This window comes from Hippoglossus hippoglossus, chromosome 15 (genome assembly GCF_009819705.1).
Source record: "Hippoglossus hippoglossus isolate fHipHip1 chromosome 15, fHipHip1.pri, whole genome shotgun sequence".
In the NCBI taxonomy this organism is placed as follows: domain Eukaryota; kingdom Metazoa; phylum Chordata; class Actinopteri; order Pleuronectiformes; family Pleuronectidae; genus Hippoglossus; species Hippoglossus hippoglossus.
In genome coordinates this window covers 10,606,872-10,678,960 of record NC_047165.1, presented here as the reverse complement: position 1 = coordinate 10,678,960, position 72,089 = coordinate 10,606,872, and the positions used below count along the sequence as shown (strand labels likewise).

The 72,089-nt window shown below is 42.6% G+C and overlaps 1 protein-coding gene across 8 annotated transcripts; it reads left to right on the top strand.

Moving 5' to 3' along the window:
* The first annotated feature begins 36,127 nt into the window (after positions 1–36,127).
* Positions 36,128–66,555, top strand: pax2a (paired box 2a). 8 transcript variants are annotated; one of them, XM_034609108.1, is made up of 13 exons: positions 36,128–36,769; positions 38,343–38,508; positions 39,070–39,090; positions 39,519–39,716; positions 43,329–43,414; positions 43,592–43,711; positions 44,673–44,717; positions 52,114–52,289; positions 54,254–54,374; positions 60,152–60,367; positions 61,925–62,026; positions 63,413–63,499; positions 63,692–66,555. In XM_034609108.1, exons 1-13 carry the CDS (start codon positions 36,727–36,729, stop codon positions 63,766–63,768), a joined length of 1,458 nt encoding a protein of 485 aa, XP_034464999.1. In that variant the 5' UTR covers positions 36,128–36,726; the 3' UTR covers positions 63,769–66,555. The 8 variants fall into 8 exon arrangements, with proteins under 8 accessions (XP_034464999.1, XP_034464998.1, XP_034465001.1 ...); XM_034609107.1 differs by having other exon boundaries at positions 38,331–38,508; XM_034609110.1 differs by lacking the exon at positions 39,070–39,090.
* Positions 66,556–72,089: the final 5,534 nt, after the last annotated feature.

The following is a 72,089-nucleotide window of genomic DNA, read 5'->3' as shown; positions in this document are numbered from 1 at the left end:
ACAGATTTTTATTGTTGTCTAAATATTTGTTGAAACACATTAATGAGTCACACTCTCCTTCATTATGGTGAATATGGGGAGCCATTACATTTTGGTGTGGATCCTGATGACAAAAACAGGGATATCTAGGGAACTGACATTTATGAGTGTGTGCAATTTGGTGCATATCCAAATGAAAATCTGAATCTAGAGAATTAAAATGTGGTTTCATAAGAGGACTGTTGGGCCTCGGTGGAGGAATGAGCTCTACTGAATGCCATTCTGGGTTTAAATTCTACATTTTAAGTCCTGGATCCTTAAATAGTCACAATTGCACCAAATGTGTGTAAATAGGCCCCACCCTAAAACATTATTTCAATAACCACAGAGGCTTGAACGTTAGAAGACAATAACGACTACATTGAATAATGCAAGGCCTTTCCTTTAAATAAAGTTGGTTTCAATCAGCGGCCTCTGATTTCTTACATATTGAAAAGAAGAAATTGGTTTTGCACCAACTTCCAAATACCCCCCTAAACACCCCCGTGCTTCTGTCTCATTGAGCAACACATAAAGAATGCACCTCAAGCGTGTCCCATGAAAAACCCTGAGAAAATGCATACATGCAGTACTGGGATTTCAGCACCCGCAAAGTCAAGTGCTCAATTTTCTCCCCATTCTCCAGCGATACCAAAGAAGCTCAATCATACCGGGACAGTAATATGAATCAAGGACAGCTCACTCACTCTCAATTGCAGCTCGGTCTAACTGGGACCACGGGTAACGCAGAAACTGGGTTTCTCAATTCAAATGGGAGAGCGAGTAGGCCAGCCGGACTCTCCAGCACGTCTCCAGGCTGATAGATTACCTACTGCAGTAAGGACAAAGGGAATGAAGATGACTACTCTGCCAAAGCTGGCTACAGATGAGACATACACGGCTGAATGACCATGATACACCTCACCCATTTGTCTATGTGTTCAAGCTTTGCACTACGAATGACAAAGGAGTCCGTGCACCACACTATTGACATACAGTCTCACCTTTATTTCTTGGAATATCTTGTTCCAACTTTCACTTTGAGGGAGATCTTTTAGCATGTTGGAGCATCCATCAACTGGATTGGTCACTTAAAGCTCCATACATGCCGCTACACAAATAAATTCACTATCAGGATATAAATCTCAATTAATGTCGGGCAAGTTTGTCTCAAAAGTGAAAGAACGAATCCAGTGGGAAGTCCATGTGGTATTTGCAATGATTTCATCCATGTAAAACCTTAAAAGCAGTTGATATAAAGTTTAATATCTAAAGTATGTTTCTTTTTCAGGTATTTTGTTTGACATTGGAGGCTGTATCCATTGCATAAAGGAACATAATTCTGCGAGCCAGCTATTTCTTTTTTTTTTTGCATGATGTGCCATCCTCAGAGATTAACCTAGATGTTCTTGAGGCCAGGTTCACTTGTATCTGAGTCAGAGTCGTATATTACAATGCAGCTGAGGTGGCAGTAGCAGTAACTCATTCTTTTCTGTTCTATTCAGCCTGTGCATATTCCACAAAGCTCCCGCTGCTCTGCACTTAGAAGGTCACCTCTTTCATCAGCTATTCTATTTGCATTCCAAATCGTACGTACATGAAAAATGTGCCACTGAGTTTTTCGCGGCGGCCCTTCGGAGGCAGATTAGATAGAATTTACCATACGAACCTTATGCACGCTAACCTTTGCAGATGGCCCCACTATTGTGGAGAAATGGATTGCCTAATAAACCATATCATCCGACATATTTGCCGCTTGGCTGACCAAATAGAGGCTGTGTTTTTTGAGCAAATTCCCTTTGTCAAATTTGTCAGTGTTCACGCTGTCGTTTTGAGTTTGGGTCACAGCGAGGAGGAGGAGGAGGAGGAGGAGGCGGCGGCATCCTTAGTGGATCGGGTTAAAGCGCTGACCAATTTGGACCGTTTCTGAAGATGAGACAATTTTTCCACAAGATTTATTCCATCAGAGGGAAACATTTCTCACGCTCTCCATTTGTTTGTTGCATTGTTTCCTGCATCATCCATCCCTCACATACTGTTCAACCTGCTGTACGTTACAGTGAGAGACGGTTGTTGGCTGTTTATTCCACCTGATTAACTGAGACAATTAGCAGGGCTCTGTTGCTAACATTCATTCAGCACCTTCCACGTTAGTTGCTCTATCTTCTGTCTATTGGGCTTTGGTGTGCATGTTATGCATGCTATTTACATGCAACCTTATTTTCTTGACTCCCATCTGGACCATTTAAATCTGCATGAATCTATTGTTTCTTTAGGTTTGTCAGCTTTTCTGACATTCAGCCCTTTCACTCATCACTTAACTCTCAGCATTATTTCACTTTATCGATAATTACCATTCGACTGGACGGCAGTAACGAAACAATGCTACTTCTAAATCTTGTGAGGTTTTCACCAGAAATCTAATTTCACAGCCGAGCCCTAATTTGTCGCTCCCAGAAAAACCTCTTTCATCAAACTTTGCATATGAGCAGCCAAGTGATGCACAGGCTCTTAACGGCATGCTTTGCCTCCTTTGGTGAGTTGGCCAACCAATCCATCTTCCTGAGTGTGCTCAGAGCCGAGGAGTGGGCAACCGATGCTCCCGTCACCGCACTCCTGCGGGAGATGGATTGGGGCTCCATCGCCCACCTCCAGTCCGGTACCAGCCCAGTGGCACAATCTGGACCTCAGCGCTGAGAGCCACGTGGTGGGCCTTGTGGGGCTCTATGAGGGGGCTGAGCGAGGCAGGATGGAGGAAGCTGTGTCTCAGTCACTCATGTAGAATCCAGATCCTCCGCTCCACAGGAGTCAAAGCTGGACCTCCTGTTTGTGTTCTGCAGAACAGAGTGAGGGTGTCCAAGTCATTGCCTGCCTGTGCAGTTGCTAATGTAGGCATTTTATCTATGACAAAATGTCAAACAATAATGCCATCATCAGCAAAAGAGAAGAAAACTTACCGACATACATTGATTTGTTTAGAGTATTAAAAGGCAAAAAATCGCAATCTACCGAATAAACGTGACCTCCATCTTAAGTCACATCCTTCATTGGCTATTAGTCACTGAACTGTCTGACGGTACAACAAATACAATAAATGATTGGCCTGATTCCCTGTTAATGTGATACGACTTTTAAAACGTACAGCCGCCCTTTAAAGTAGCCTGTCCTTCAGCCAGAGGAGGAGTTTCGTTCCATCCCTTTGTATCGTTCATCATGACTGGCTTTGAAACTGAAGTGAAAGCTTCTTTTATTAATCACAAAGAGCTCAAGTCAAGGCTTTGCACTCCGTCGCTTGCATCCAATTTACAGCGGCGATAATTCATGCTATGCTAAACATTTCTTGTAAAATGTCACTTTGTGTTTGTAATTAATTTCTAAATTAATAAGCAAAATCTCTTGAGTTATGGCGTCAAAGCCCTCGAAACCTTGGTCGCTAAACAATGCATCAAGGTGCCACCTGGAATGATCGCGACGATAATAAGAATGAGATGAACACTCCACAGATTTGGCAGGTTGTTTCAAATCACTCATGAGCTATCTCTTTTCTTTATGGAAAAAGCTCCCTCTCGCTTTAAAGATAAAATATTAGAGAATTTCAAAGAAAGCCCTCCTTGAATCCTTTCCCCTGCATATTAGCACTGTCAGTCACCCCGTCTTCTTAATCACACCACTGACCAGGGTGGCCTGGTCCGTCGCAAGCTGTGCTTCCATGTAGGAAGCTGTGTGTAAGGTTACCTCCTACATGGGCTATCATGTGTCCCTCATCTAATGCAAGCAGACCAAAGAGTGGGGGTCACCAGGAGAGGGAGAGACAGAACGGTTTCTGTGCACCGACATGAGAACAAATGCACCTGTTACATTTAAAACAAGAGCGCACACCTGAAGCTGATAAATCACATCTGTTTTACTCACTTAAAACTTAACTTTGGATCTTTAAATATGAAAGATGAGTAGCACTTGGGCTGGGAGGTATGAGGGCTGTTGATCAAACGATCTGCTGTAATGTAATCTTGTCATTTAGGGTTTTTCCTTGAAGTGGCCCATCTCCGCTGCTTCAGTGCCATTGATGGCCACATCCATAACCTGTCCTCTGATATTTTATTCCCATACGGGTGCCATGAACCTAAGATGTAATCGATACGCAGACACACAGGCCTCCTGTGTTATTACAAGGGGGACAATGTCTGCTCAGCTTCCCGTGCCGTTACACAGTTCAGGCTTCCAATTAACCTGAGCGGATCCCCATGCCAATCACACAGGGCTTCTATCGACAAACCGCATGAAAAGAATAATGTTGTTAGGATGATGTAGCTCACGGTAGGGGGGCCGCTCACCTCCCCCCCCCCCCCCCTCCCCCCTCTCGGTGCTGACAGGGATGAGTGTTGTAGTCATTTATCACCTTCTCTGTGGTCACTGAGGGGCCAAACGGGGGCGGCGAGCACCCTCAGAAGACCACAATCTGAATAACTGGGATTTCAATAACAAGGCAAACGAATGAATCTGAATTTCACTGTGAGAGTAACTCAGGGAAATTACTGGCTTTGCATGTTCGTGTTGATTTGTTTCGAACACCCTTGATGGAGCCATTTACTATCGGCGACAAAGTTAATTTGTTTGCTGGCAGAGTCCTTACCTTCTCTCTTTTGGATTTGGACCTTGAGTAATTGCAGGGATATACATTAGCCTTATAAGGAGAGGGAGTTTTTCAAAAACAGAAAAAATAAGAAAATTATTGATAAAGTTTTCCCCTTTTTGCCTTCTCCATCCTTTGTTCACGTTTGCCCCTTTCACATATTGTTTCCCTCGTCTGTTTATTGCTCACTTTTCGGTGCGATAAACACAAATCATCCAGAACATCTCAAACTTGTGACAGGGCAAACCTGTGTTTCAACGGTGTGTTGTGATGAAGGACATATGGACCAAACACAGATATTACAACAATATAATCTGAAGGTTTACCTGTTTATTTTTCAGCGGTGACAGTTTTCATAAATCCCGTCTCGAAACAGATGTGCTGTAACTGTTGGACTCGGACAGGAGATCAATCCATTTATTTTTCCCATGTCTGCTGAGAGACAACATACAAATTGAGACTGTATCTAAGTTACAATAGCAGCCAAGTGTGGCCTACTAGGATTTCAGGCGTGATTGAGAGTGTGTTTAGATGCTCAGGGCCAAACTCTAAAAGCATTGTTACATTGACAAGGCCGACACAGAGAATGAATGCCTCTCTACGTTTACTCCCCCTTTTTCCTGGGCATCGCTGCCACTGGCGACTTTGATATTGATTATTGTGAAACAAAAATCAGCTCAAGGAGCACGATCATTAAGACAAATGTAGTTCTACTCAATGCCAGGGACCTGAAATTCTCTGAGACATTCTTCTCAGTGTCAGACTTTAGAGGATACAGTGCACATCAGTCCTCTGCTGAAGAACATACACAGTTTTACACTTTAAAATACTATATATACAGTCCTTGTACTTTTATCTAGTATTATCCTTATGCTAGTATTATCCTAATGCATTTAAAGATACACAATGGACTGAATAATTGATGTAGGAACTATTTAGATCTTTGACTAAAGGCTAAGTAGTAATACTGTAATATGTACTAGTAGAAGTAGTTATGGATTGAAAATACACTTAAGTAAAACTACATTACTATCATTAGTAATAAATTAAAAGTAATAGAAACTTGACAATACTTTTCTATTGCGTTATATTCTATTATTACTGATGCCACAGTCTGCACTGGTGTACTTGGTTGAGGTGGAGCTCATTTTAACTTAAGTACATTTTTAAGTACTTAATTTATGATAATCTATAAGATCCTATTTTATAAAATCCTTAATTTTTGACATAACTAGTAGCCAAATGTCTTGATGAAATATAAGTATCACGAACTGGAAATACTCCCCTGTTGCAAGTTCAGACCACTATAATATATTATAATTTTATAGGGCACCATATACACTTTATAGGATATAATGTACATTATTAGAAACAATGATACTGTTAAACTTACACATAACAGTGATCCCTTTTTTCTTGTTTAGCACAGACACAGCTGACTTGAGGATGTCATTTCAGATTTAATGTGGCCCCCGTACCTTTAAAACTTTTCCATTTGTTATGTTTGGTCATCCCATTAGTCGCCATTTATTATCATTAGTGTGATAGAAGCCTTGCAGAAGCAGAGTGGAGAAAAAAAACACACTGTACATTTTCACATTAGACAGAAGTCCACTGGTGCGTCAGATTAATGTTCCTTTCACAGAAACAGAAAAGGTAGGTGGAACATCAACTTCAGGAGCAGCGCCATGACTATTGCATTACGCTGTCTGTTTATTTGCTTATTTTCTTGATGGTCGGCTAATTCCTACTGCTTTTCTCATGATGGTTAGAAATGTGGCTCTTCCTTGGTCTAAGTGCATTTTAACAACCTGTATTTGATGCTTTAGTTGTTTGGTAATAGCTTCAATAACAGGCAATATGTAGCCACAGGGAAAAATTAAGTAGCAAGTGAGCAGCAACAGATTAGAACAATTTCATGCCTTGGATTTCAGCAAAAAAACGTGATTTTGCTTTTAATAAATGATTATTTATTGGGGTATTTGACTAGTTTGATCAGGAATTATGCAGTGTTTTTTATCATTAGCATAATCAAATCGTTAATTTGGCCATGAAATTTTACACACCAGGTTGACTTTGTTCTCAGATCTGCAGAGAGGAAAGTGAAAGATTGAAAGAAAACCCACACGGAAAGGATGAGAAAAAAAAGTGTGATAGCAAGTTGTAAAAACATTTTTTTTTAAGGTGTATCCATCTTGTTGGAGAGGGCAGGTCTGGATGTGTCTGCCTCAGGTTCATGTCCCTGTCCTGCCCACTCTGAGTGATAAGTAACAAGGCCCCCAGCGAACAGGACAGGTGTGTCGCTGATTCACTCCGTGCTACAACAAATGTGATTAATGGATTTCTTAATGTACTGATGGCAGTAATAGAAGTCCCCCACGACTAACCTTGCATAAAAATGCAAATGAATAGAGACAAACTGCAGAAAAAAGCACAATGGGCAGGGCTGCAGCCTGGAAGCCTTGGGAAGTGGGTGTGCATATTTTCTCTATTTCAGGGAGAACAGCTTCAAGTTGCAGATTATCCCTGGTCGTGCAGGAATAATTAAAGATCATGAGCATTTATAAGAATACTTTGGGATAGGAGAGGAAGGCCACCAGGAAACCAGAGAAACACAAAGGACCCAAAGTCTTTCTATTTTAACAATTATCTCAATGTGCAGCACTTTATTTTAATTCCCATTTATAAGCAGAAAATAAAGAATTGATTAATATTGACAACAAACTTAATGTAGTTATAACCAGAACAAAATTATAATATATTTTAACATAGGATTCCTATTCTCCTTATTATTAGAAGTAATTGTGATAATATAGTAAAGCAGCAGTGTTAATGAAGCTTTGACTTATTTAGAAACTATTAAATACTTAACTATGCTGCTTGCAGAAGTGGACTGAACGCCGTCAGTCTAACCAGGATCCACCGCTCAATGTTCTGTGAATGCTCTTGTTGTTAACACGTGAAAGAAAAATTCACCAAAATGTCCGGACATTTTCAAGTTTGTGTCTGAAAATGTGCCGAGGAAACTCCAATCTCAGTCATTAAGAAAGAAACCCGAAAGCTTCAGGGGGAATTGAGTTAAGGAATGAAACTTTAAGACCTCATTAATAATACATGTGAATTTGTAAATTCATACAATCATCTACCGCTGTATATAAAGACAATGATTAACTGAAGGATTTGTTGTTGTATATTAATATACATATTATATTGTATATCAGTGTGTTAAGAATGCTAAATGCTAAACACAGTTACAACCACAGCACACTGGAGCCCTCACACCAAATAAACATTTCAGAAGTTTACTTGAGTGAGAACGTCATGACTGCTGAGGCAGTCTGTTCATCAGTAATTTCTCCCCCCTCTTTTATCATAATGAATAATGTTGATTAATTAGCAAGACAAAATCACTGAGGATAATCCGTGTAGAATATATCACTGTCAGGAGAACTGTTGAATATTGCATTTACACCAGGAGCATTTTAATTACAGTACTCTGAACATATTAATTAGGACTCGGAAGGAACAGAACAGATAGACCAGAAAAATAACTTGTACATCTTTGAGAATCTTTAGGTTTAGATAATTGTTTCTCTTGTGTGCTGACTCATCTTCACCTCTTCATTTTGCACCACCTTTGGTCCTCTCTATTGCTACAGTAATCTCATTAGTCTACTCAAACTTAAGTAGCTGCTTCACTTTCACAGTTTGAGGTATAATCCTATTTCTCTCTTTCTTTTTTTGTCAACAAATCCCATTAAAAGCCCAAAACCTTTAAACCCATAAAAGACCTAAACCAACATTGAATTGATGCCAACAAGCAGTGTTGGTGTCGGGTTACTAAATGAGTCAGAGTCCCTGCAGTGTTGGAGCCCTAGAACAAGTCACCAAATCGAGTCACCATGACTCGATTTGTGCGAAAATGTGAGAAACCCAAACACACTGCACATTCCTGCCTTGGCATGAAAATGTAATAATGTTACAGTCATAATATAGTTCTAAATATCTTATAACAAATTATTGGGGCCTATTGCAAAAGAAAACTACGAAAAAAAAAAAAATTACACTTCACACACCAAAAAAAAGTCTCATTTGAATGCAGTCAATGCTTGAAGTCTGACTAGTCAATGCTGAAGTTCAAATCGAGTCACGAGTCTTAGAAATCTTAGACTATAATCTCACTTATAGTCTTGTAACCCATATACGCTGTTCTTTTGCTGAATATACTAATAAGTGCACAAAATCCACAGCTTAACGTGTTGTGCTACTTTATTCCAATTTGCAGAAAAACTACATTTGACACATTTATTTTGAAAATTATTTTTGCCTTATTTACAAATACAGCTATATTTAGTTTATATCAGCAGTAAGTATGAAGGGGCTTGGGTACTCAAATCAGGGTAGGGAGGCTGGAAAGTACGAGTTCATCCAACGTATTCATTGTTTTGGTGTTTTTCTTGGGCGTCCTGTACAACACAAATAAAGAATAACCGAATATGTTCTTTATTTTGGTGGTCAGGTAGTTGTACGAGAACGATAAAGGTGGCTGCACCCTCCTCAGTCTAAATGCTAAAAGTCTAAAATCAAGGAATTGTTTGGTAATAGCTTTGAGTTTAGTGATCTCTCCAGGCTCCAAAAAGCATGGCTTACTGCTTTATGAAGCCATGACACACTCATATCATCCTTTATGAAGCCAGAAACCAGCTCTCTAACACGCAGGCCCATCAAAGCCAATCCCATCAGAGGGATGTGGGGCAGAGCAGAAATTGGTCTCTTTAACTCCCTGTACCGTAACATGCTAATGCAGGACAATGACTCGCTCATTGCCTGCTATTATGGAATATACTGGAGGCCCAACATGAGGGCTGTGACAGAAATGATTGTGTGATACATGGAAATGCAGAGAGGGAGAATTCAACTTTTACCGTCAGGTGTGGTGTTGTCGAGCAGGATACTTTGAAGTTGGAAATGAAGATTGATGCCTCGCAGTGCTTCTATTAATATATTGATGGTGCTGTCAAAAACATTGCAAATAACATTTTTTTACTTTACATTGATGCATTAGCTCAGGTAATTGATGAAAATCCTGTAAAACTCCTTAATTTTTTCCCCTTACAAGCTATTTGTCTGCCATCTGCTCCATTTAGAGCTCCCCTGGGGACGGTCGTGATTGGATGAAATCACTGCTGATGAGAGTCCTGAGTGCTCACAACTCACAGTTGAGTTTAGACCCTAAGAGAGCATTATTTTCTGTGCAAGAACACAATCACATCACGGTGAACATTGCTTAAACAAAGAGATGTTTCAACGTATTTGATCGAAACATGCATAATTATAAGTCCATGCGTAGGTTTACTGAGATTAGTGTTTCACAAGCTGCTTCCAGACAAGTACTGAACTCTGGATAATCAGAGAAATCAAATGTTCGACTGCGGACATGCCAGCTGCCTTGTAAAAACTGAGTCCACGTGAGAACATAGGAGATCCTCCGGAGGATTCAGCTCGAGCAAGTGGGCATGCTGATTATGTTTCTAACATGCAATGGACGCAAAGCGAAAAAACACCAAAAGGAATATAAATATCCCACGATGAAAGGAGGGGCCATACACGGAGAAGACACTGACGAAGATGTGAGATGAGGTCCGAGAGCTTAATCTCCTGCGGAATTTATACGTTATGTCCTGCATGCTGCACCACCCTTTGCTTGAACACTCACTTTCTCTTATGGTGAACACGTAAGACTGGAAACTCTGCAGACATTCTCTGGAATGTTCATGTTTGAAAACGGCTGCATTAAGATAAAACACCCTGTAAATGATCTGTTGAATTTGTCCCTTCGACCTTCAACATCTGTGCACGCTCCCCCAAACCCAAAAGAAGCCCTTTGAACAGGGCCCATGTATCCAAGGTGAGATACGGCTCTAATGCTGTTAAATCACACCAAGCAGGATGAAGACAAATATGCATCAATCATGTGTTTACTCAGCAAAGTAATGCAAAACAAATGGAAACCCACAGAGCGCCGTGTCCTTCTGGGGTTACATTTCATGAGGTTTTGTTTTATGGGTCCTTGTCGGAGTTAAATAAATTAACACTTGTGATGTCTCGGCCGGTTTAGGAGTTAAATTTCGGAGAGTTATAAAACATCGCAATGACACTGTCAACGTTAATCTAAAGAAAACAGCTCTGTCGCTGTATTTTATACCATTTGTTGACAGAGTAAAACCCAACAGCTCCCTCCATAATCATGAAGGGCGTTGACGTGAAATGAACTGTGGCCACTCTCTCCTTGACCAGTTCGCGGTGGTCAGCGGTCCACGTCCAGGAGACTAGATTGGATTTATTGCTACTGGGCTAAAGGTAACAAATACATGCAATATAAAGGCGGAGATGGATGCCATTATCACGGGATGGATTTTGTGCCCATCATGAGGGGCAATCACATGGAATAGATTGATACTGCAAGCAATACCTTTATATTAGGCTTATATATCTTAACTGGACAATTCACTTTCAAGAAGGTAAAATTGAATGAAGTAACTCCGCAGCCAGAGGCGGACGACTTTAATCATATTTCCCCTTCTCTTCATTCATGACTTTTCCTCCATTTCTCTAATGGTTTACCTTTAAGTGTGACTATCAAAGTATCAGACAGGTCAAACTCTGACTATTGTGATTACTCAAAGGCCATTACTGCCCAGAGGTTTCAGTGGGCCGAGGTGGAAATATCTTCATCTCGTCCGCGGGGTCGGCCGAAGGTTCCCGGGAGTCCTCGGAGAGATGAGATGAGGTTATGAGAGGTCATGTAGAACAGCTCAGTGTGACAGCAAATCAGAGGCCGCCCCTACGGATGGAGTCACGTGAAACAAGAGGAAACAAGGAGACGAAACACAAACACAAACCTCTGTCGGCAAACTCCGTCACCCCTGAGCTTTTCTGCGGCACGAGGATCTTACAGCCTCATTCCCAAAAAATTGTTTGTGAAAATTGATTTTAGGCGCTAATATTTGATAATCGCTTAATCCTTTTTTTAGAAGTTGGGTTTCACAGGCTCTTCCTCATTGCAATCCATTATAAGGAAAATAAAGAAAACCTACATGTATATTTTTAAAGTGTTTGGTAATAGATTTTTAATGTTCATTTGTCTATGCCCCGAAGGCTTGGATCTTTGACATTTGAAATAATTGTTGTTCGAAAGGATCATCACCAGGGGAGGGTTGTGAATAGTGTGGGGACGATTTGAGTAAATGACTGTGTCAGCCTGTTTATTTGTAACATGATTGCCTCGGGCGCTGCCGCAGGACAGCTATTAGAGGGTTTGGCCATAAAGAGATAAAGAGAAAAGCCCGACGCTCACCCAAAAGTTAGCACTTAATGTGACAACTTATCAGCCGACAGCTCCCCACAGAGACTGTGGAAATGACAGACAGAGAGGGAGGGAGGGAGGGAAGGAGGACAACATCATTGCCCTCAGACACAATAATGTATGATGAAGGGGAAACTGTATAATAATTACAATGATCTGAAGTGGCTGCGGTGTCAAAGATCACATGTCTATTCAGGGTCCTAAGCATTGGCCCATATGCTTTAGCATATTGCACAAAGCTGTCCAATCCATGTTGGCCTGAGGGGAGGCAGGGCACAGAGGACGCCCAGTCCTGTATTTAATTAGATGTCTCTAATGCCTCTCGCCTGTAGCAAGGCCTGAAGTGTAAGTGGAGGGTTTCTTTTTGTAACTGCAGTCTGTAAGTGCTTCTAAATAAATGCATCAGATCCCAGAGGGCCTGAGATCATGGGAGGATGCATGTCAGTCCTGAGATGTAAACACAACAGTGAGAAACTGAGACAACTAGAATTGCACATGGTAGAGCCCGCACCTTTGCCAGGGCCAAACAGTCTCTAGAATTAAATCAAGGGTTATAGCTAAGGCCACATGACGTTTCTCAGCTACTCATTGCTGGTAGTTATAGGTTTCTAGCCTTATTGTTACCGTACAGTGTCTGAAAGAGCTTACATGCTTATTCAAATCCACTAGATCCAGAGTTTTCACACATCCGAACCAACCCCCTAAATATGATTGAAAAACACGATTTTTGCACGATTATCTGAGAAATCAATGAAAATGAAAAAAATATTTATATAGTTTTATCGTAATGTTAAAGGAAGTGAAAAAAAAAAAATCTTGGATCTGCCCCCTGATCCAGATTCACACCAAAATCTGCTGGGTTCTTCCCTGACTCAGACTCGTGTTAATCCATTGAGTAGTTTTTGCATAATCCTGCTAAAAAACAAACAAACAAACAAACAAACAAACAAACAAACAAACAAACAAACACACAAGAAAACATATAACCTTCTTGGTGGATGTAATCAGCCACAGAAAGAAGGAGGAAGACAACCTGAGGCAGATGAGGATGTGCGTTTTAAAGACAAATAATGTCCTACTGTTGTAATTGTTGCATTTAAAATATAATAATCTGTACATACAAAGCATGATATGAGGTGAGTTTGTAAATTTCACATCCACATGATTAGAACGACCTTAAGTTATTTATACAAGACAAGAGAGACAAAAAAAGTGTCCTCAGAAAGCACCCGGCATCGCAGGGTCTCCACAACAACTCTGGCCCGGCTGAAGAATGCTTGTAATCTCTTCTGGCAGGGACGGATCCTGTGGCTCAGGCCGGCTGTGGAGTGGACAGTCCCTTTGTTGCACTAAACCTCAAAGAGGAAAAGGGGCGATAGGAAGGCAGGCGGGAGGCAGAGAGAAAGCAAAAGAGAAAACAGGGAGGAAAAGAGTTGACGGTGAGGAGCAGGAAGCATCTTCCTTTAATCCTCCTCATGAAACTCACTTATTCTCTGTTGTCCTGGGGAAACTGTTGTTGTCTTGGTAACTGCCAACTTCAGCGACACTCTCTGTTTATTTTGTTAGTCTCACAAGTCGATGAGGTGGATTGTTTTTGTACAATAATTAAGAAAAACACACGAAGAAGGTGTGGATGGCCTTCTTGTTATTTTCCAATGAATGATGAGATGAAAAGGAAGAGATTCAGCAGAGATTTTGTTTCTGTGTTTATGAGTTTGTGTGTGTGTGTGTGTGTGTGTGTGTGTGTGTGTGTGTGTGTGTGTGTGTGTGTGTGTGTGTGTGTGTGTGTGTTGGTGTGTGTGAGGGCTGAGGAGGAGGGACCAAGGTTTTTTAGTTTTTTTGATTATGCTAAATCAGGGCCAGTTAGAGGAGGAGGTGGAGCAGAAGGCCTGACAAAGACTGAAGAGGATGCGGCCACTGGCATTTAAATGGGCAGGAGGTTGAGGGATTGAGCAAAGTAGAGAAAGAAAGGAAAACAAAAAACTACAGGGAGAAAGAGCGAGAGAGTTTCTCCGCCATGACACACTCTTTTTTTTTCTGGGCTCTTCAAACAGATGCTGAGGCAGATGGTGGTGAATTAACAGAAGATGGGAGAAGAAGAAATGAGAAAGCCTAAAATGGGCCCATGGAGGGCAGACATTAAAATATTGTGTGTGTGCGCGCGTGTGTGTGTGTGTCTGTAGAGAGAAAGAGAGAGAGAGAGAGTGAGAGAGAGAAAGAGAGAGCGTGTGTGTACGTCTGAATGTACAGGTCCAGGGGAGAGGCTGTTAAACAGTATTTCAGCTGGGAGGACTGAAGAGGATGGGTGGAGGATTCCCACTCAGAGATAGAGCTCGCGATAATAATCACAGGCGTGAAATTACAATGCTGATATTTGTTGCACCCCAGGGTGCGGTGTGGAGAGGCTACGGGAGCTCGGAGGGCCCACATATCACCGGAGGCCTGCGCCGGCTGACGGTCATCAATGATCAGAGGAGCGGCCTCGCGCTCACACCGCTGCCCACTGTGGCTCCAAATCACCCAGGAAAAACTGCTTTTGTTTGTTTTCTGTCTTAATGTAATTAAATGTTTTTTTTCTTGCTTTGCATTTACAGTATTTGGGATCAATCGCTGCTACATTTCAAATACATTTTTTTATATTTTATACAACAATATATTGTGTTATATTTCCACAATGAATTCTCCTTTTAAAAAATGTAAATAAAAACAGTATCAAATAAAAATAAACATATTCTTAGCCTATACTGTGTCTTGATCAGGAACGGAGGAATGTGTATGACCAACTTTCAATAGTGAATTGGATTTGGAGTTGATCTTGATCTTGTGGCTGTTACAAACACCCGAATCTGCTTAATTTAACTGAGACATATGGGCTCACAATGCAGGACCTTCTCTCATGTGATAAAACAGGAATTTTAAAGGTAGTGTTTAAGTGTTGTGAGTCATTGGCAGGTTATAGTTGTTTCCAACACCTGGAGAACAAAGATATCAACTTCAACTTTTAACTTTATTTGTCCCCAAAGGGCGATTTGTGTTTACAGCAAGGACGTACAACACATAAGACATAAAATATACAAAAACAAGGACAAATATGTCTTGTTTTGCACATTCGCAATATTATTATCATGTATTTGTTATTCTCCCGAGGGGCCTTAAATGTGTTGTATGAGCCACATCCTGATATATTTTTAATCAGCATTAAGCCTGAACAAATTGCACAACACATTTATTGAAAGCCTGTTTTGCAATCTGCAATGGAACAAAAGAGTATAATATGAGAATGGAGCACACAGTTATCTGCCTACTGAGAATGATGAGGATGTTGCGGTAGGCTAATGTTTGTCATGTAGATAGAACCATGCATAATCCTAAATCGGTTGCCATTGCATTTAACATGTTATTTTAGAAATGAACAAAATGCCAAAGATGACCAAACTGACCAAAGCTGAGTTGCCTTTTGAAACTTTGCAATAGTTAAGTCAGAAAGACTGTTTCTCCTTGTGCGTGGTTTCTAAGTCATGAGCACAGTTACCCTCCTCTTGTGTAGCTCCACCTGCTCTGTCTTGTCTTCTTCCAATCACAACCTGACGTGCTCGCCTGTCGATTTCAGATGTGTCTTTCAGCTGTCACTTAAGCAATGTTGAAATGTTGTGACGCACCTCTGACCCTTCACCACCTCATCACTAGAGCATCTCCACAAAAAGACCTCGAGCTTCATTCCTCATCACCACTGGAATCTGGGCTGCTTTACCTCCATATTGGAATCACAAATACATCCACTTTCTACTGTGATATACTTCCTGTTGGAGTCAAAGCCTATTTTGTCCTACTCTCAATAAACGTAATTATATCTATCTATCTATCCCTCCTGAATGAAATTAAAGTTTCTCACGTAAGTTATCCTGCAGACATCGGCATATCGTATTCTGATGAATTCTTAGTAATGAGCAGCACTCTCCTGTCTGTTCGTCTCGTTTAACGGTGAAATCTGAAGCAGAGAGGTGGCCGGACCTACCTCAGCATCAATCTCTTCTCCTGGCCCTGAGCCAGGCTCTGACAAGATATGACACCACATCCACTCAGTGAGTGGAGGAAAAAAAAGAAGCTCATTTTCATGTCCATCATCTCCTGCTCCTGCCACTACGCCTGCAAAGGCCCCCTCCGCCTGCTCAATTTCTGGAGCGAAAGTGAAAAGTAGATGTGTTGTCAGGGCAAAACTGATAATGGCAGCGGGACACACACTGATCCCAATTGCCCTGCTTTCAGCCCCTGCCACCCCCATGCTCCCCAGCACTAAGGGCTCCACTGACAGATGGGATGGGGTACTGTGGGGTAGATTGCTGAGTGGGCATAAAAAGCCCACCACCAAACTTCTTGGCGTCAGAGACTTAAAAAAATACTTTTATACTTGGATTGTTACTGTCTGCATTCTTTGTTGTATGCAAACATCAACATTTTAGATTTTTGTTTAAAAGAAAATTATATGAAATCTATATGAAAAATATTATTTGTTGAGTGAAATTGGCAAACAACCACAGTGTTGATTTAAATGGGTGAAGTTCCCATTGAAATGATTTAGTAGTGTATGAATTCTGCCCACAGGCCCTTATCAGCTTCTGGGTATGTTCGAAACTACATTCCAAACTTTGGGACTGAAGCCAGTTGAGCACATTGCCTCTATTCTACCTCACTGTGTTTATTTTCTACCATTTATAAAGCAGCCCAGTGGCTACAATGCAGCCTGGTTATCACTTCACAGGCCCCATTTCATTCAGATAATCTGCACCTCTCAGCAGAGGCCGAGATAAGTCATCGGATCCATCACCAGGAGGAGCAAATGCAAGGTCATTATAATGTCATCACAAGTTATCCTGCCGACCCCGAAGACCCGCAGATTGAATATTGTCCTCGAGGACATGAAAGAAATATAGGAGGGACAGTTATAGAGAGAGAAAGAGACATGTTGATGGACAGGAAGTGAGAAGAGGAGGGGGAAATGGAAATAACAGCGTGTTACAATAACATGGTTATGCAGAGCTGTGTTACACCAGAACAGGTAATGTATAAGCTGCCTGTTAGATTTATACCAGAGAGAATAGGCTGGTAAAGATGCACTTTATCTTCAGACGTGAAAAAAAAAAGTCCTGCTCTGGCACAGTCCCAGCAGGGACTGGTGGGAAATTGCTGTTTTTACATTTCTGTATCATTCTCCCATAAGGAATATGGATAACAAATGAAATATTCAGCCCCGTTGTCTGATTTATTCCTTTTATTATCCACAAATATCATCCCGGCAGTCAAAGGAAGGGGCCTCTTGGGGGCCTGACAACCTATCAAGTCTCCTTGCATAAACAGGTCAGGATCGTGCGAGCGCTACAATGTGTTCTACTTTAGGGGTTTTTGCCAGGCGGCATCGCTAAACAGAAATCAAAAATTACTGAAGAAGAATCCCCCAGAGGTGTCCCAGCGGGCCACGGTGCAAAAATAAACTACAAACTCATGAAATCAAATAAACAACATTAAATCCACATAAGAGCCACAGATAGTTATATAATGAGATGTTTTTTGTTTTTTTTATCTCTAGCACTGTGGTTTCCTTTCAGCGTGGGATTTCACTGTGTGATCCTGCTGCAGTAAAAAGCCCATGTGTTGTTACGATGTTTGCAAAGCAGGAGAGACAGATGCCCAGTTACGGCGGCCACGTAACACAATGAGCCTCATCAGATATTAGTAATTGACCATTAATGAAGTCCCCATGATAGCCCACTGAGGAATACGCACGAGGGCCCCGGGGACCGCGGGGCAGCGGGAGAAAGGGCCCCACGGCATTAACATACTCCCAAGGCTACAAGAGGCTTTTAAATGGCCAATCAATAAAGAGCATTAGTTCATCGTGCCCTCTGAGGGACCCTGGAGGTGTCTGTTTTGTGTTGAGAGGCAGCACAAAAAGGGGGAAAAGTGTGCCGTCAAGAGCCCCATTCATTGTGGATGATGAATGTGAGAAAGCAAACGTGGGTTCAATTTGTTGTCTGGGGACAGACAGTCTTATTATTCAATTATTCTGAGGCCAAATTCACAGAGTTGTTGTATTTTATGGCCCAAAAAAAGAACACTTTAAGTAAAACTCAGGCTTTTCACCAGTGCTGCACTAAACCAAACGCCCTCTGTACTTCCTGAAGACGCGGCAACATCAACATTTTACCGCGAGTGTAAAACCAGGACAAGGGCATCACAAATATCATGTGACATTTACTGTACATATCCCATTAGATAGCTATGAATAAAGCTAGACCTGCACTGCACCCAGCAGTTTTATTCTTAATTTTCTCATTTGTGTTATATGGCACAATGAAATGGATATCATTACATAGAATAGCACTATCATACAAATACCATGCTGTGTCCTTGAAGGAAACGTAATAAATGGTTCATCACTGGAGAACCAAGCGCCAAGGCGAATTTATGGCATCTGATCGCGGTCATCATCACTGCAAAGTACTCTGTAAAATTTCATTGTAACTTCCAGGGAAATAAATAAATTTGCCCCCTGACCTTGAGGGGGAAAAAAAAGAAATCCCCTCCCACACATCCAGCTGAGATGATGGACCCCTCTGCCTCCGTCGCTCCCTGCTCTCACTTTCAATCACCCCCATGCATCTGACCTTCTTTGGCACTGTGTCCATACATAGATAGCAGGCTAAAGATAGGTGTCCCACCTTCACTCGCTCTATACCCCCCGTTCCCCTGAGGTTTGCACAGCACCTCTCTCTGTCTCCTGTCGCAGGCCCCCCCCCCCCGAGGAACAACAGTGGAAGAGAGGGGAGGTGGAAATGCAAAAAATAGTAGATCTGGAAGCTGGGAGAAAATGACAGGAAAGGAATATGCATTAAGTCTCAGTTTAAATCAAGATAAAAGACAGAAATAGAAAATAATAGAGGGAACAAGCCCCTGGACGCTGGCTCTCTCTAATGGAAACACATGGCTGAGGGCTGAAGTGTTGTCAGCAGTCTGCCTGCGCACACTGACATCCCTGCCTGATAATCTGGCCCGCCATAAAATTAGAATAGCAAATATCCCACTGACAGAGATGCATGTCCTCCCTCTCTTGTGCCACCATAAAAAAAAAACTCCTGCTGGTGTCTCCGAACACCGCAAACTTCAATTTAAATTTACAGCGCCGCAAAAGGAGAAGTGATATGCATTCAAAAAATTTTAATAACCTATTAAGTTATGACTTCAATTTCGTTTTATGAATATTTTCCTTGGGGAGCGCCGCCATCACTGGAGAAAGACAGAAATTTAAAAAAGATAAATAGTGCCATTAATCTATAACATTTCTCTCCCATTATTCTTGAAAATGAGAAGTTATTTTTGCTCAGATCGTCATATAATTGGCTCCTTACGCTTGACTCACACGCCAGCAAATGACCATGTTCGAAAAGAAATGTGAAGTCTGTCACTTGACCGGGAATAAAAATCATCATTCGTCTTAATCTGACAATCAGTATTTGACGTTTAATAAGTCAGTGGCTTTATTAATACCAGGGAGTGGATTGGAGGGAGGTGAGTCCTCTACATCTAAATCTGCTTTGTTTTGAACGATCATTGTACGATAAATTCTCATACATGTCGTTTATTACGCAGCGTTGTGTTTTAGTGGGTTTAAGCCGCAAAACTATTAACCAACTCATCACAACTCCACTTTGTAGAGAGTGAATGTGGGAGTGCAGCAGGGTTTAATAGCTTTAATCTGTCTGTTGTTTGTCTCATGGGCATTAAACACCATCTTGATATGAGTGAGACTACAGTGCACGCAGGAGGGGGTCCTCATAATATTTAATAGGTCATCAAAGGGAATGGGGGGTAGACTGCTGACATTTGCCTGGATAGTTAGGAGAAACCCCAGGAGTTGTCATATGACTCATTACCAGAGCACAGTCGACTTGGTTGCATCATCGTTCAAAGCGACTGTGTGGCAGGAAAATCATAATCTGCCAGATATAACCGTTCCGAGTCACAATGGCTCCATTAAGTAGCATGAGATTTTGATTCTTGTTTCCACCCTGAAAATAGAGACTAATCAGTTAATAAAACTCTATTACTGCCACCGTGAATGAGAGGGTGCGACAAACCCTGTGAGTACAGCAGCCTGAGAGCAAAAACAAACCGCAGCAGAAAGGAGTGAGAGATAGATAGATGAGGACAGATTGCATTTGGATTCTCTCAGTCCTTCGTGCAAAACTCCCCGAAGCATCGAAACACCTGCCTAACCAGCTCTGGCCAAAGATTAAAAAGGCTGCAGCCCCACAACCCAAAAGGAGATGAGGAGACATTGTTTGGAGCCGTGAGATTTTCAATAGAAAAGGAAAAAATATATATATATTGACTGCAGACCTCCTCCGGCCTGCAGGACAGCAGGTGTCAGAGGAGTAAAAGTTAATGTGAACTCCAGTATCTCTATTATACTTAAAAACCCCTTGGATACATTTAAATAGCCACAATAAAGAAATCAAACATTTTTGCAGTCAGTAAAACATCTAGTAGCCGATGGGTCACATAAAGTTTCTGGTGTCTGATTAGTGGTTGTTTGTGCAGCTCTGCAAACACACACCGACATATTATCATAGCTCTTAATAAAACATACAGTTGTACCAGTTAACTTATGAAAGGTGGTGAAAGTAGATCTTTCATGTTACTAATGAATAAAATGTGAATTTACTTTCCAAAAGATTACGATAAAGTCTCAACACGTTTTTAGGGCTGCTATCTTACATTAACCAAATTGGATGGGTGTCAGTGTATAAGCACAACAGGTCAAGTCCAGGAAGTTCTTGATGGTGGAAACCAGTGAGCCGTGATGAGTGAATGATTATGACACGAGAGCGAGAAGTAATTTGTTGGTACAGTTTTCATTTGACACCACAGGTGATAAAATCTTTGATAAAAGTAAGAGACTTCTATAAGTGTAAGTGACTCACAATAAGTTTACCACAAACAACAGCAAGAGGACGTGTAGTGAATGAACTGTACAGCACTGAGGGCCCCGACAAGAGTTGATTCAAGTTGAACGATATTTTAAATAGTTCTCAATCATGGAAACCATGGAATTTCCTTTTTCCAGAAGATCGGCCTCCATAGATAAAGTTGTAAGAGTGTGGGCTTTACGATTTCTACAATATAAAAGCATGAATCAGAATAAGAACAAACTCAGACTAATCTCAAGACTTGATCGTGATTCGCCATCGAGATGTTGCCGTGGATCTTTACTCCCCCAGTTTGGAAAGTGACCTTAAAACACTTGGCACTTGTTTTTTTCTTTGCAAAGAAGCAAACCGAACGTGGTCGTTTCAAAAGAGCATTTAGCTGTCACATTCAAAACCCCTCAAACTTTGGACAACCCCCCTTAGCCCCGCACAAATCAACAGTACAGCACTTACATGCCCCTCACACATTGATTCCCCTCCCGAGGGCCCAAACCAATTTCTCTTGGTCTCAGACGCTCTCCCTGCCTGAACCTGCAGTGGCCATCAAAGACATTCATCCATCCGAAGGGGGTGACTATGACTGATCTCGCCACCAAACGATCAATTTGTATCCCTTTCTCTTTCTTCTTCTGTCTTCTCCCTCTCTCTCTTTGTCCCCTTCATTTCATTCTCTTGCTGTTTTGTTGATGTGCAGAATATGATGAAAAAGTGAGGCAGCGGATCGCTCTGACACAGTGGCATGTGAGAGTAACAACGCAATCACTATCTGACCTTGGAGAACAGCTAATTCCAATGTTCATCTATCTGTATTCTTGACACATGTAACTTTTCATGGCAGCGAAAGCCCACAGATCATTCATGCAAACATAAAATCATAATTCTTCACCCGCAGGATTTTGAAAACTGTGGGCCGTTTGATCCCTGACACGCTGAGCCATCGATACAGAAACAATCGTGCCCTCAAAACTATAGGAGTTAATTCAGAGCAGCTTCAACACGCCTGATTTGTTCAGTGGTATATGTCTCTCCTTCATTCATTAAGCTGTAATTGGACGTAATTCTCGGGAATGCAGCCTCCTCTGATTCCTCCAAGGCATGCAAGGTGATGATGACAGTGTTAGAAAGAGCTGTTAATCCATCTTGTAATTGCAGCGAGCAGACGGCAGGGCTGGTCGTGTCTGTGAGGAGGCTGCGGAGAAACATTTGTCATCAGGCGTGAACAATAGGTATTTTGTATTTGAGTGCGTCTGCATGTGCGCTGAAGGCTTTTGTGTGTTTTCTGTGACGGTGCCGTGCTGTGCATGTGTGCGAGTCTTTGTGTTGAATGAAAGTGAATGTTGTGATGTGATGCTGGTCTGTCCATTAATACATGGCAGTGTGTGTATGTTGATGCAAATGTTGTTTGTGTGCACATGGTGGGTTGTGTGTGTGTGTGTGTGTGTGTGTGTGTGTGTGTGTGTGTGTGTGCGTGCGGTGGGGGTCCCTCTTCCTCGCTATTCACAGACAATTTGTAAGGCCGGCTGTTGAAGCCAGGCCGGAGCCTGTGGAACAGCTGGAGCCCCTCCATGATTGATAAACGCGGCGGCGAGAACTTCATCTCCCCCTGAATGAAGACAAAGGCTCAGCCAGTGTGTTACGCCTGCCTGTCGTTAAGTGTGGACCGTGGACCTGCCCTGGTCCTCAGCTGGGGGAGTCGCGGTGCCAAGAGGGAGGTCAGGACCCAAACTAATTACCATTTTATGACAAAACGCTTCTTTTGTCGTCATTGTATAATTGATTTACCTTTCAGAGGGAGATCATTATAAAGTTGCCGTGGAGGGATGTGATTTAAAAGAGACGAAAAAGGGATTAGCTGCCGTCGTACATGTTGACAATGATGTAAACATGTGCACGAGTACATATATCTACATATGCAAACACAATAGTTTTAGAGGAAGAGAAATATATATATCAAAGATGAATATCCTTAGCAAAAGACATGTAGAAATCCGAATTCATCTGCTATTAAAACAGATTTAAAATATATGGCAACAAAATAGAAAAAATTCAAAACTGAGATATAACCAATATTGAAACGGTACAGATCACTGACCCCATGAGTGGACATGTGCTCTGAGCAGCTATGTTCATCCACCATGAAAGTGATCAGTTAAATCAGCATCAGTTGCACATGATTAAAAATCAGTTTGTTGTATCGGTCCTGGCAGATATTTCCAGCAGACAGATTTTAACAGAGACGTGTTCAGAGGTCTGCCGCCTCAGTGTCGTAAACTTTTGCTTAGTTTGTGACCCATGCAGGACCAGGTCAGTGAGTCAGATCAGGGCCAGCTCTGTCAAAGTCACCATGTGGTCATAATCGGTATATTTGGCTGTGATGAATCCCACCCACGGATCTGTCTCCTGTGTCCACACATTGTGCTGGAAATGTGGGTGACGTGGCTTCATTTCCACTGGGGATCATTTACAGCACTTTTTGATGTACCAGATTTTGTCCCCTTCACTTTTTATAGTAGAATTTATTCAAAAAAGTTCAGATTGTAAGAAGCCCAGCTTACAACAGAATGTAGTAAGTGTACCTGTACGTTATGGCAGCCAGCCACAGTATGCATGCTACAGATTGTTATATATATAATCGTCAGTGTCATAGTGTATAACCTCATAGTGTAGAAAGCTGTGTGTTGTGTTCACTGCTGCGGAGGACGTTTCTTGTTCACGAACGCCACAGATCAGGACCATTAGAGTTTGTTACTCGGTCTGAACTGGGATATATGAGTCTAAATAGCACAACAACGAAAGCAGGACAGGAAAATGGAGAAAGTGACAACACACGGCAATATGTAAAGCATATACACGCTTAACATGAGACGTGATTGGTTAAAGTTGGTGGATAAGGTGGATTCATTATATTTGGCACAGCTAACATTGTTAAATCGATCATTTCAGTTGTTTCTATATTGTCACATTTTGTAGCAGTGACACTGTTCTCCAGTTGGCCTACATGTGAAGTTGGCCTTTTTAATCTACAGTGTAGCAGCTGTGCATATCATGCATATGGATGAGTGTCAGTTGTATGGTTTTACACCTCATATTCTCCTATTGATGACTCTCGAATAGCCTTTGCCTTTTAGATTTTCCGCTCTGACCCCCTGCTGATCCCACCATCACATTGCCTAAACTCACGTATATGTTGTCGACCATTAAACTTGTTTTTAATCTGAGCGCTTGTGTCCCCAACACTTTTCGACACCCTTGTGCAGCGGCATTCAATTTTTCCATTTCTACTCATCTTTCCGGTTCCAGCTTTGAGAGGAGCCAGCTTCTACTCGTGCACGGTGTTTCTTGTTGCTTCAGAAAACCTCAGCTCGTACATCTATGCGATGCATTAAATATGTCTATAATCCCCTTGTTGGAAGCACTTTCTTTTGTGTGAAACAAATGATGTTTTTGCAAACGTGCTCCCAACTTTCTTTGTTTGACTGAGAGAGCAATGCAGCCTGGGCACATCCATCCTTGACCTATTTAATGGCTGGGTTCTGTTGAAGACCCAGTGCACAAATTGAAAAGTTTTCGGTCGCTAAGTGAAATGTATGGCCCTGTCTCTGGTCCAGAAGAATTGGGGATTGTTCTATTTTAATTCCAAACCCAATTGCAGACATCCTCCACGCAGCGACAAAGTGGTTTTCTAGCCAATCCATTGCATCATGCTCGTCGACATTTCAGCTGCCAGGACGCACGATGAATGAGTGAATATTGATGAACACAAAAGATGTACCCATTTTTTTTCTTGTTAGTGTTGGTGGGGAGGTGGAGGAAGGAGAAGATAGGCGGCACCCTTCGGATCCCCTGGGAGTGAGGAACCCCTCTCCATATTCAGAATATTCGCTGCGAAGTTCAGAAAGAGATATCAATCTCACTTTGAGGCTCTGGGCCTTCATTTGTTTGTGAGAGATGCGGAGCACTGCTCAGATGACTGTGCCAATTCTTCAAATCCCACTTACAGTAGGAGTTCACACACAAACACACACGCACACACACACACACACACACACACACACACACACACACACACACACACACACACACATGTATACACACACCAAACACAGCAGCATCTGCCTCTTTCCCAAGCTACTGTGTCCCAGGCATCAGTGTCTTCAGTGCTGAAGTCTGCTCTGTGTTACCGTGAGCTCTTGATTGAGGAAGCAGTCGAAGCTCACGTCGGCAGCTGAGAGTTAGGAATAAAAAATGCACGGCAGGTTGGGAAGAATCCACACAAGTGTGTACTGGATAAATGGGTTTGTTTTTTCTTTGTCACATTCTTAAGAGAAAAAAATGTGTACGTATGTTTGTATTAGAGAGAGACAGAGGTGGAGTTCTGTCTTATTGATTAATGTCAAATTTCTTGGCTGGATATTTTCTCTAAATAAAGGCTTTAATTCTTTAATTGTAGACAACATGAAGGTGAACATGACATCAACATTATGTAGGAGTCATGTACGTCCAATTGAAAGGACACGTGACCTTTTAACTAAAGTATTCAGTATTTAGTTTTGAGACGCTGCCCATATCAAAATATCAATTTACCAATTTCCCTGATTTCCTGTTCACATTCAAAATAAAGGCATAAATACAACTGGAATATCACTCAGTGGAGGCCAATGGGCACAACAGTCCCTGAATGAAACCACATTTAAATTCATCAGATCCTGATATTTATTCGTACCAGATTAAGTGTCTTCATTGAGAACATTTATATCAAGCCCTTATTTATTTATTTTTTTCATGTTTTGCCTTATTTGTAGCCCTGGTCTGATAATCATGATCAGAGGTGAGAGAGCGATTTGTGTGGAAACACATGTTAGGTTGCCACAGTGGAACATTACACTGGTGCTCTTACATGTTGAGACTCTGAGCTGCTGATACAGCAAACAGGGCCAATAATGACTCTATGAAGTGAAATAATTACATGCATCCCCACAAATATACAACCATTCTTCATCTCAATGAACACTGTCTCTCTGGGTCTCTCCCTCTCGTTCATGGTGTGCTTGAAATGTGATAGACTCACCGATACCAACTACTTATAAAAAGCAGTACACGAAATGTTGGTTTGGATCCGGATCAGGGATTTTCTTTTATTTAGGGCATTTTTCAACAATTTCGTGTTTTAAGAAATATTGCAGAGATCTTCTTAATAATATGACAGTTGAGTACTAACATCTATGAACTGATTCATAACAGTGCAAATCTGGATAATGATCCAGATTTAATTTATCAAAATAATAATGTTTAAGGGGTTGATCGTTATTTAGTTTCTGTAAGGTGAGAAATATTATTTTCAACTGAGAGAATGGATATTTTACCTGCGATCAGTGTGAGCCGTTTGCATAAAATCTCTGGGTATATGGTAAATGTATCTATTTCGAGTTGCATTTTGCTTTTGCCCCCAATGTTTGTTACCTCATCAATTTTTTTGTGATTATTTACACAGAGCTAAAATCTTCTTATCTCTCTCTCTATGTTTGCCATCTTTACACCCCTCTCCTAAAGACACCAGTGTGTCAAGCATGTAACCTGGCTGGGGTTTGGCTTTAGCAAGGCAATGGGCCGTGCAGGCCTTTTTTTCCCACAGTGGGTTCCTGAGTGGAGTCTCTGCCCTCACATGCATTCAGCTGGGCCTGCTTTACCCACACTATTGATTGCAGGTGATGTTCTGGACTCAGTCCAGCTGACCTTGCAGGGAAGTTAGATACATCATTGTCCAAAGAGGAACCTCCGGAGACCGGGCAGAAGCGGCACACGTGTTAAGCGGTCTGACTTTGTCGAGCCGCTGCATCTGTCAACAAGAGCTTTGGACACCAGCATCTGTGCTGAAAACAAACTCATTTCAGCAGGGAAACAGAAAATAGACGCTGCCACAGACAAACATTCCTGTTTCCACTGCTGCCTTTCTTGAATGGACACCCGTGCACCACACACTCCACCAATACTTCACCTTTTCCTTCTGCCCGCTAATTAGAAATCTTAATATGCAATCATGTTAACATTGGGTGTAAATTCTGCACGCACATCTTTGTTTCTTACACACCTTACAGCAATTGATGGATATCCAATGAGACGCAGAGTCCCTGCCAAAGGGAGTAGCTCTGCAGCATGTGACACATCGCTGAGGCTGGGGGGGAAGAACGCCTTAAATTAATTAACATCGGACCTCTTGTAGCTGCTCACTTCTGTAAACAAACATTTTAATATGCAGTAATTAATTAAATCTGCCAAGCTACTCTGCCCCTCCCATAGATCTTCCTTCACTCTTACTTTCCCCGTCTTGTTAAAGAGTTTATTATGTGCTGCGAGAGATGAGGAGAATCATAACTTTGTTCTGCCACATCTCTCTGAAGTCACAGATTTCTAGGTTTTTGACTGCGACCTGATGTGAGATGTTATAATTCCAGCCTCCGATTTGCATCCAGATGCACACTTCCTGCATGGTGAAGGATATAAGGAGCAAATGTTACTTGACACTTGTGAGGAATGGACCAATAAATAGAACATCGCAGCAGTCCTGCCCCCTTTAATAGCTTCTGCGTTCTGGCTGTGAGAGAACAAAAACCTCTTGGGCTGCGTTGACCGACTGCAATGAATAATGTTTGCTCTGACAGTCACAAATGTGTGTTTTTGACATCTAATATACTCTGTTTGCTCACTATGAGTGTGTGGGTCTTATTCTGTGGTAGGACAAGATGTTTTTATTTGTATTTTTACCCCCAAATATGCAGTTTATGTCAAATATTAATTAACAAACTGCTGAGCTGACTGCACTGCAAATAAAATCCCTTTAAGTAGATAAATAACATCGATGTTAATGCTTATGTTAATTCTATAAAATGCAAACAGCCATTGAGTGGAATGTGAAAGTCGACTATTAGAATATAACTGTGCTGAGTATCAATGGATTTAGATTTATTTAGTACGATTTCCTGTTCAAGATAAATAAATTCTAACACTTCAATAAATCCCTCAAATTATCTACAGTGGGTAGTTTTGCATTTATCAGAGATGGAAAAAAAAACGAAGATTGCGTGAGTTTATGGAAATCCACATCAGCAGGGAATGGATGCAGACTCAAGGGGCATCACTGCACAGGTAAGCTGCTTTTGGAGGGTTCATGTAAATCCTAAAGTCCAAAAGTCAATTACTGGGGCATCTCAAGCGTGTGTTACTGAAAGACTCTGATGTTTTATTGAAGAGAGGCTTTAATTCATCAGGCTTCTCAGCTCCCTTTCATGCAGCTCGGAGAGGGAGAGCAAGGCACCTCCTTCAGATGGCCAGTGTCATATATCACACACACACACACACACACACACACACACACACACACACACACACACACACACACACACACACACACACACACACACACACACACATACACACACACTGAGCAAGAAAGAGAATGAGAGAGAGAGAACACACACTAATGCCCAAAAACAACTCTCAGGTGGTCTGCTTCACTCCACTGACCAGACCATTACCCCTACACACACACTCATGCACGCACACACACACACACACACACACACACACACACACACACACACACACACACACACACACACACACACACACATACACACACACACACACAGCCCCTCTCTGTGCAGACCACACAGACTAAACAAGGAACTCTAACTCATCCATGCAGCATCTTGGGCTCTTTCCGTGCACAATTATCTACATTTCAAACAAGCCGTTGACAAATTTTAATTACAGATAAAAAGCCCTTTCATACTGTAACCACCCACAGTTTGACGGACACCTCACTCGCTGCTTTACGGGAGCTCGGAGGTCCCACTCTGCCGTGTTTTCTCTTGATGTCACCACAGCTGGTTTTGATGGTTTGGCGAGGTGGGAGTCACTGTATTATAATGGCATCACAATCCGCTGATCACAGAGCGTCGCCGCGCTTTATTCCCAACGGAGTATTAATAAACAAATACAGGCTGACACTGTCCCATCACAGCAGAACGAGGCCTCTGCCTCTAATGCGTCCACAGCTGGAATTAAAGCTCATGGTGGCATTGCCCAGAGTGAGGCAAGCAGACAGCTTATTTTTCCACTGTGATTAGCCAAACTGTGTCGCTCATATACAAATGGAAATGGGATGTGCATGAGTGTCCCCCTCTCCGTACCCTCTCTCTATCTCGCTCCCTCTCTCTTCCATCTGTCAAGACAATAGATTTTAATCTTTAATCCATGAGCACCCATTGAATACTGAGGAAGAACAAATTGCAGATGTTTTACTGTGTGTTTTCTTTCTTTCTTTTTTTTTTTCTCCCACAACACCTCCTGCCCGCTGTCTGTCTCCCTGTTCAGGCCCTTCAGCTGTACCTGCTATCTTCATGTAAGGTGTGTGCACTCTCGCACTTGCCACAACACAGAGATGGAGACACACACACACACGCACGCACACTCAGATACACACATTACACACCCTCATTCTGTGCCATCATGGTACCATATGACACTGTCATCATTTGGTAATTAAACCCTTGCTGGCTTTAAATATGAAAAGCTGGCAGGAGTTGATGATGATGATACTGGCTGTCGCTCAGCCCAGATTTCCAACAAACCATCCAGACACCAGGCAGGAAACATATTGTCCCTTTGTTGTCTTAGTTCGGCCATGCATCCCCCTTCTGAGGAGGAAGAAATGTCTTGCAAACTATTTATTTGGCCAATCACATACTGATCACGGATGTAATAACATTAATAATTGTGTAAAATACGCACATGTGACTTTAATGTGCTGGTGCATGGGGTGATAAATGCATAGAGTTACAGTGGCGTCCTACCAGTGAGGAGAGGGAAGTGGTGCCAGAGAGAAATGAGGGAGGGGGGGGATCAGGGAGGGAAGTTTATTTAATGTTCAGCTCATGAGCAATTGGGACGCTATTTTTAAAAGGGGGAGAGGAGGTGTGGAGGTGGCGACGGAGGTCAGGTATAGTGTGGTGGGGGTTTTGGGTGGAAGTGCAGGTGAGAACTTTGGCTGTCCGTGGAGAGGCGACAGGAAGAGAGGGTTTGAAGATGCATACCTCAACATTAACCTGAACCTTCCACCAAACACACACACACGCACGCACACACAAACACACACACACACACACACACACACACACACACACACACACACACACACACACACACACACACACACACACACACACACACACACACACACACACACTTCCTTCCTCTCAGCCCCCTGGCAATCTTGGACAGAGCAGATACCATTGACCAGTCTAATGGACTATGCCATAAGATCTCTCCCCCACACACACACACACACACACACACACACACACACAACGCCGTCCAAGCAAAATCACCCCTCTCCCTCAATTTCTAGTCGCTCTCTCCTGCAGACTCTGGTCATAACCCGTAAATGTGGTGTGCGGCTCTGAGGAGAGCTTAAGTTCCATTACTGACAGCCCACACAGCTTTATAGCCGTTTAAGCTACTCGATTTGGGTTCCTCCCATTTCCATGTTCCTGCAGACCCCCAGTGTGTCGCCTCGACGCCGAGATAGAGGGGAAAAAATGCTTATTAAGATCGTTAATGTCAAGATTGCCGAGGCAGAGTCGGCTCTGTGTTGTAAAGGTAATTTAAACACAGCAATAAACAATGATACAGTATAAACACACTGGTCAGTTTGTGTGTGTGTCAATGGAAAGATTACCAGCTGCTGAGTTGCTGTAAATGACCAGAAATGAACATTGGTTATAGATTATTATGAGGAGCCTTCACACAGAAATAAACTTTATAAAAATTGTGCACCACTTATTGGAATAAACATGTTCTTTTGGGATTTTACAAAGCAACAATAGAATTAATGAATTCCAATTTTTTCTAGCATCTGATTCCTAACAATTCACAATTGTAAAACTCTATTTTAGTCCATATTTACTGGAATTTTTATATATATTTGTCTCTCAGTCACATTATACGTGAGGTAATATATTTCCCGTATGTTTCCAAATTGCTAAAATGGACAATAATGTGCAGCCGTCATGACGATGGTGTTTTAAACAGAGCACACTCAGCCTGCAGGTGTAAAGTGAGCTGCTTGTTTGAATTTAAGTAAGGAACTCATCTTTTCTGGCTGAGTATCTTAGATATAAAGTGTTCCATAATACCCATTACTGGTCCTTGGTCCAGTGGCAGTGCTATTGCCATTCCTGAACTTCAAGCACTGTAAAGAGCCTTATAATACAAAATGTTTGTTAAATAGCCGATAGAGAAGCTATAATCTTTTAATGTTGAATTTTATAGCTTTACCACGCTCTGTCGTTCTTGTGAATATTGTAATATTGCATTTTTACTGGTTATTCATCTGATAATGTTCCAGTTACTAAGTTTTATACTCTCCCTTATACTTTTTTTTTTGTATTCGCTCACACTGTTAAACACACAGAGAAAGTTTCCTCTGCAAAGTTTATATATGTGTCTGACTGGACTGAATCTCTGGAGGAGAGGAGGGCACTTTGTGATGACTGTTTTAAAGCCGAGGTGTCAAAACTATGATTGATATGTAAAAATATATGTAAAGGAACAAATGTATATGCGGAGCAATAAAACAGAACAATATCAAAATCACTGTTTTGATTAGGGAGCTGAAAAAAAAAGCTTTCTTGAGCCAACTGTTATGAATTAAGACTTAATAAGTAAGTACACACTTCTATTGGTTGTTTAGATGCTCTCTCTCTCTCTCTCTCTCTCTCTCTCTCTCTCTCTCTCTCTCTCTCTCTCTCTCTCTCTCTCTCTCTCTGTGTGTGTGTGTGTGTGTGTGTGTGTGTGTGTGTGTGTGTGTGTGTGTGTGTGTGTGTGTGTCTGTGTGTGTGTGTGTGTGTGTGTGTGTGTGTGTGTGTGTGTGTGTGTGTGTGTGTGCAAAAGAGAGTACATGTTAAGCTGTCATAAATCTGCATATGACAATTACTAAAAAACAAAATTAATTAGATCAAATACAATTTCCATTTTATTTCTGTTGCAAAGTGTCATAAATAGTATCACAACATTTTAATAATTTCAAACTGAGGTTTAGCTTTGAGAACTCTGACACACATGCCTCTGAATGTGAAATATGGTGCTTTTCAAATATACTAATTTGAAGCTTCAGCAAGTTGCAACCTGAAATTGCATTATTTTCAAACACATAGGTAAGTTTCACTGTCCCTTTTAATTCTGCTGCATGTGTTCTTTGATTTCTATTTATTTATTTTGTATCCACCTTTATCAATTCCTAGCTCATTGGAGCAGGGTTGCTTCCTCTTTTTGTTGTCCCTTAAACCGTTTAGTTTTGGATGATCGCTCAAAGATCCTGACGACCAGCGTGGAGAAGCGCGGCGCGCAGCCGGGGAGGGAGCGCAGGAGGCCGGACAGATCTACTGGGCTGCATCGCGGAGACGCACCATTAGACAAGGGGGAGAAGCATGGCTCACGGCCGCTGGTCGATCAGGTAAGGATCTCTGCCTCTAATGTCACTGTTTGTTTGCAGGTATGTGCTGGCTGCGCAGTGTGGGACCAAACTGTGTGCAGGCTGCAGCTCTGTGCTCCAAGCCTCTGGATTTTTATTTCATTATTTCATGCTCAGATCAAACAAAGCGTGGTGTGCCTCTCCTTCCAGACTGTTACTGTTTACTGTTGCTGTAATGTCAGGTAACGTCATTAATCAAAATAAAAATATGTATGCAATCTGTTATTATTATTATTTGTATTATTATTTGTATTTTTGTTATTATTATTATTATTATAGCACATGATAGTCTATTAACATCCTCGTATCTGCTTGGGGCTGTAATTGAAAACATAGATCTCAGTCTAATTCACCTCTCAATTTTGGGTGGAGATGGGAAGATCAATGGAAAACAGTTGTAATGATCTAATTAATTATCGCAAAATTAAAAGCAAGTACAAAATCAATCTGCGGTGGTGTCGCGGATATGGAGTCAAATTGATATCCATCTGCTCCCGTTGTAAAGCACATGAATAAGCAATCTGAGGACGCAGCTGATATCCTGCAGTTTGGCATAGCCTGCCCATATGGCTGTGGGTGTCAGGAGACACCAAATCATTGTGGGGCATCGCAAAGTGACTCCTGGTATGATGCTGGTGTTTTGACTAATATAAAGAATATAGGGAGATGTGCAGAGAAACATCCCACTGCTCTGTGGTGTCTGATGTGCAAATACAATCCAATCAGCTCTTCTGTAAATCAAACACAAGATTTTGGTCTGAGAATATAAGAGATGTAACATTGACTTTTACTTCAGTGACAACTGGGTGTCCTCGTTGGAATAAGAAAATGTTTTTGGTGGAGGAAGTTTGCAAAACTAAGCAGTGCAAGAAGATGTTGCTTCTATTTTTCTAAATGCTCATGTATACAGATGAAAATAAATCAATCATTATTTTTTCTCTTTACCACAGTTTATATGCAAACTTAAATTTGCTTTTAAACTCAAAGTCAAACCAGCAGTGGCTCCCAAACTGGAGGTCAGGAGACATCAGGCAGTATAAATGTATTTCAATAAGTCCCCACCAGGTTAAAAAATATATAATAATATAATAATGATAATAATAATAATAATAAAATAATTCTCACTTCCAATGCTGTTTTATTCCACTATATAATTGCTAATATAAAATTAAAAGGCAAACAGAATATTTGTCTTAATAACTGAGGGGTTGCTGGTGAAGGCACACAGACTTAAAACATGTCTCAAACAGGCGAGAGAGGCACACGAGGCAGATAAGAAGAGAAATATCGATTGTTGACGTGAACGTGCACTGAACACAGGCCCTGTTACAAAAAGAAACGGGGGGAAAAGATTTGTTTTGTCCTCCGAGGAAATTCATCATCCCTCTCTCCCTCTCTCTCTGTCTGTCTCTACACTTCAATACTTCAAACACACTTAAAATACAAAAAATGTCCATTATTTGTATCATTTATAATAATGATGATTTTATTAATAATAATAATAATAATAATATGTCTAGTGTTTTATAGAAAAATAAAAACAGGCCTAAAACATGTGACTGTTAAACCTCCTTAATAAACAGTGGAACGAGCTGAAATTGTTTTTAAGTATCTGATATGAAAATCAACTGTTTCTATGGGACTGTGTCCAAGCTCCTTTATTCTACAATGCAGGCAAATCGAAAACAATAACTGCACCAGGTCTAATGTGACTGGGGTGAAGTCAGGACTAACAGTTTCTTAATTATCACACGGTTTATGTTTTCTTTTCTGTAGTGATGCTGTGACACGGGGACGCGCGTCGTGGCATCATTCTGAGAGAGAGAGGGAGAAGGAGAGAGAGCGGGAGAGAGAGAGAGAGAGAGAGAGAGAGAGAGAGAGAGAGAGAGAGAGAGAGAGAGAGAGGGAGGCATACGGGGGGCAAATCGGGGTGTTGAGGGGGAAATAGCAGCAGCTTTAGGGCAAAAGTGCAGTGACGTGTGAAATTACAGCCCATGGTGCTACATATTGTACCAGAAGCTCCCTCCCCAAAAAAGGCAGAAACAAAAAAAAAAAAGAGGAATCGTCCTCAAAGTTGTCCAGAGGGCAGCTGGACGCAACACGGAGCCCTGCGTCATGGAGGAGTCCAGCAAGCCTCTAAATAACTGCTCATTATTATTATTATTATTATTATTATTATTATTATTATTATTATTATTATTATTATTATTATTGTTGTACAGCACTTTTCATGAAAAATAGGTATCCTAAGAACCTGCAGTTGTATACATTATTTTCAATAATCACTGTACATAAACACGATGCATTTATCATCTGTACATTTGCACATGATTTGTTACATATTTTTTTACAGTGTTCTGGTTAATGGCACTTGCAGAAGTTGATGGTGACCTCATGCAGCCAATTATAGTGAGCACTTTTTAAAAAATCTCCTTTGACTGAGTGTTTTTCACTCTCCCTCTCGCTCTGTGTTTTCTTTCGGACTGAGCCCTTACCGGAAGAGATTAAGAGTGCATAATTCAGCTACAGTAGGCTTACCAGCGACCTTTGACCCGGCCAACCTCAGCAGCATCAGCCTACCTGCCTCCCTCCCTCCGTGCCTCCAGCCTGCAGGAGCACAGCGGGCTGCTGCCTAACCTACTGTGTGAGCGCCATCTACAGAGCGATGCTGCACACAGGCGGCGACTGGGATGATGATGATGATGATGGTATTGGTGATGATGATCTTGATGATGATGATGATGATGGCCAATACTGACTGACTCTCCCCTCTGCAGGCTCACCTTGCACACCTCCATCCCTTCTGACATGGAGAAGAGACAGAGTTTTTCTTGTGTGATAATAATAAATAAAATAAAAACCATGGTGAATTGAAACGGTGCAAAGACTCTGTAGATTTTTTTGTCTTATTTTCTTTCGTTATTTAACAACAGGAAGATGCAAAAAGATTTTTTTTAAATGTCAACACACTTTCAAAAATAAATTGCATTGAATTAAATCGAATTCTGTTTTCTTCTGTTTCATATTTGCAAATAATATCTTGGAGATTGTGTATTTTGAAGCAGGAGGCTCACAAAGTGGGTTACTGGGTCGCTTCCACAAGTTTGCAACAAATTAAATAATAGTCTAAATATTTTTGTTTTGATTTAGTTTACAATAGAATGTGGAGAAATTAATTCATGTCACTTTAAAAAAAAAGTAGTGGCAACAATAAAAAATCCTCCCGAGTGTCCCTCTCTCCTCGTGTGTTTCTCCAAGTCCTGGAAACATCTGAGTTTATAGCAACGCTTTAAACAACATGCAGCAGCCTGACAGTGCTTTACCTCTCTTCTTCCCCCCTGCCTTTAATTTCCTTGATTCTTCACCCCCAAAGTCTCATCATTTCCCATTTCGTCTCCCTCCCCTTCCTGGCTGTCGGATGCAGGGACCTCCTCATTTGAGCTGCAGGTTTTTACGTGGGCGAATCACAAAGTGTTGGAATCTATTGCCTTTGTCTGACAAGTCATCCATCTCTATGCGCGGGGATCTGTGGGATGGAGGTATAGAGGAGGAGGTGGAGGGAGGAGGGGTGGGGGGGGGGGGGTGATCTGTGGGACTGCAGCTTTTAGAAACAGACACACAACGAGCTGGGGTTTCATTCTCAGCCCAAAGCTTTGCTCAGGCACAGCCCATTCTGGAGGAGAGGGGGACGCACCGCTCCGCCGTGTGTCCGTGTTGTTGTCATCTCCGCCCCTATCTGATTAAACCCACAGAGCCCGCCGCTCCTCCGCGCCGTCACATGCAAGACGAGAGAGAGGGATTTTTTTTTTTTTCTCGGCCTCAAGATTTTCCAAAGCGGACCCGTGGACACTCCAGCTACTCCAGCTTTCCGCCTCGCTCATGATGTCCTGTAAACACAGACAGTGAGCCGCTTTGAGCCCAATGTTGCTGCGTCCGGTGCGCTCTGCACACGCGTGGGTCATGCTCCGCACCTGACATCTCCTTCCGCGCACTGCTCACCTCACACTTTCACCGGAGGGGAGAAAACTTAGAGTCGCCGCACAAGAAGTTACTCGCCGCTGCGGACTCGTCCCCACACGGACTGCTTTACACCAAAAAATATAGAAGTCCTCATTTTTTTTTTACCCCTACAAAGCTGCACCACTAAGGCGAAACGGCGACCTCAGTCGATTACCTTTCTTTCCTTTGCTATCCCATGGATATTCACTGCAAAGCAGACCCCTTCTCGGCGATGCACCGTGAGTATTCTGAGTTAGTTCCCAGACACCAACATCTCTGCTGTGGCTCCACTTATGGGGCAAATGAGTTTCAAGGCGTTTGCAATGACAATGATGTAAAGAAATACGCAGGTAGAAATGTTAAAAAAGGGCTTTTATAGATATGTTTTATTTTAAGTCCATTAATTGGCTCGATGTTTGCCAGCGTATTTTTCCAGTACTGAAGATGAACACAGAGATTATGAATACGAGAGATTAAATGTGTTTTTTACTTTTATTTCTAGTTATCCAATCCTAATTTTTCTCATTGAAAACAAAGGAGAAAATTGGCAAAGTTTACAAGAAAACTAGTTTTAAATCAGTTTCAGTTACTTTATATCTTAAAGTAATAAATCCAACTTAGAAAATAACAATAATAATAGTTAGTAATATGTTTGAAAATAATAATTCTGGCTTGTCTCCGTGCACATGGATCACTCAAAAGTTTTGTTAGGAGTTTAATTTTTTCTTAAGTTTCTAGTGTCAAATAGTCATGTAAATAGGAACATTTAAGATGTTTAATTCCAATTACTCTGAAGTGAGAAATATAGAAACTCCCTGAATTTAAATACAAAGCGTTTATTACCTGTGAAATGACACATACGTTAGAGAGAGCAGGGCACGTTGTGTGTAAATGGATGACAACGTGTCACTTTATTAACCAACTCTTCACATTCAGGTGCGTAAAAATAAAACCTGAATTCAAAACAGAAGCAGTAGTTGTAACTGTGCGTTTCCTCGTGTGTTTCTTCCCCCTCCATATGATATGCGTAAAGAAGACCCGGCACCGTGCGTAAATTATTTATTCCTCCTCATTCGCACCATCCGCGTTTGTAATATGAGTTATCAAAGCTCATTTTAATTATTTACAGCAATTGTGCGAGGAAAATTAAACAGGTTGAAACATAATACCTGGCGACATGTGTTAGGCTGCAGGGGAAGAGATGCTCCTGGAAAATATTGCCTAACCAAGTCAGTGTGTACAGGGAGAGAGGAGGAGGTAATGTTGTTTATTCCAAAAGAGACAATGAAGAGGGGTTTTATTATTAATAATATTTATTAATTGTGGTATATTTTAAAATGTTTATTTTATTTTAGTCTGTTTTTAATATGTGTATTTGAAAGCAAAAATAATCACAATACGATAATTTTAGAGTTTTTAATCATTGGCTGTCTTCATTTCTATCATGTTTTAACTTATTGTTAATATTATAATTATAATTATGAAATCACAATTGCAATAATCCTAGTAGGAGATATTTTCCAGAAATTTTACAATATAAGGTTTTTGACCAAATTGTAAATGTGCAAGCGTGCGCTTTTACGCATGTAGGCAATACATATAAACACGTAAATCATACTGTGTGTGCGTGTGTGTATGTGTGTGTATGTGTGTGTGTAAAACAGTAATGTGATTTACTGTAATTGAAAAAACACATTCTCACCGTAAAGTAATAAGAAAAAGAAAATCACTCCACTCGGTGCAGAGACGCTGCGTCCTCTGCAGGTATGTAATGTTATGCCCCCCCCTGTGCTGCTGTTGTGTCCCACGCAGGGCATGGCGGTGTGAACCAGCTCGGCGGGGTGTTCGTGAACGGCAGACCCCTCCCGGACGTGGTGCGGCAGCGGATCGTGGAGCTGGCCCACCAGGGCGTCCGGCCCTGCGACATCTCCAGACAGCTACGGGTCAGTCACGGCTGTGTCAGCAAAATCCTCGGCAGGTAAAAGGGGGGATCCAGCACCACTGCAACACAGCCCTATGTGTGTCAAACATCAATCTTCTATAGCTCGTGTATATGCGCACCCAGCTCTATTTCAGCCTCAGTCATCGGTTATGTAGGCAGGTCATTTTTTTTTCTACTTTCTTTCTCTATTTTTTTTTTTTTGCTTGAACACAGCAGTTCTGCGTCCGAGATTTTCTCTGCATCACTCTCAGCCTCACAAAAAATAAAAATCACCATATTCCAAAGATACATTTTAGGAGTAAAGGTAAACATAAAGAGAAAAAAAAATATCCCATTAGAATTGGAGGCTGTGTTAAAAATTATAGGTGATAAAGAAAATACTGTGTTTCAAATAAAGGCCTGAGTTTAATATTACTTACAACCACGTTAAACTCACATCTGAGCATCATATTCCAATGGAGAAAAATAACCATAAACACAGACTTTAAGTTGAAATATATTTTTTTCCATGAGTGTAAAATGATAAATTAGATTTACATCATTTTACTTCAGAGCACAAATGCTGTGAGATAATATTTTGAAATATATTTTTTTCAGCTATCAGAAGGCATTTCAGAGGTATTTTCATTTCACACACACTGAATGTTTTGTCACCAACATTTACCAATAGGTCATGGTGGCATGTATATATATACGTGCATGCTACTGTATAAGCTCATGGAGACTGGAAAACTATAAAACTGTCCTTTGGTCCTGTCCGTGCCACTGCTTATATTGTGTGTTTTTTTGTTTTTTATTACACTGCTTTTTCGTTGGAAATCCGCTCTGTTCACCTTCCAGCTGACACACACAAAATAGGCCCATACAACAGCACACTTCAACACAAAATGTAGATTACGCGCAGACATATTTGTTGTAGGTAATTATTATTTTCTGACCTACATAAGTGCAGAAGGTCGGCCTCTCATCATTCAGACAGCTGACTCACTGATTGTTGGATCTAGGATGGATCCATTCAGGAACACTCACTCTGCCCCCCCATGCAGGTACTATGAAACCGGCAGTATTAAACCCGGAGTCATCGGTGGCTCCAAACCAAAGGTCGCAACTCCGAAGGTGGTGGATAAAATAGCAGATTACAAGCGCCAGAACCCGACCATGTTCGCCTGGGAGATCAGGGACCGGCTACTGGCTGAGGGCGTCTGCGACAACGACACGGTCCCCAGCGTCTCCTCCATCAACAGGTAGGTGGAAAAAGCTGATTTCGTTTGGTTTTATTATGTTTAAAAAGCTGTGCCAAATTGGGCCAAAATGCGTAAAATCTCCCTGAAACACACTTTCCTTATTTGATTTTTCCTAAATGTGTAAGAGACAATGTTTGAGTGTGAAAAAAATTCAAAAGGGAAATAAGAGTGGGGGGAGTCGTGTCATGCGCCACGCCTAAATGGGATAAATCAGCTTTGAAATAAGCAGATAGTCATTTTATCTCCACAGACGAGGTCTGAACTATAGTCATTTCCAGCCGAGCCCCATATAGCCTATATAACCGGGGTGGTCTCACAAGTGCAATTCAATCCCCTGTGCGGCCCTCCACGACACTGCCTGCACATGGAGGAGGTGGGGGAGCCGAGGCGGAGGCTGCATGGGGCCACGGAGAATCACATCTGTCTCGATAAAAACCGATCAATACCGCGTAACCAGATCCAGAGGCGCAGGGAAATACCCAACAAAGTCGTTCAATAGACGCGGACCACACTGCGACAGAGGCGGCAGCAGGCAGCCTCTTTATTGCTCTGTTTCCCCAACACTGAGGTGAATGTGGAGCCACAACACAGCACAATTTCACTCTTAATTATTAAAAACATACACAGTTATTATTATTATTAATATTATTAATATTATTACTGTTATTGTACATTACCTTTCATGACAAATAAAAATACACTCAAGAACCTGCAGGAGATTGCAACCCATTAGCGTACATTAATATTATTATTATTTAGCTTATATAGTATATTATTATTATAATTATTATAATTATTATTATTATTATTATTATTATTATTATTATTATTATTATTATTATTATTATAGTGTAGAATAAAGGTTGAAAACTCCATAGAAAATACAAAATATATAGTCCCAAAATGGATAGTTGGAGTATAAAAGAGTTTCTGTTAACAGACACCCTACACCTTCCCCTTCCCCAGATGGAGCGGGGACAGCAGTGGACAAAGTGTCTTTAGACAGAGGACGCCGGGTGAAAAAAAAAAAGCCCCAGCACTGCCTGCTGCAGAGTGCAAAGTGAAAAAAGTCCCCCCAGTGCCTGCGAGTGATGAACTTTGGTTAGGAGGCACTGTTCCAGAGAGCTGGTCATCGGCATTACATTTTAATGAGCTGAAGAGAGTCTCATAACACATCCAGCTTTAAATGGAGGAGATGGATGAATCTTTATATAAAAAAAAGAGGAAGAGAAATAGAGAGAAAGGGAAAATTGGGCCACCGTGGAAAACTGTGGTTTCAACAGGTCCTTTTGGTGCCACTCTTTGTTCTAACCTGTTGTTCAGAAACCCAAGGGCAATGCACTCAAACAGGTACTGTGTCGGTGAAATGGTTTTACTGTTAGAGAACATATTTGAGCCGTGTGCAGGAGAAATTGTGTCCTTTAAAACTAATTTGGCCTGTGCGTTAATCATTAACATGAAAGCTTGTGGCGATGCACAAATCTGCATTTCATCTTCGTAAAGCTTGACCTCACAAATCACAACCTGACACTCACCAGGTTTCACTCTTTCATTTCCACAAAGCCCGTTAGACGTGAAGACGAGTTAATTGATGTTTATTTTATTGCAGTAAAATGAGCAGTGTTCTTGAGGTGTTGTGTTATCTCCAGTGATACTTTCCTGTATCATTCACATTACAGGCTTCTTTTAAAAACAATATTCAATTAATCGTGTTGCTGCTGCTGTCAAAGAGAGGATTGGGAAAGACATGGCGGAGGGAGAAAGCAAAGAAGAGGAGTAAAAAGAGGCAGGCGGAGGGGGAGACGGAGGCAGTGGACCCCTGGTGGTCTCTGTGGTTAAGGGGCTGACCTCTGCTCTGTAGACTAAAGAGGATGTCCTGGCTTTAAACACATTTTCCCTGCATGAATTATTAAAGATTACACAGATACTGGGTTGCACTTTGTTTTGTTGCCGCAGAGAGGAGTTTCCAGCCGCTGCACCATGCCCAGTGGACACAGGCGTACCCATTGGGTCCTAAGTGGCTTTCAATCATATTGATCCACATTTTAATATTTCTTTGGGGAATTTTTTCTCCCTTCACAACGGCCGAGCGCCAAAGTCGTTAATTCACCCATCCAAACTGCTTATTCAATATCAACAACACAGACTCGAAACAAAGTCCTTGAATTTATGAGGCTCCCTCGAGTCATGAGGTCAGATAACTGTTGTGGTGAGATGTTAGAAATTCAAATAAAATATTGATGTGTGTTTTCTGGAGGAGGCTGCTTGCCTTTGTTACCCCGCCTGAAGGAGAGAGTGTAGAGGACGCGTGAGATACTGAGGGGAATGAAAAGAGTCTTGATGTACATTTTTTTTTTTTTTTTTGCCCCGAGGAAGTTTAACCCCATCGCTGCCTGACGCAGAGTTGATGGCTCGTTGCTGGGTGCTGCATGTGAACGTCAATCGCTTCATTTGCAGTCTGTTAAAGTCTGTTTTTGTCACACCTCTCCAGCGAGAGGGTGATTCCTGTCAGTACACAACTCTCACACGTTATTGAATCCTCTCGCACTGTGGTTTGATGTAATGCGATCAGAAGTAGAGCTGAGATTGTGTAAATCCCATTGTACCCTCCTGTTTTTAGAAAAAATGACTAAATTACTATTTTCTCTATATGGTCTCTAATTTCTATCGTCTTTAAAGTTGTGATATGATTGTGTCACGTTTTATAATCAAAGAGAACCACAGAGGACAAGATGCTGGATGTGGCGGTGGTCTTGTGTTGGGCCAATAGGACGTCATTGCTTTCCTGTAACATGTAATTTATAGATCTACATTTGCATCCGCTGTTCCTCTCTGCCTCGTCAACTTTTCTTTCCCGGAGTTCCCAGTCAATAAGCTGTGGTCGTCAGTCTGCGACAGACACCAGCGAGGTGACAGAGAAATACAGAAATGGATTTAACGGAGGATGAAGAGAGAAAGAAAAGAGATAAAGAGAAGAGCAGGGTGAGAGAGACAGACGCTGTAAAGTACAGTAAAACAGAGAGCACACTGGACACTATAGAGCAGAAATGAGAAAAGAGGACGAGGGTGGGAGCGAGAGGAGTGAAAGATCAGGGTTGAGGGATGGAGGGGGAGAGAGAGAGAATGAGGAGAAACGAGGGAGAGGGGAGCGGTAGAGGGAGATTATTAGAGTTGGCCAGGTAGAGCCAGTGAAGCTGATCATTGAGGTGAATTGATGTGATTTCATGCTTTGTTTGCAAGATCATTCAGACCAAAGTGCAATGAAGACTTTCCCGCCACATCACATCTTACTGGTGTGGGGACTTTATCATATTTCTAACCTCAGAATCCAACTAGATTGAATCCACAATCTCGGGGGGCAGCCACTATTCAGCTGCACACAGGAGCTGAGAGATTGCCCCTAAGGCCCCCCAAGATTGGCTAGTTGTGACAGGGCCCGAGTGCGAGGATACAAGCGTCCCAAACGACGGAGCACTAGTACATGCACGGGTGTAAAGTGGACGCGATGTGCCGTGGTTAAGTGTCCCGGGGCGGATGCGAGGGGCTGGTGTGAAATCTCTATGCTCTGGCAGCAGAATTGATTGATCCGTGTCTGTTTGTTCGCTTCACCAGGATTATCCGCACCAAAGTCCAGCAGCAATTCCACCCGTCCCCCGACGGATCTGTTACGCCGCTCTCCACGCCCGGCCACACCATAGGTGAGCAAGACCGAGGCCACACACAGATTTACAGCAGGAGGAAAAAACACCAAAACATGAAGACCTGCATGTATTTACCCATTTCCCGCAACATGCACCTGTGTGAATACACAAATGATCCACGCACACATGCAGACACACATACTGTACACACACTAACTCAGCTCTCTTCATCAGTGCCCAGCACAGCCTCCCCCCCTGTGTCCAGCGCCTCCAACGATCCCGTAGGATCCTACTCCATCAACGGCATTCTGGGTATCCCCCGCTCCAACGGCGAGAAGAGGAAACGAGACGAAGGTAAGGGAGACACAAGACTTCCTTTGTTTTCCCATCCTTTTAATTCTCTCCATCACTCGTCTCCCACTTTTATTTTTCCTGTGTGTGAAGAGGATGGCGTTTATGACAGCGCTGCAGCCCAGTGTGTTTCTGTGCGCTGTCTCCAGTGACTTGTTATGTTGTGTAGCAGCCAGGGCAAGTGTTGTGATTCAATCAGCTTTCTGATGCCCTATGTTTTACCATACGTCCACAGAGCTGCATCTCAATTTCATAACATGCTCAGGCGTACTGTAGATATCCTATATAGCTGTCATACAAGTGTAATCCCCCTTGGCGAGGCATCAGTGCTGCTGTTCTTTTCAGTTTTATATCATAAGAAGAAAAAAAAAGGCAGGAAAAGAAGTTATTTTTGTGGTTCTCTGCCACGATACCATCAGTTAACCACCACACATTTAATATTTTACAGTACATAGATATATAAATACATTTGTGGCTGAGCTGTATTTTATTCTGAAGGGCTGAACAGCATTTAAAACTCAATAATATTGTATTTTTTGTAAGACTGCATACTAGACTACACACAACATCAGGGGACTGGCAAGAAAATAGATATGCTCAAAGATTAAGTGGAGGCCTATCCGGTCCAAGCCAGAATTTCTCATTCCTAGGCAAGGCAAGAGTGGACACACACTGCCTGAGGGCTAATAGATTATCGGTTGTGCAAACAATTGGCTTTTTTAATGCCTATGAATTAACATGTCCCTAGTGGAGGCCTGAACAGGTGTAGGAACAGACCGGTGGAGGCAGCGAGGGGGCTGCACGTGTGTCTGCATGTGTGTGTGTGTGTGTGCGTGCATGTGTGTGCGTGTGTGACTCTGTTGTGCTGCTTTGAGGTGGCTGATGGGATTATATGGTTGAAATTATCCCAAAGAGCACTCATCAAAACAAGCCACTTCCTTCTTTTATGTTTCTGTCTCTTTAGTTCTCTGGAGTGGCAACCACATGGATGGAAGGAAAATCGGACATTGTAAGTTGAAGTTAAACAACCTTCTCTTCTGCTGGTTTGGTCAATCAGATCACTTTCCTCTCAACTGCTGCTTTCACTCTTCCAGGGATTTTGAGTTTAAAGGCAGGCGGGGGGGATTTTTTTCCAATAAATAATCTGCCAAGAAATTAAAATTAATTAAAGCAAAGTGACCGTGGAAAACCTTATTTTCCATTTAATAGCATCAAGCTCAATATACAGTAATGCTCAGTGTTGTGTATTCACAATTGTTATGAGGCAAAAATATGGATTTTCAACAAGATGCAGTTTATTCTAAGAAATTAAACAATAATAATTCTTAGCCTTAATTTGGCCTGTGTTGTCAAGAAACCTCTTGTGTTTTGTTATTTAGATTAATTTTGCATTGCCCATATTTTTTAGAATTATCTCAGCTTTGTCGTTATTTTACAAAACAAAGTTACAATTATAGCCTCAGCTGCAGAATGACCTGGTGTAGAAAGGGCCTGGTCCATCTGAACTGGATAAGAATATGTCACGGCAGAAGCGGGCCTGCAAAAATGTTTAAATGTTCCTTGTCAACTCACAAATACACAAGCAAATAGATAAGAAAGCGGATAAATGCATTAAAAACAGGGGGAGACCTGGACTTTCTTGCATGTCTGCAAACCAATGTCATACTTTAACTCTCAATGTTTAACATGTGTGTGCCTACTGCTGTTCATTTGGCCGTTTTATGTGAAAAAAGAAGAAGTGCATCACTCACTTTTTGTACTGCTGGTGTTGGGCGGAGGTGTGTGTTCCCGGTGTGGCTGAAGTCAGTGGTTGCCCTTTGAGGAAGAAAAAGGTCCCCATTACCGGAGGGCTGTAGAGATAATGTAGTGTGACACGCGTTATGTACACCGGGTCCCCGAAAGACGAGCTTCAGGGACATAGGTGCCATAAGAGCCATTAATCTGTCCTTGTCATGTGTTATTGCAAATTAAAAGTAGCATGTTACACTGGACGGCTCTGAGCGGAGATGGGAGGAGGAAGAAGGGAATAGAGCGATGAAAGAGAAAGAGAAAGAGGGGGGAAAAAGTGGGTTTATGAGGTGAGGAGGGAAGAAGGAGGTCCTGGCAGCCTGACTGAGAATTGAGCAAGGATTAGTTTTAGGATTTGTGCATGTATGTGTACACACACAGACACCTGTGCATGGAAATGTGTGTGTGCCTTAACGTAGGAACTCTGTGGCTCCGGATGCTCCTCGCACAGCGAACATAGTGACATTTAAAAGAATTTGCAATTCTGCGGAGAAAAGCCATTAATTCACAAATTAACATCTCGCCCCCCCCCTACTCCCTCCCTCCCTCCCTCTATCTCGGATGTGCAAGCTATCGAAAAGACAAAAGAAATAGCCTTAAGGGGGGAAAAAGAGAGAGTCTCAGCCCTATCTGTGGAGAGATTGGTTTGCATGTCTGCAAGCAGCGATACCAATTATGCCAGAGCTGGGAGAATGCGTCTCAATGCTCCCCACCCCTCCACCTCCTCCTTTGCCCCCCCCCCCCCCCCACTCCTTCTCTTCCCACCGCCATCACCACCACCACCACCACCGCCGCCGCCACCCCACCTCGAATCTATCCACAGCCAGATTTATTTGTGTATCTCATTACAGGGAAATGGGATGTTGTTCCTGCCAAATGCATTAATAGTGAAGTGGGGAAATTAGCCTGTTGTACAGCCCGCTCAAACTCAGTCATTTAAACCTATGGTGGAGGTGGAAGCCAAGAAAAGAACTTAGGGAGGATAGGGTGACGACTGCTGCGAGGTTGTCAGATGTTGGATCATATCGCGCCGAAGGTGCATGCATTTGTTTAAAAAAGTTTGCGGCCCTCTGCTGGAATCTCAGAGATGAATTTTGAGTGAATTATCTCATAACGCATGTCTGCTCTCATTTGCTCACCTTCCTTAAAGAAATGCTGTTACTATTAGAGCCGCAGCTTTATGTAAATTCACATTTTCTTAACAACTTCCTCCTGACCTTGCCGCTGTGTGCAGTCAGGTTGATGTGACCTGAGTGTATGTTTCTCTCATCACCGGCTTACCACGTCCTGGATGGCGCCCAGTGGGGAGGACAGGCAGTAGGGAGCTACAGTGATAAATTAGATGGAGAAAGCAAAGGTCATAACTTGTGATTGTAGCGTGGGTGTGGGATGAGTGTAGAAGGAGCTGATGAGTGTGTGAGCGGGGAGGAAAAATATGGCCCTGGCAGGTTGTTCATTCATGACATAAAAGAACGATCGTAGCGCCAGAGTCACATCAACCTTGTTCAATAGCTGAGGGAAAAAAATGAATACAGTCACCTTGTTGATTTGTTCAAATTTGATATTTGGCCCTTTTGGGGATCGTCTGCCGTGTATCTCTTACACATATGACCCATTTGTGGAGTTTAGATCAGTTAGTGTATGGATTTGAACCTGGGCCTACACTGGTTGGCTAGTCAAGCCAGTCCATGACAATGAGTCAATAGAGGATCGCTTTAGAAAATAAATGCATCCAGAGCGAGACAGAAATAAATGGAATCATGAGCACCATGATGGCCCTGATGGGGTGTGTGTGCCAGAGAAAAGCTCTGGTCTGAGAGGGGCCACAGAGCGTAACATAGAGACAAGAAGCTGTTAGGGCCCCGACAGTGGAGGAGGACACAAAAGGGTCCACGCTGCATCTCTCCCCCCCTCCTTCTTCTGCGCTCAATCTCTGTCGTTCTTCCCCTTCAACGTTTCATTCCTCCTCTCATCTTCCCCGTCTTCTCTCGGAGTCCTTTGCATTCAGCGGCGTGGCTGCGTGAGACCCCCGTATATAGTTGTAAACAACGCACAATGAGATCCGTCACCAAAATATAAGGAGAGGGAATTCACTCAGTGGAGAGGAATCATGTCAGAGAAAAGTCAATTAGGGGCGCCGATGCCAAGAATTAATGGAGCAGTGCATTACTCAGCTTGAGGAGGGAGAAATGGCGAGAGAAAAGAAAGCGTATACGTTAATTGCATTTCCACAAATACTCGCCACACAGGGTGGAGACGCTAAACGACAGACTGGTCCAGAGGAGGGTGGAGATGAAAGCAGAGGAGGACAAAGGACAGTTAGAGAAAAGAGAGAATATTTCATATATATCCCTCACATCAAGTCATTTTTCTGTAATTTATCCAAGTGAAAAAATATAAAATCACATTATGGTATGTTTTTTTTCTTCTTGACTTTTGTGAAGCGTTTTGCTTGATTTGCTTCCTTCTTTTTTAAAGACGTGACAGAATTTATTGCAATACTCTCACTGCACTGGCACACTGTGATTTTATACTGCGTGTTTCAAACGGTTTGCAAATATTACATCAGTTTCATTTGGCAAACAGTTTTGTCCTAATTGACAGTTTTTTCCCCCACGAACACGCATCACAAGCAGTTCAGTATTTTTGCTCAAGGACACGTTGACATGTGGGGAGGAGACGAGTTAGCCTGGAAAACTAACCACCAACAAACCCCCAGTGTACGATTAACACCCAGCTCACTCTGAGTTGAGTTACAGACGCCACTCATGAACTGAATCCAAACAGTTGTGTGCTTTTATTTAGTCATTTTAAACCTCTGTCTTTGGCCTGCATCTGAGAATGTGAATTACAGTACATAAAATAAGAACGTGCTTCAAAAAACACTATCCATGCAGCCCCAGTGCCTCAGCAGTGAGTGCAAACATCAAATGAGCATCACTTCGCCCGCTGACACTCAGTACACTGGTTGGTGGTGCTAAATCGAATTAATAAAGCTCTTAAACACGCCACAACATAACAGGATCTTAACAGCCATGGCAGTGTTGCTGTCTCTCTCCCTCTCTCTCCGCCACCCCACCCACCTCTCTCCTTTCCGCTTCAGAGGTTTCATAAATATAGCTTACAGCGAAGGAGTTTTCACCCTCTGGGTATACCAGTTTGTTTGTGCTCTCTCTTTTCTTTTCTTTTTTTTTTCCAAGCTCAACTGCATTTTTTAAAAACAGCAACAAATGATCCACAATTTGCGATAGCATCATCCCGCCCATCAGCAGAGGACGAATAGGTAAACGGTCGACCCGCAGCCTCTGATCTAGGAAACCCTGTGTCGTTGATTTACGGAGCGAGCCAGCCGGTGTGTAGGAATTCATTTGCCTTTCAAACAAGCCCCCCCCCCCCCCCCACCTCTTGTCTGCTCTGTTATCTTATCACAGGAGCAGGGGAGATGAAAGAAGGACATAAAGTGCCACCTTGCCAACACAAGACGTTAACATCCCCCTTAGAGACAAGTAGAGATAGAAGACAGCTTTTGATACCATTGTAGTCGGCTTCACAGTCGCTGTCGCTGGTGTCATTGGTTTAATCTTTGTGAGCGTGTGTGTACAAATGGCTGAAAGAGTGGGTATTAGCTTGCTGGAGGTGTTTAACAACTTTTATTGTTAACCAGTTGCAGTTTCATGTTCATTTGTTGAATATGCGGTAGAATTTTCTTTGGACACAATAACAAGCCTCCGTTTCTTCAACATGGCTCAAAGAGAGAATTTGCTTTTGGGGGATGATGTGTGAACGTCACCGTTGGAGAGTCTTGTTTTTTTTGTTTTTTTATCTCGGTTTGTCTCCTCGCACTTTGGTGTTAAAACAAAGAGACGCAGTCTGCTGGTGCTGTGGGATTGATAAGAGAATACCTGCTGAGACACCCAAAGGGGTTGGAGAAACAGTGAGAAAATGAAAAAAAAAGGGAGTCAATGAGACACACACACACACACACACACACACACACACACACACACACACACACACACACACACACACACACACACACACACACACACACACACACACACACACACACACACACATCTGACAGTCGGGCTTCACACTCCACTTGACACGCTGACTGTCAAAGGATGAATCTGATTTATTGCAGCTATCTTATGATATATGTCAAACATGAGCCTCTAATGGCAAATCCTGAAAATAAATGATTTACTATTATTTCAATTTAACGGCCATATCTTCAATTTTTTTAGCCACATAAATTTGAAATATATTGACACACATAACTGAAGAGCCAGAGATGAAAAAATCACTGTTTTTTTTAAAAAACATTACTAGTGTAAACAAACCTTTAACTATGGCACCTCCGCCAAGGCCCAACAGTCCCCTCATGAAACCTGAATCTGTTTGGACTGATTTTTATTTGGATCTGCACTAAATAACATACACTCATCTGATTTGTTTTTGGGGGGGATAAATATCCATGTATCGTTTCCTGAGAAATCGAGGAAAATTAAAAAAAACGCTGTATCTCACAAGAAAGTGGGAAAAAAATAACCCTAATCTGTATCGGCACCATGAATTTAATTGGTTCTTCCTTGGGTCATGCCTCACCCCTCCACAAATTTTCATGGAAATCGGTTGAGCAGTTTTTGCGTAATCTTGCTAACAAACAAACAAATGTGGGACAAAAACGTAATCTCCTCGGCGGGAGCACAAAGTGTCGCAAGATATAGATTTTGCTGTTGTTTATTTCTCGTCGATTCAAATTCGCACGTTCCAGAATTTGCTTTTAATTTTGGCAGTGAGGCTTTTGATTATGTTTGCATCACAGAAAGTGCAAAAAAAGAAAAGAATATCCTACAATGGGAATCTATGTCCTTTCACTGCTGGTTCAGAAAGCCTGGTTATGTGTGTGAGAAGCTGCTGAGTATAAACATGCTCCTCCGTTGTGAATGACAAACACTCACTATTGATTGAGCTCGCCTCTTTCCTCAGACCAGCTGATACGAGGTAATTAATGACTCTATTTTCTTCTGTACCACAGACAACAATTGAGTTTCATACAGCAACGCTAATGCTGCTCCGACACCAACACCAACCCTTCACCCAATGGAGCTGTTGGGGGGAAAAAAAAAAAAAAGCCTGTGCTAACATACTTGGTTAACTGATGGAAGGAAAAGCACACGTGGAAGGAGAGAAAAAATGGATTCCTACATAAATGTTACACAAAGCCTAAAGTCAATATATTTCAGTGGTGAAATTCACATATACTGCCAACACACACCTTTCTCTTTTCACACACACACACACATGCACCCAATTGCAGTTCTATTCCATTCCCTCCATGGATCTATTTCTTGGTGCGAGTCGGGTTCATCCTCTGGCCTCAGCCATTGAAAAAAGGTCAAGCAGCCGAGCAGAATGGCAATAACGCCCCTGAAATGGTACCATCAGTGGAACATGATTGATCAATTGAATTCCATAGCACAGAAAAATGTGGGATTAAGTAGAGTATTATACGCACAATGAGTTGAGGCATGATGTTCATTCCAAGTTCATTTCGCCTCCCTCCTCTGCTGGCGGATCAGGCAATCAATAGCGGCCTTGCATATCATATATCACCGCTGGCTCGCCCAGGAGAGAACATAATCTGCTGCAAATTTAGAATGACAGATTTGTACGGTAGCTAAAGCCCTCATCCGCTGTTGGCGGTCGGGTATAGGGAGGAAAGGGAGGGTGGCGGGAGGCAGGCAGTGGAGTAGAGGTTCCTGGGATGCTGGCTGGAGGTTTGAGCCGATTTCTTTTTTCCTTTTTGCTTTCAGTGTTCAGGACTTGATGAGTGAGCAGAGGTTAGAGCTGATAGCGGCAGCACTGGGCTCCCTGGCTGAGTTGATAGGGTCAGAGATCAGGAGAATGAGGGAAGCATAGGCTCATTTGTTTATATAGAGTGTGACCGAGTGAGGAAATGCATACGCTTGCCCTCGACGCCCCGTCCTCATTCGGCCCTGAGTGCCGTCCCCACTCCATTCTGTTTTCCAGAAGACAGGCAATATGTGGGGGGGGGGAGATGGAGGGAGAGAAGGAGAGATGGACAGAGGGAAGGGTAATATGTTCACGAGGAAATAGTACAGTTAAATAATGGCTCTCCATTTCCCGCTGGCAGAATGAGAGGCTCTGTATGTAATCGGCAGCCCCACTTTCTCCACCTGAAACACACGCTCTCCCTTACAAGTATATATTTGCACTGAAGGTAATCCATCAATTACCATAGACCTATCACATGATGACCGCGCTGATGGTGGCCACGAGGAGAGGAGGGGTGGGGGGGGGGGCAGAGAGCTGCTCGAGTGAGTGAATGTGTGAGAGAGGAGGAGAGAGACGGTGGGAAGCAGAGAGGGAGATAAAACGCAGACATGCCGCTGGGTCTCCCTGAATTTACGGCTGCTCCTCGTGCCATCACTCTCGCACCCGTTGAGCTCGAAAATGTTCTCCTCCTGCTTATCTCAGCCTGCTAGAATAATGACAAGTAAAGTAAAAAAAAAAAGATGGAACCAGGCCCTGATCTAGAATATTCTCGCCCTCTCTTCCTCCTTCCGTTCTTCCTTTCCGTCTTTCTCTAGATGGCTCTGATGGCTCAGGCCCCGGCAGCGACTCTCAGGGCAGCGTTGAGAGTTTAAGGAAGCATCTGCGAGCGGACGCCTTCACCCAGCAGCAGCTGGAGGCCCTGGACCGTGTGTTTGAACGTCCATCTTACCCTGATGTCTTTCCCACTTCAGAACACATCAAACCTGAGCAGGTTGGCCACACAGATTTCTCTCAACACTGACATTTACAGCCCGGCAGTTTCTTCCCCTGTTTCCCCTTAAGTTGGAGTAGTCAACAATAACATAATTCACACAGATTTTTAATAATATAACCTGATACACATTCTGACACAGGCGACAAAAGGCTCTGCACAACTTCTTGCTGAAGGCAAACTACCAGCCTACAGCCTATTACAGCGGATAACCTATATTTACATTTATTAGACTGTTAAACAACAAGAGACTATTAATTTCTCCATTGGAACTCTATATGGGTGCCCACGCAGCCTTAGCAGTGCCCTAATTGAGTTCATTTTCATCTCTGTGCGATCGCGGGGAATTACAGCGGCGATAAATCAGAGGGACAGCCCCTCAGCCGGCTCTACAGCCCCTAATGCAGCTAATTACCAAAGTGATTTCTACGGCAAGATCAATACCAAAACGAATTGGAAATGACTTGCAATCACAAAGAGTGGAGGAGAAGGTATTAAAAAGGCGAGAGGAAGGTGGAGGAGGGGAGAGAAAAACAGCGTCAGAATGGTCCAGAAAAATCAGTTTTAATTTGATGTAATATTAATCAGGCCGCTTTCCACTCGTTCTGCGCGCCTCCTTTTTTTCTCCCTGTGTCCAACACCCCCTCCTTTTCTTAAAGTGGTGAAAAGGTGGGATATTAGGCTATTAGGGGCTTGTCTGGTGTCTGCGTCAGGGTATTAAAAAGCCATTTTGAGGAGGCCAGGCTGAATAGGCCTCATCCCTCCCACACTTCTGGCAGCCATGTGGTCAGGTCATTCAGGCCCCTCTGTGCTCGCCACTCGCCCAGCCCTGCCCAGCCCTGCCCACAGCCCATCTGCATGACAAAATGGCCCTTGTGCTGCGGAGGCCCAGCGGAATAGAGAGGAACATCCAGCCTAGTGCCAGGGAACAGTTGTAAGCAGACAATTAGAGTTTATCTGGGATAGAGGCAGACAAGACCGGGGTCACCGGCTTGCCCCTGTGGGACCCCATCCCATTGAGGCAAACAGATGCACACACGCAGTCGGATACAAACACTCACCGACACAAATGTGCGCACACACACTTATCCTGTTAAAGAAGAGGAAGTGTCATCTCATTAACAAACAGGATTCATCACAGCTGCTGTAGAGAGATTAAAGTGAATAAACACCAGAGAGACTGAAGTTTTCCAGTGCAGCACAGTGGGCCGACGCATTTGGAATGATTAAGTGTAAAAACGTGAAAGATGGCTGCAGCTGCACATCACGTCTTATCACGGCTAAAAAAGAAACACAATGAAAACCCTCCAATGTAAAGTAAAAAAACAAAACTAATAAAAAATGTGAAATGCATGCTGTACAACTGTACTCTGTATTTTATCATTTTATTAACACAGTTTTATGTGTTCATCCTGGAGGCAAAGCACAAAGGTTGATTTTGAGGTTGTACTCCCCTTTAAAAAAACACACCACATGTCTCTCCTGTAACAAAGCCCTGAATGTCTCCTCCCTTGACTGGTCACAGGGATGACTGCAGTGGAGCACAAAGAGCCAGCTGACACCCCGTCCTTTCACTCCTCTCCCAATCCCTCTCTCATCCCTCTCTCCCTTTCTGCCTTCTCCTCAGACAAGCCCTAATGCATGCATACATCATGGGTCTTGGTAAAAGCACAGGGAGCAGGGACAGTTGGGGTTGAGAGAGGAGGGGTGTTTGCAGAATTCACAGGAAACATGGAGAATAAAACACAGCGAGAGGATCACAGACAGCTTCCTCGCATACACCAGAGGTTATCTTCAGACATGTTTCACATATTCTCACGCATACTGGGAGATCAGCTCCAAATCTGTAACCAGAAGTGGGCTTGCATGTGGTGGAGCAGTGATATTACCCAGATCACACTATGTTGGAATGTGAGATTATTCTACAGAAGTGTCAGTAGCTGTTTTTGTGCACCTCTCCTCAGGCAAATGAGTACTCTCTCCCGTCCCTGAACGCTGGCCTGGAAGACGTGAAGCCAAGCCTCTCCACCAGCGCCAGCTCCGACCTCGCCTCCAGTGTGTCCCAGAGCTACTCTGTTGTGACAGGTACAATCTGACTCACGCTACATCGATCCCTAGAAGAATACACGTACCTCCAGCAGGTCGAAGACTTCCGCGAAACAAGGCGGTCGAACTTAACAGGACTCGGAGTGCAAACATAGTGTGTTTAGCTCGGCTGCTGCTGCAAAGTCCTTCCACTGTATCCATCCAGGAAAGATCCGTTTGTAGAGCAGTTGTCCCAAACTAAGCACATATGATAACAGTCGTTATTATACTGAGTATTAACATGGTACAACCAAATCCTTGTTTTGCTTTGTCCCTTTTCACCTACTCAGCAAATCTCTTACTCAAAACTTCTTCATACCCCTGATATCAATGAGCAGAATCCACAAGTGGAGGTAGTTGTAGCTGGAAAAGACAGTCGCCTAAACTACAATATGGATTTTTTGGGGATAAAGTTTTACATATACTAACTCACTCAGTGTATTATATTAAAATACTTGAGGAAACTCCTCAAATTCAAAATAGATTCTCCTCTATTATAATTTTCTGAAAATTGGTCGACTGAGTGAAGTGAGTATTGGAAGAAAAACTCCAGTTCAGCTCCTTCTTATTTAAGATATTGCATTATCATTGACTCTTTACAGTTCTGACTGCCACTTTATGACGGCGCACACATTTCCCGCGATATAAAATTCTTATCACCAAATGAAAAAGCTTTTTCAGGGCACTTTTTTCATCTTTCTTCTTTTTTTTGAGGCACTCTGTGTGTTTATTTCCAGAGCGAGGTGATATATCATCTGAGCCCATTAAATCCTTCAAGTCTTTTTCGCACGCCGCTCCTAACTGGCTATTGTGTTAGCCCGGATTGGCCCGCTAACAGATTGACTGGGAGCACTTCTCATAAGAGACAGCTGCTGTTCTCGCCGCGACACGACGTTGTCATCAAAGGCTATGATAGCCTGTTGATTGACAGCGGCTGGAACGGCACCGCGGCTGGCTGGCTGCCTCATGCTGTGGAGAGAGAGAGAGGGAGAGAGAGAGAGAGAGAGAGAGAGAGAGAGAGAGAGAGAGAGAGAGAGAGAGAGACGAGACGCACGCTGTTGAAGAAACAGTGAATTTGTTTTTTATCCAACTTGTGAACTTCCTGCTGTTTTCAATAGTAACTCCCACTGAGAGACAACAGGTAATGGCAGGTGCAGTGTATTGAATTGCGTGTAGTATTAACTATCTGTATCATGTAACCCATACTGACCCGCCCTGCATTGCACACTGGCTTCCTTCACTCTGCAGTCGACATTGATGGCCGCCCGGTTAATTGAAATATTGTTTCATTGTGGCTGCTGAGGCGCTTTCCCAGGAGAGGTTAGGTTTACTGATGGCCACAGAATAATATGCCAGCCTTTTATTAAAACGCCCATAATTATGCAGTGGGCATCCAAGTCAATGAGTCCACTGTGGAGTGTGTGTGTGTGTGTGTGTGTGTGTGTGTGTGTGTGTGTGTGTGTGTGTGTGTGTGTGTGTGTGTGTGTGTGTGTGTGTGTGTGAGACAGAGTTAAGAGGAGGACAGCATGATTGAAAACTGCAGTAGCCCTTCTCAAATGATCCCTATAGTCCAGCCCTGGACCCCGGCACTGAGCTGTGGGAAAAGAAAGACCCCTTTTTTATTCCTGAATATGTGGGAGGTAGATTTGCCCCAGAAAGTTGGGCCTCAGGAGAAGAAAGGTGTGTTTTTGTCTTTTATGCCGGGCTCCTCCTATGAAAGCGGTCTCGCTCTGGGGAGCACACTCATAGCAGGTGGCCTCCAAGCCACCTGGGGGCCTGGAAGGAGGGGGGGTCTCCTAAGGCGGTACATGTGAGGGCCACACGTTGCGTAATGAGGAGGCGGACCAACAAAACTTTAAGTGGAATATTACATACTCTAGTACAGCCGAATTAAAAAAATGTGTTTGAGCTTCAAATTAAACTCAGAAGTAATATCCAGTAAACTTTTATTACTTAATTTTCACAACTATGCAAAGTAATGCATGAAGCATTTGATTGGTTGTAGGTTGTTAGTGCATAATATTATTTTTTCTGCCATTAGCAAACACTGTAAATAGGAATGTATGCCAAGGCAGAAAAAAAATGCCAAATTACCTTCCTCACTTAGGCTGAGATCCAATTATCAATAAATTATGCTCTGGTACTGGATGGAGCTACGAGATTATATTCATTCTTTAAATGTTTTCTGCTCCCAATTAAAATTCATACAGTTATTGATCTTGTTGATTTTTATGTCCTGAAATTTGCATAATCTATTAAAGATGAATGATTAATGAAGTGCTCGCTTTTGCATTCCAAGGGCGCTTGTGAAAGCAATGTCGGCCATCTTTTGTGTCCTCTGTTTACCCCGACGTGTGAAAGAGACAGTTACCTCGGAAGGAGGGTGACAGCCAAATCGGAGGGAGAGATTCAGGGCACTGAAATGCATCGCTGGGATTTAATGAGAGGATGAATTCCCTCCCCTGCACAATGGAAATCTCCACATTTCCAGCATTTGTATTAAATTTTATTATAGTGTTACAATTGTACTGACAAATTATTACTATTAAATTAGGTTTTCGACTTGTAAATAAAATCTAATTGAACGGAATTCCTTCCTTCCTTAAAATAGGGTGTATTTGCCTGGATAAGAGTAAATGAAGCACATTGCTTTGGTGTACACAGTAAAAAAAAGCTGCTGTGTGTGTGTGTGTGTGTGTGTGTGTGTGTGTGTGTGTGTGTGTGTGTGTGTGTGTGTGTGTGTGTGTGTGTGTGTGTGTGTATCCAGTCAAACGAAAGTAGGTGAACACTGTGAACTCCCCTGATCTCTGGCTCTGCTCCAGTACTTGTTTGTCGCCACAATTTTCTATTAATATCTGAGCAACCGACAGTAGCCTGAACATGCTTTATTTTCTCAGTTTGTAGAATGTTGCTTAATAGCTGTGGTTAAACGGGGTTTCGTCTCTGTGCAGGCTGGGCTTGATAATCACTCTCACCAGTGCCTGCAGGGAGGCTGGGTGTAAATGGGCACCCCTCTGACCTACTAGAACTCCAGCAGATTTGAGGATCTGGTTCTATTCTCTCTCTGTCTTCATGTTTGTTGGTGGCTCTAGAGAAGAGGTGAAAAAAAAACAAGGTTTAATTTCAAATTAATTTCCACTTTTATGACTTGGCAGCACCAGCTTCTCTCAAACGACAAGCCACCGAACCTGCGGTGCTTGGTGTGTGGCCTAGTGACAAACGGCTTGTCTCAGCACAGTTAAACGCCTGCAGCCCCAAGCTTGGAAATTAATGTTTATATCAACCCCCCGCGAAAGCACTGTAACCTTTGAGCACACATTTGATAATGAATTACTTTAAACATGTGGATGGGGAATTCAAGCTATTTGGCCCGGCAAATATTCTGTTCTCACGCAGGATATGATGCAGCCTTTGACAATTCGTCTGTCCCTGTCTTTTAAGTGGTTATAAATGATTACCTCCTCATTGCAGGAAAGCAAAGGTAGAAGTGTAATTAGCTGAATTTGAAGGAAACATGACTGTGACCCTGTGGAGGGAAATTGTCTCTGTAGACTCGTCTCCAGAGGACCTGGAAGTTTTGCTCAATCTTCAACATTGAGCAGGAATGAAAAGTTCTCCACAGATCGGCTGTCAGCCTTTGAAAACAGAGTTCTGCCAGTAAAGGGTTTGCACATTAGAGTTCCTTGGTGAACGTTTAAAAATGAAATGCCCACTTGAGAGAAGGCTGTTGTAGCTATATCCTGACACATCACGCCGAGCACTGTTGTGGGTTCTTAACAGTCCATTTCTATGGTTGATGGGGTCTGTAGACGTGGTATCAGTGGTGGAGCAGAGACAGATGTTGGAGAACTCTATAGCGTCTCCACTCTCTCAGAGATGTGTTTGCTGGGTAGAGGAGTCCCCAAGGACCCTGAGTTTATCTTCCATCTCCATCATCAGGGCCTGTGATTTGACAGGCTCCCTTTGCCCGGGCTCTGCCTCGTCTCCAGGACAATAAGCAACACCATGTCTGATTAGTTTCAGAGTTCAGTGGTCTTGAACGCAGCGTTTGTATCAGTTGTTGTTGCGTCGTAACCCCTGTCTGTTTGACAACGGTTGCCCGGGCGCTGAGAAAACAGCGGCCTACAGTATTCTGCAGGACGTCTCACATACAGTGTAAACAGACTCACTATCATGTTTTAATGTCCTACAATGTGGCCTCCTGGTTAGTTGTTGGATTCCTGCTAAATGGTTTACGTGTCCTGTGAATGTATAATCCCAACGATCTAGGTGTAGTACATGGTGCATTAATGGTTTGTTTCTGAGAGAGGCTCACCACAAATATTAACTGTCTGGTCGTAGTACAGTAAATGCTGCTTTTCTGAGGGAATTGGTTTTGTTTCACATTTAAATCAAACCCAGTGTGACTGGACTTTTGAAAGCTGTTCTAACTTTAAACACTTCATGTTGGCTATAATTAACTACAGAGTAGAACTGAGTGCTGGCCATTTGCAGTCATTTCCACATGCAGACTCAGTTTCCCATAAATTCATGACATACTTGTGCAGTGCATGTGACAAAATCATGGTCCACCCAATTAGGTGCAAAGCGCCCATTCATTAGAATATTTCTGTTCACGCCAGAGATTTGTGGCAAACGTTCTTTTTTTTAATGATAAGATCATAAGTCAAAATTGTGCTCTGTTATACTTGTGTCGTTTCCTCAATAACAATGGTATTTGTCTCAATGAGATGAAGGTATCCAGTGTAATTGCGGCAGTTGTGTCTAAATCAACAGTTGCAGCTGTCACAAAGACAAAAGAGGGAGCAAGAGATTTGGAGAACGTGCAATAGATTTCTATGGGAAAGCAGTCAGTTATGTTGCCTGTTTCCCTGGCATTAGGTTCATGGGGCTGACAGGGTTGCATCCCCCTTCCATAGAACAGGCCTTATCTTAATGAGGAATCGCAAACACACAGTCCTGTTGTAAAACAACAATGATGGGGGAAGCAGCTAATGAGGCTATCATGGTGTCGGGAAAGAGCCATCTCTCCCTAAAGGCCCCATTGAATAAAACGGGCTCCGCAGCAGACGTGGAGAGGCCGGAGACAGAGCTCACATTGATTACATAGGTTCGAGAGGCAGAGCAGCTGAAAATGGAAGATGCCAAGACTCATCAGCCAAATTAGATCAAAGTGTAGAGTTCTGAACTGTCTGCGCGCCGATTGTTTGCTTATTTGTGGGAGTGATTTTGTTTTGAGGGAGCAGCCGTGAGATTATGTTGTTTGTTTACCCAAAACCTTTGGGAAATTTTTTACGCATTTAAGCTTGATTGATCAGGCGCGATGTGTTGTTGTTGCAACATTTCACTGGTGTATGTTTCCACTTAGTTGAATGAATTACTGCTGGATGCATATGAGATTATTATTATTATTATAAGCTATGGGAGTGAAAAAATCAACTGCTTAAAGACTGCTCATCTATTCAGAGTTCATATGCATTCATCCATATGTATGGTCTTGACTTGGTAAAAGATAGGAAGTTGATGTGTGCCTCTTTAGAGAGTTCCTCATTTGTTTCCCTTTTATTCAGACTACAAATCTGATAAGGCACCGGTAACTTGTCATTGCTGTATTTGGTTTTGGACATTAGGGTTAGGGTTAGGGTTAGATTATTGAGAAAGCTCAAATCCATCCCATCTACATCTGAGCAAATTGAAGTGAACGTATGAAACGTATATGAGGAGTTACATGTTTTTCATGACACCTAGTTTTTTTTTCTTTTGCTTCCACCTGGCAGACTCTCACCCATCATATCCACCTTCCATGTGTCTAAAGCGGGAGCCCCATGAGGCATCCTTTGCCCCGTTCACCCCCTCCTCTGTTGGGTACTCTGCTCTAGCTGACATCTTGCCCCACCAGTCCAGCCTCTCTGTAGATGTGTCTACTCCCAGCTACCCTGCCCATGCCCATGGGCCCTGCTACAGCCTGTATGCCAGCCAGCCCTTTATAGCAGGTACAACTTTACCCACAAGGCCCTGTAACCCTGATCAAAGTTCAATCACGCTCCTACTTTTCAGCTGATTTTTCTTTCCTTATTTAATTCTGTGTTCTTATAATTTTGTGATATATGCCAAGTTAAAGCGTCCACCTTTCACGTTGCAAAGCCATAAATCCCATCATGCTTTGTGGCTTTAGTGTTGTGTATACAGGAGCGAAACCGACTGCCCCTCATTAACAGCAACTACTCTCTCCCCCGTTTCACCCTGCTTTTCTCCGGCTCTGACCCTTTACTCATCCCTTGCGTTAACAATAGGCCTCCAAGTCCTTCCAGCCTCGTGACAGGCCCGAGGTCCGGGGGGCCAAGCAAGGTCAAAAGAAGGGGAGGGGGGGGTGCAGAGGCAGAGATGTAGGGCTGATGCTGGGGTATGCTTTGGACCCACTACTCCCTGTCCTGTGTGCCCCTTCATCCAGCCAGGCCCGATGCTGTCACTGTTAATTACGGAGCTGAATGTGGAGCAGGGAGCAGAGAGAGCTCTCAATGGTCTGATGCTCCTGTCAGTTTTAAAGCTGCTTAGGACAGTTGTACATTCATCTTATAGTAGTTATCGTCTCTGATGAGATAATTTTATAAAAATTATTTGAATAACTTTCCTGAAGTTAATAAATTGCAAATTGCAAATCTGTGATCGACCGTTGACCCGTCCAAGGTGCACCCGAGCTTTCACCTCGTGCCTGTTGGGATTGGTGTCAGCGCCCTGCGACCCCAGGCAGGATAAGCACTTCAGAAAATGGAAGGTCAACACGCAACTCCACAAAACTGCAATGCTGCAAAAATTACACAATTTTTTCCTCTGACTGTCTTAAAGAAATTGAATGGTGTGACGTTTTGTGACAGACAGCAGCAATGCTTGTTATTATCTGTGACTATTATGCATCACTTCACTTTGTTGATTTTAGGGTTTGCCTTGTATATCATGTGTCATTATTGCTATGCAAAAAAACAATTACAAAATCAAAACAATGAGTGGTACCATAATGGCAGATTAAATCTACCCTGTCTTCACAAAATTATTTTTATATGCAACGAATTTGCCAATATTACACCCTGCATTACGTTTTCAACAAAAAGGAGAAACTTTGACTTTGCAAATTGCAAATTGAAGATACTAATCTTTTCAGTAAAGTTTTCAATGATAACATATTTCATCTGTTCTCTTAAACTATCCACCTCTGCAGATGATTAAACATTCTATGTTTAGATGCTTACAGTATTTGTTTACCACTTAGGAAACATAATGGTTTGAAAATCATGATCATTTTGTGCACTACAAACAATATGTTCATTTCTATGACATTGAAATTAAATTATATTTCTTCCTATAAGTGCTTCAGTTGCCTCAACCTAACCACCCAGGACTCTGGACACTTCTTTATTGAAAAAAAAAAGAAGCATTGCCTGTGAACATAACCCAGGCAATGGTGATGTGTATACAATAACTGCTCTATAAAAAATGTTTTGGGTAGAAATAAAAATACAATCATTAACCGTTTTCCTCCTGTGTGCCTGCAGGTCGAGACATGGCCAGCACCACCTTACCTGGCTACCCGCCTCATGTCCCCCCCACAGGACAAGGCAGCTACCCCACCTCCACACTTGCTGGAATGGTTCCTGGTAGGTGACACTATTCCCTTTTTACGATGCAATTAATCTTTCTTTTACAGGTTACATTTTCACAAGATAGTCCCCTTCAGTTGATCTTGTTTGAACAACTTGAGGTCACTTTTACGCGAGTGTTTCTTTTCTGTGATTTCTTTGACGGTGCACATGCATATAAAACACATAAGTCCCCCCCCCCCAGTCAGTACGATGAAGAAAGCTCACATCGTTGCTCTGGACTCATACGATTGAAGGAAGCTTGTTATAGCTTTGTTAGACTGCGGTTAGCGTGTGGTTAGCATCTGCGGATGAGGACATTAGATGAACTCGATAGGCGATCACCACAATCAGTGGCCGTGAGATAGGACAGTTCCTCTCAGTTACACTCCAGCTCCCAGCGCTCATTACCCTCGCCATGTCCACACAGCGCACTCTCACCAGCCCCGTCGATAAACACTGCTTTTGCTCCTCTCCTCGCCTCCCCGGACACTCAGGGCTGCGGAGCGTATCTCTTTCCCCTCTACTTAACCTGCAGTTCAGGTTCACAGCAAACAGTTAAGGGTCAAAACACAGAGGCGTGGAGGGCCTGTAAATATTTAAATCACTATCTCTCTCAGGGATGAGCTCGAGTTACACGACCAGCAGCGAGGATGCTATAGCTGCCGTGTAGCGCGTGTAGATCTCTCCTCCAAACAACTGGAAACACAGTTCCCTTTATTGCTCGGAGACCAGTGCCTTTCACACTGGCTGATAATCAAAGCAGGCGTGCAGTATTTACAAGGGAGCTCAGTGTGCATGAGGGTAACATTGTAGGATACACATGCTGGTAAAAGCGGATATTTGAAATCAAATTAAGGAAATTTGTTTAGCTTTATATGTCACTAGAAAAACACATACAGGCACAGATGCCTTCTTAACCAAAGCCTTTTAGGGTTTTTTTCATCTGGTGGCGAAGATTTAGTGACTGGCCCCAAACACTGTTAAAGCAAAGGCCATTCTTCAGCAGCTTCATATAAAACCCAGCGTTTATGGTCTCATAAAAAGAAAGAAACCTGTGGACCCAGAGCATCGCTCTCCGACAACCCCCTCAGCCTCCCTGTCCTTTCTACCACGACCTGCACTGGAGGACGACCGGCGAGTGAGAGTCTCAGGGAACCTTATTAGGAAGTTTTGAAGGGAAGAATCATCGCTTAAAAAACGCAGAAGTCCTCACCGAAGGAAAGGACAGAGGAAGTCGTGAAGGCAGAGGATTCAGTTCATATGAAGAAAGTGTGGAGAAATGTCTCAATAAACACTGTTGTGTGACAAAGCTGTAATGTAACAGTGATGAAAAGGAAGTTGTCACTCACTGTGTTTTGTTAGCTCTTTGCTAATGTTTGTTTGTATTGATCCGTTCTTTAGGAGGGGACTTTTCCGGGAACCCTTACTCTCATCCACAGTACACCACTTACAATGAAGCATGGCGGTTCAGCAATCCAGCATTACTAAGTAAGTGACTTGGTCTTATATCATGAAATCTAACACACATACTGTGCATGAATAAGCTTTGATTTGCTGTAGACTAAAATTAAAGTCATATTAAAAAAACATGTAATCTCTGTCCTTGGGGCTTTTAACAGTTGTCTTACATGAAGTTTGACGTCATGGTTTACAACGTTTCGTTCTTCTGTCAACTTTCAGGTTCCCCTTATTATTATAGTGCCGCATCTCGTGGCTCGGCACCTCCCACTGCTGCCAGTGCCTACGACCGCCACTAGTTACCACGGGGAGCAGCTCAAACTGCAGGGCCAGGGCTTCGGCCTCCATATTGTCCCCGTCTGAGAAACACTGCGGTCAAGGAAAAGCGAGGCGGAGTCCTAAAGGAAAACCCCCCCGTGATGTTTTGTGATGAGGAGAGAGGATCAGCGAGGTCGATGCCGGCGCATCTCGCCCCAAGCTTCAGCGTTACACACTTTGGGCCAAAAAAAGGGGCCCGCGGGGGCGTTCAGAACTCACCCATCACGCCCTCACTCTCTCACAGACCTGAATATTTCCAGAATGACTTTAAGAGATTATATAAATATATATATTATAAAATATAAATTGAAGAAAAACAGTGTGAAGAATACCATGTGGAAAAAACAATGTTGTGGGTTTTTATTTTTTTGTTTCTTTGTTGCTGTTGTTGTTGTTATTTTATTCATGGATCCTCACATTCCTTTACGTAATGAACTGCAGTATTTTTCTGCTCTAAAGAGAGAAGTCCAGGGGAGATGACAATGGTCCCATAGCTTGACGATGCAGCGACTTGAACCAGTGTTGTGGGGCCCCTCTGACACTTAATGAGACCCTGGCTCCACAATGTAGGGCAGGCTTTACTCTGGTGCTTTTGACGACATCTTCTGCTCCCATTTTCTCCACCTACAGTACGTTATCAGATAAACACAGCATGTCCTACAACGTTTACTGACCCTGTACAGACCACTGGCAACATCACGCTCCCTGTGGCACACAATCAGATGTAAAAATGTAAATCATTTTTTCAAAGTATTAAAACGGCGGTGACCATGGACTAAAAAAAAAACAATGGTCTTGCGAGAATTTTTCAATACTTTGGATTATTTTGTCTGTCACTATTTTTTAATGTACAAAAAAGGTATCAAAGATTTTTCAGAGCAGTCGTTCTCATTTCCCTCATTTTGCAGTCATGTCCATGTCCACGCATGATTCGCTCTTTTTTTTGCACTATAGCCTCAGCTTATTGGATTCCTTTGGAACAGTCACACACATTTAAGTTGAATTAGCTTTCCGTTTGAAATATTAAGGCACAACAGACAGTTTTTGTCTTTTACAGAATAAAAGTGATGCTTTCAATTTCCCGAAGTCATTGTGAACCACCGCTCTTTGGCGGCATGAAAAAATCCTTTGAATTCTCCTTGGTCTTACTTCATTCATACCACTAGATGCCTACACAGTTTAGAAAGCTGTGCGCAGTTGAGCGAGCCAATTGTACATGAGCTTCAACAATTGCCTTACAACCCAGTTTTTTCAACTTAAATTCATGCCTGTTCAATGGAATTAACTGCCTTTTCAAACACATATCCACCGGCCTCCTCGAGTTACCTTCAACTCTCCATAGGGACAGAGAGAAAATACTGATTCAGTTTGCTTTTCGTTTGTTTTTGTTTTTTTGAAAATATTTTGTGAATGTACTTTTAACTACATTTGCCAAAGACTTAGTTTGATATTTAATATTTTATTTACAGTATATGTATGCATAAGTAAAACAGTATTATCTTCTGAATAAGTAGTCAACACTGAACATGTATGTCGTGACTCTTCAACAGGCGAACAACATGATGCATATGACTGTAATGACAACGGTGAAATTCAGTGACTCAATATTCCAACAGTTGCAACAAAATGCTGCTTTGTAGAATGATTTGTGAATAATGTGAAGACAATTCTTCTCTGTAAATAATATCACACACACACACACACACACACACACACACACACACACACACACCATTGCAGTATCATACTAATGTACTGGCTCCCTTTGTAGATATACAGACTGAAAAAAACATGCATTACATTTGTGTCTTAATGTAATGTTGCGCTCAGATGAAACGCGCAACTACTATTTAACCTGTGGCTACGTCAGTAGCAGGTTTCAGATTCTAACATCACTTAGACTGTCTTTGTCATTTTATTTTATTTTCATGATGTTGTCATGATGATGTTTTATGTCACTATGCAATGAGTTAAATGGCTTTCTGTATCATCTTTTGTCGTTGGGCTCTGAACAAGTACTCCCTGTGAAAAACAGCATAAACGTTAAGAGGTACAAATGACCTTCAGTGTGAAATGGTTCCTCTCTAATTTCACAAATTCCCTTGAATCACGACGTGATCAAACTAAAGTCCTTGGCAACAATCAAAGATATTGTCCTGTTTGCTGTTAGTAGATGTTGTGATCATTATGTTAATTCAAATAACAGTCATCTGTGCTCCCATGTATAGAAAAACATCCACGCTTATTCCCTAGTCACCCATCGTTCCTCCCTCCCCCCACTCTACTCTTTTTCTCAAACGCCAATACAACACATCTCTGTAGCTCAAGGCGTCCGAGATGAAGTTTACTTTAATTCTACACAGGCAAACACATCCTCTGGTACCAGGCTTAACTGTCATTGCGGAGGGAACCAGAGAAACAGAGAAAGAGACTGGGGCCCTGCTCCTCAGGAGAAGCTATCCTCTACAAATTGCACACGGGATTTGCCTATTTCTGTCTACATGTAGCTCGACACATCTGAAGATGAAACACTGGCACAGAGTGCACGCCACGTCATTCAGGCTAAGTCATTGCTTTAGGAAGCGGAGCACCTCTGAGGGGATGGGTCTTCTGCTGTAGTAAAGATGATACAGGAGATGTGTCATGGACATAAAAAGGATTTCTGATGAAAATCTATACAGAAAGCCTTGTGGCCTCAATCATTGTTCTGTTTCAGTTCTGTTCCAATTCTTTTTGTGCACATGAGAAATAAATTCTTTTATATGTCAGTCGTTGACTCGGTGTCCCCTCATTATTAACCCCATAAGAAAATGATTCAGAGTTCAAGGTTCCTGGGGAGCATTGCTGCGGCTGCTGTATTGACATTTGGTTTTATTAACAGTCAGGACCACGGACGACACCCGTATAGGTTACAGCTCTCAAATATGAAATACATGGTGGCTGCACAACGTGTTGTTTGTGTGTATCAGTGTGTGGGTGCATGCAGAAATCATACACATTATGATCGCAGTTAAGTAGCCTGAGTCTACGATAAAAAAGAACTGCATTAAGTTAACGTGTGTGTGTGTGTGTGTGTGTGTAGGACTGAGGGAGAAAACGGAGAAAGAGGGTGAAACAAATAAGGACAACTGGGAAGTCAGGAGAGCTTTGCCCCAGCTTCTGACTCCAGTATATTTAATGATGCATCAGTTTCATCCTGCCATAGCACACTGCTGCTGCCCCGCTCCCTCTCTGCACCCTCTCCTCTCTGAAACACACACAGCCGGTTATAATTCATTTCTTCCCTGTTTCCTCTGCCTATTGTTTATTTCATGGATCCCCTGTGAAGCATCAAAAGCTGCTGTTTCTGTCAGCCCTTAACTGTCCTATGTGTTTGTCATTCAGGCCTTGTTAAAAGATGTGAAAAAAAGAAGAAATACACACCCGCACATACACACCAACGCCCCCTCTCCTCCCAGCTGAGAATTCCCAGTGGTAAAATTATTCCATTTAGATGGGAACTTTTTTTGTCACTACCCTGTCTAAATTGGCATATCTGGCTCTCTCGTATGAAACCAATAAACTGTGAACCCGGATGCATCCGTCAGTCAAGCTCATCTTTACTTTAGCGGGCCAGATGACAACAACAGGAGAAGGGAAACACACACACACACAGCAGCAGCAGAATGGGAGCGCACTGATTGGCTCTCATCAGTTAGGCATTACGAAAGGCACCTGTCATCCTTGAGGCTTCTCAAGCCCGCACAGAGAGGCCCTGCCACGGGGGCCAATGGTTCCTCGTGCACGATGAACTCAAACACTTCACCCTCATTGTCAATTTGGCCTCTTTGGCATGATTCATGTCTGTCACCAATAATATATACAGCAAATAAGCCCATTTAAAGAGCTGCTGGCTGGACAGGAGTCTCAAGCAATTCCTTGGAAATTTTAAACATTGGTCAATAACATTTTGCACTATATGCATTCTTGTATATATGAATATAAATATAAAAAAATAAAAATAAGGCAGGTTTTTCTTCTTTCCAAGATTTATCCTGAGACCCGTTAAAAAAAAAGTACAAGCAAGTACATGGAGTAGTAGAATTGATCCATTAATATTTATGGTGGAGTTTTAGATCAATATTAGGGGGGGTAAATTGGAGATTTCAAGAATAAAGTTGGAATATTACAAATATAAAGACATCATTTAATGAAATACATTTTTCAAGAAAAAGAAAAAAGAAATTCTAGGAAATAAACGGCAAAGAGAACCCGTGCTTGACAAAACCTCCACTCCTTCTGGATCGGAATTCCTGATTACAAATCTCATTGTTTCCTGAGGAATTAACAAACCCTTAGAATAGCACATAGATATAAGTAACGATATCCCTGCAGTCAACCACTGTTACACAATCTTTTCAAAGTCCTCATACTTTCATTCATTATATGTGAGACCTCTACTAAAGTATAACTTAACAAAATGCTCCACATACCTTAATCAAATGCGACTACAGGCTGATGTTATAGTTCCACTCTAAAATTATAACTACTTTCCATCTAATCCATCTTTATTCTTGTAATATTACAACTTTTTCCTTGTAATATCACGACATAATCATCATAGTATTAAAACTTTATTTTCTTTATTTGGTAATACTATGACTTTCTTCCCGTAATATCAAAACCTTCTTCTCATGATATTTTACTTTATTCTCGAAATCTAATATTTATTTCCTTTAAGTGCCCCTAATACTTAACAATCTAATCATATAACAGCGACATCAGTTACATTTGACAATTTAAAGACAATTTGCTTTTACTTAAGTACACCTTTGAATGCAGGACTATTACTATTAATTATTTAGGTTTGATGTAGTTCTTTATTACCTTTGAACAGAATGAATGCTTCAAGAGGGTAAACACCTACAAATCAATATATAATTATTACCCTTTGTGTAAACATCCATGATCCAAGACTCTGTAAAGCTGGAGGTGCCACACGAGCATGGTATTGTTCAGAGACGAGGAATGGTGGTGGTCTAACAGTGACATCCTGTCATCTGCCTGCATGGGAGCCTGTCATCAGCCTCATCATGTGGCTGTCATAGTTGATGCTGGTGAGGGGAGAGGCCAACCCTGCTGTGTCAATCAACAAGCCCTCATTAGAAGCGGCTTTAATTAGTGGCTGCACGGGTGCAGTATTGTTCCCAACACCGCCTTCGTTAACTCTGTTAATCCCAAATGGATTCGGGTTGGGAAGAGACTGCAGTATATAATGGTACATTGGTATTGTGTGAGGCGGCTTAATGTGTTGCTTGGTTAAAAAAGACTTATTTTCTATATTGTTTATACCTTTGAAATAAATATGTTCGTCTTAAATGGATATACAAGTGTCCACAGAGCTGCAACTCTGTGTTTATCATCCTGGTCCACGGACGAAAGGCTTTAAAAATTAAAGATTTGTGAAAATGGCCTCGTAGAAAATAAATCATCTTCTCATGCGGAGATTATTTCAGAGTAGCAGGGGAGTCGGAGAGTTCAAACTCAGTCTCTTATGATCCCGATCCTGACAGAACGATGATTATGAGGTTATTTTCACTGTCGGCGGGTGAGACCATCCAGGCGACAAGAACACGACTTTGTGATGTTTGTAATGAGTGAGCATTGATTGACTCAACACAGCCTAAAGAGGTTTCATCCATGTTCAAGCTCAAAGGATGCTCGGGCTCTGTGTGCATCCTGTACTGTAGCATGGTTCGCAATTAGAATAATGAGCAGTCGGAGAGCTGTCTGGAGAAATGCAATTGCTGAGTTTCTCAACCCAGGCCTCATCTGCCAACTATATGCTATTATACCATTCCCATCCCTGTTAGATCAGTCACCAGTGCAGAGCAATTTCCCTTCAGGAGCTAAATTACCGTTTTGAATGGCCATTGTGCGACACATTGTGTAATTAAGCACTAAATATGCCTCGCTACCTGATTATGTCACCCTCCAAAAGAGCTGAGGAGCTGCGGGGCGAGGAATGGCGTTGCTGTGTTTGTGCGGACACATCAAGTGGTGGGGAGGGGATTCGGTGTTGGGGAGGAAGTGTGCTGGGGCATAACAAAAGGCCAAAATGGGTAAAATGGGGTAGCACTGACCTGCGTGCCCCTCTCAAGCTGAGAGGGGGTCTTCAGCCTGACAGAGGTGCAACCTGGAGGGGCGGTGGGGAGGGGGGGTTGTTTGAGTCCCAACTGTTTTGGTAAAACTGTTCAACAAGAGCATCCAGCCTTCTGCAGCCCAGGCAGGACATAGGAAGAAGAGGAGACGGGGCAAAGGGAGAAAGAAAAGAGGGAGGCCACAATCACCAACCCCCACCACCTCTGACTGCCCCCCCCCCCCACTCAACCCACACACGCACACACACACACACACACACAGACACACACACACACGCACGCACGCACACACACCCCCAACGCCTCTATCTCCTCCCCTACCCAACACCCAGTCACTGTCAGGCCAAACACATGATGAATTGCCCTGTCAACAGAATTCATTCAGGGACCAATTAATTCAGCAGAAATGAACTAGAGCCATCAGTCGCTGAAAAACTCAGTGCAAAGAGAGCAAAGTAGCCCCACTTCAGAAAACGAGGAAGCGAGGGAGGGAACAAGGGAGAGAGGGGTGAGAGCGCGGTGGAGACGAGAGGGCAAGCAAAAGAGAGAGGGAGAGAGAAAGGATGAGGGAGAGAGAGGGAGAGCGTGGTGGAAGTTAGTCTGACAGAAATTGGTCATTTAATGCTTTAGCGCACTGGAGACAGCCCCTGTCATAGACGAAGGCATGGCAGGGGCTCCCCTGGTATTTTATTTATTAATTATCCTATGCAGCGAGGGGCCTTTAACTGTCTCAGTCCAGCCCCATCAGCCCGACTCCCTGTCATTTTCTCTCCACAAACAGATCCTTTAACACCGTGCTCCAGGTTAATGGAGACAAAGCCAATATCCAGCCAACCTTGCCTTCTCCCCCAAATACAGTATTCATCTGTATCTTATCCAGGTAATTATGTCTCAGACGATCTCCTGAATATGTCGTTGGGATGCTAATAAACCACTTTAGAGCCGGCATGCAGAACATGTCTGACCTTTTCAACTCACTGCTTCCAAGGAGGGCAGCAATTATTTACACCTTATTGGGAACTGCATGTCACTGGGAATAAAAAACACTCCCAAATAATTTAATGATGGCTGCATCTATTATTCAATGGAATGAAATACCCAAACAAGCCTGTGCTTAGTTCCTCATTATTAGCTGATATGTAACATGATATGAAGTGAAATCTTTGTTGATGAAATAAATACTTTGCCCGCATCTGTCAAATATTTTAAATCTCCATCTCTGTTTTCTTAACACTGTTGATGAAAATGCAGCAGAACTGCGCTTGCCAGGAGCTGTTTGGTCGCTGGTGACAAATTAGCGCTGTGAAGGACGATATCAACACTAGCTAATTAAGGTGTCGTGTGATTTTGGGCTCCTGATCAAGAATCTGCTGATTCATCCCACGGGTGATTATGATGTCCATATGGTCAACGTACAGCGAGCCACTCTGGGGAAACACTATCGGCCCGCAGCGGCGCTGGCTTTGCCAAAAGTTTGATCTTGTCTTTTGTGGTGGTGTTGGGTGGTGTTCGCCAAGGTCCTGAATTATTAACGGCATCTTTTCTTTAAGCCCGGGATCCTCTAGTGGAAAACACGGGATGAGGGGCAGCTGGGAGGCTGCCTGTGACTGGCCGCCACTCTTCGCTGACATCAGGAAGTGATATTCGATGCTGTTTCCACTCTTCATCGATGAGCTTGTGTACCTTGGATGCCCTCTTCTTCATGTCACTTGGTTTTTGAGAAATCATCACATGCTGTAAAGGGGATTTAATTATGAGAGGTCTTTGCGTTTTCAGTGTCAAATATTGTGCATTCACAGAACTACAACCACAACTATTTATTAAAACTATAGATATTCCTTATTCAAAACATCCATGTCCTGTGGTCAAATGATGAGTAATTACTCCATGGACTCATAAACTCACTTCTTTTACTTTCTCTCCTTCTCCATTGGTTCTTACTGTAGAGCTAAGCACGGTGAAATTACACCTAATAGACAACAGTGGCATACAGGCCGAGTGAACCTGACAAATGGAACAGAAAAGCTAACAGAGAAGAAAGAGGTGCTTAGGCCAACTGTCACAGGTAAAGTGCTTTCCTGATTTCTGTTTACTCACCACGCTTGAAACTTGACTTGTTTTCCTGCAGCTTACTGAAGAGATTCTGTCTGTGAGTCAGCCGG

Excerpts from the sequence above, each read along its gene's own strand:
- pax2a (XM_034609107.1), top strand. The coding sequence starts at position 36,727 with ATGGATATTCACTGCAAAGCAGACCCCTTCTCGGCGATGCACC. Across the intron at positions 52,290-54,253 it reads AACACATCAAACCTGAGCAG|GCAAATGAGTACTCTCTCCC; the intron begins GTTGGCCACACA and ends ACCTCTCCTCAG. Across the intron at positions 60,368-61,924 it reads CAGCCAGCCCTTTATAGCAG|GTCGAGACATGGCCAGCACC; the intron begins GTACAACTTTAC and ends GTGTGCCTGCAG.